Raw genomic sequence first — 72,089 nt, 5'->3', positions numbered from 1 at the left:
GTAAATAATAAGTTACAACATTGGTGGATGCAGTGGGAACATGGGTAAACTTAGGTAGAAAGTGTCCGCACAGCCCTGGCCTTAAAATTACCAAAGAAGAACATGTGGAACCAGATGGCATCGCCCAGTTGCCATGATGTTATATAAGCTTCTGCTAAACACAGATTTCACTGAGGGCAAGGAGAAGGAAAAACTGTGGAAAGAAGCCTAAAAATGTTGTTTACACCAGAGACTGAGTTAACCTGGAAATAACCAAGCTATTTTTAATTTGATTTAATTAATTTGATTTTGCTGTGGGACAGAAATTGGTGCTCAACAGCTGAGTGAATAATATGAACAGAGAAATAAATACAGTTATATCTTTACAGATTTGAGTGTAGAAACTGTGATTTGTAAATCTGCTCTGAACCTAAAAGGAGGAACCAGAAATAACTCTCATTCTTTTCTGCTCTAGGCATATCATATACTATTATGTCCTTCAGCTTCTACACCAAAACCTATAGTAAAACATTACTATTTCTCTTCAAATTGACTTTCAAATCCAAAATCACCTCACCTAACTTCAGTGAGAAAAAGTTTTTAAAAGTAATTTGTTTTGTTCTTTTTTTCTCCAATATTGCAGTATATGATATAGTCATATGGAACTGTCTGAAAATCATAGTCTGAATTTCTTTAACTTGCATTTTTGTACCCTGTACTTCAATTTTATTTGTTTTTGTTTTATAGTCCTTGATTTAAAAAAATCTATTAAACAAGCTTATTAGATTTATTAACTTTGAATAAAAATCTTAAAGAATAAATATGCACAGCCAATATACCAACCTTCAAATTTCTTTTCCACTTTTAGAACTAAACAGTGAACATTGAATCAGCAGTAAGTTTAGGTCTCTCGGATCATTCTTCACCTTTGATTATAGGTCATATTCTCTTTTCTGATTCCTTGTGACGAAGATTTTACCATTTTCCTGTCTATTTCCCTCATTCATCATTCTGATTTTTATTTTTTACTCCTACCGGTTTTGATTTAAATTTGTCCTATGCTAAATGACATTTGAAGCTTGAAACAGAAATCGATCCTACAAAGCATGTTTCATTTAATTTACTTTCGATAATCCCCACACTAATGGCTCAAAACAAATTTACAGTAAAAATCAAATTAACACTTGAGGACTAAGTGTTCAAATACACTCCTTCCTAAACCAATTTTAAAATAATTTTTTGAAAATAAGAGTATAAATTAAAACAATTAAAATTCCCCATACTGTCACTGACTGGAGATAATCATTTAGCATTCTCTTCTATTTATGCATTTCCTTTTCCATATACTGTTCTGCTGAATACTTGCCATAATGTTTTCTCTTAGTTTATCTTTTTTTATTTGTGTTCTATAAATTCAAGAAGATTTTTAACATGACTGTTCTCTGTGTAGATTCTAATAATGAAAGTTCTGTGGGAGCTAAGCTAATATCATCTAGTTATGAAACATTTTACTAATCAGAACTGAGATTAGCATACAGCTTTGCTTATGTGGAATTGATGAACACCTTTCCATTGGACTGTCTTTCTTAAACACAGCTTCTGCCAGCTGTGTTTATATGGGAGTAGAATGATAGCAAGTCAAGGTAGACTCTTTCACAGAAGGCTGTGGTTTTAGGGCTCTGGGTTCCTGACCTGGGGAGGATTCATATTCTTTGGATGTCACTTAGTAGGATTTAGCTTGTGTTTTCAAAATTGAGATTGCTGGAGGAAAAGCTACTCTACTTAGACTCTGAGATAGGAGTAAGGATTACAGAAAAGCAGACCCCAAGATTTGCTCAAGGCAAAATTTTAAAGCTTGTCCAGTGTCTAGGTAAGCAGTTAAGACCTGAAGGTCCATTCCTTAGAGAACAGTGTCTCTAGTACCTGGCAACAGAACTTAGTGAATATCAGAGAATAACAAAATGAGAAGTGAATAAGAGTAAAGAAAAAGTATATACTACTTTTCAATCAATTTGAAAGAGAAAAACAAAGGAGATGGAGTGGCAGCTTGAAGAGGCTCAAGGAAAGGTTGTTTGTTGCAGAGTTATACTAGGCTAGGATAGGCAGTGCTACAATAGTGCAACCACAAGTTCTCAGAGGCTTAGAAGCATAAGGATGTTTTCTTGTTCACACTGCATGTCGATCATGTTGACTAATCAGGGACTCAGGCTAATGTAGCAACTGCCTTCTCAAAAATTTTTAGTTTCTGTGTCAAAAAAAAAAAAAAAAAAACCCTCCCCACATAGACTCAGCACACAAGGATGGAATAGGAACAGATCTACTATAAGAACACTTGATTTTGGCAAAATAAGATTGGAAGATACATTACAGTTATTAACCCACAGTAGTTATGAAATCCCACTGGGAAACCATCAAGAATCCTCCTATCCTGAGACCAAGGATGTCCTTTAATAATACTTGGATTCTGTTCACTGGAAGGAACACCTCAGTCCATCATTCTCAATGGCTCCTGGTCCTGCCCTACTGTAGGTTCCCACTTGTCCATTATTTTCATTAGTCATATATGATATGTGTGAGTTGGTGGGCATTTTCACCTCACGGCCATGGAATTTTCAAAGCCCGCCACTACTCATGGAAAGTTGCAGACCCAAGGGATTTTTAAATTTGAAGAATTAATAGCTTTATAAAACTGGGTATACATTTTTTTGTTTGTTTTGAAAAATGGTTGATTCAGACTTAGTTGGCCCATGATCTGTTTGCTTTTTGTGTCTGCCGTGTGCTGATAATCACACCCAAAGTTCTTTCTTAGACCTTTCCAGACTCCCAGTCCAGATAGATCCCTTTTTCTTCCTACTTTCATTCCCTTTCTTTGAAATTAATAGCAGCTACCCTGAAACTCTCTGGAATAATAATTGGGAAGACCCTTGATCTTTTTGATCTCTTGGCTGAGTCACTTTATTGTTTTATGTAGCCAGTTGGTTTACCTCACTTTTGTTTCACAAAGTCTTTTAAAGCCATATATCTTAATATTTAGAGTATGGAAGATGTTGATTTCTTAAACCCTATGAAGTTCAAAATGTCTGTCCTCTCTCTGTGTCCTTTTATATCTGCTTGTAAACTGGCTAATCCTTTCTCAAGCTCAACTCTTGCCTTTATTCACTTGCTAAATGTAGCCAGTAATAATCAACATACACTATTCTGTTTCTTGCTTACCAAGAGCTAACAGATCAGTATCCCTATAATCTGCTTCCCAAATTATTGCAGGCAGTCATTTTGCCAATTTTTTTTTACTGTTATTTTCTACAATAACGATTAAATACAAATAAAATACAAATTTAAAAAATTAATTTTGACAATATTGTTTTCTACTGTTAAATGGATTGCAACTATTCTTGCAACTATTGCAAGAATTCTGAGAGACTATACTACTTCAAAGTAACAATTTTTTTATTTGTCACCAGAATGAATGCCTCCTCAAAATCACAGGGACTTGCCATAAAAAAAGTGTGTATATATGTGTGAGTGTATATATACATGCATACACAGGCCTCTACATATGCATATACACACATGCACATAATGTACATATAGTATATACAAACAGAAATTTTTCTTAACCAATGCAAAGTCCAGTGTGATGTTTCTGATTGGATAGCTCGCCTTTGAAATGTAATTTCAAGAGTCTGTGCTCTTTCATCTTTTCCTACCACCATCCATTAAGTATTCAGACTCCTAATCTAGAACTTTTGCATCTGGCCAGCCCATAGGCAGAAAAAAAGAAGCATAGAGAATTGTGTAGAGGTTTTAGAGACAGAACTAGAAGTAATATACATCACTACTAACCACATTGTATTGATTAAAAATACTTTTAACTAGAAATTTTTACCTGATTCATCTAGGTGGAAAGGGACTGGGGAAATGTGGTCTCTCTTTGAGCTCAGGAAAAAAATTAAATCATGTATTAAACCCATAGCATTGCATCTGTTATGTACATTTATATTTATATAAATATATTTGATTATGAATCATTTAAACATTCCCTAGTTCTTGCCTCAATACTCTTTATTCTATTTCTGGCTAATTCTACTCCAAAGCTAATCTCTAATTACTACTTTGAATTAGTGTGAATTGCCTTCTGTGTGAGAAAATTAAAAGAAAAAAGAACATAATCATGGTTTCATTGATTTATATAAATTTTACTAGCTATCTCAAAGAGCAATTAAAATGTGAAATAAGCAAAATATAAGATGAAATGATAGCTTGAAAAATGAAAGTATATAATTTGAAGGACTTGTCCACTTTGAATTTACTTTATTATTCACATTTTGCTCTATCTTGTTATTGAACCAAATAATTTGTCCCATCTCCTTTCACAGTTCAGTTCCTCCTGTTGATGCTGGTCTCATGAAAACTAATTAGTATATCTCCATATCAACAGCGACTAATTTCTGAAAGCTTCAATACAGATAGCTTTCCATCTGTCCTGGAAATGACATAATGTTTTTATTCACATACATATTAGAAATAAGAGAGAGGCTTCAAGAATCCTGGATCATTTTACTGGTTATATGAAATGAATGAAGCTGACTATACTATCTGAATACGTTTGGTTCCCAGGAAGGAAAGAGGGGGAGCAGGCCATATGCATTTCTAAAGGCTTTATATTAAGCACCTTTGCAAATATTCTGGAATATACTGGCAAGCCCCAAAGAGTGTAGCTCGATATGAAGTGATATAAAATCAGAACATACTTAATTATTCCAATATTTTTATCTCTTCCATCCTGTCATGGAATGATAGAATCTTTCCTCCTTGAGTCTCTTCTTTCAAGAAATACCTGAAGACTCTTTTAACAGACTTCAGTGATTTGGTCAGGCTTACCCTTTTGATTAAAGTCCATCTGATTTTGGATCTTAGGAGGGTTTAGACTAGACTGTCAGATTATAGAGTTACGACTGGATAGAGAATGAAGTAAAATCAGAAGAAGAAAAATAGATGTGGAAAAATAAGTTTGGCAAGGGATTATAAGTACGTAGATCAGAGAGCAGTGTAAAGAATGATATCCTTTTGAGATAATTATTTTTGGTCAGGAGGGAAGGAGGAAGTGGTCTGAAAATATTATTCAACAATACATTTGTAATACAAATATTTATTGAGTATGACAATGTGACTGACAGTTACTGATACTGGGGATATAGCCATGAATCAAATAGACCAAACTCCCTAACTCTGTGGAGCTTACATTACAAATATAAGTGAAACATGGGACGTCAGAAGGTAACAGTTATAAAGGAAGGAGGTAGAAAAAGCTGGAATTTTCCTGGTTATATAAGTTTTTGGTGGGGAAGGGGGGACCTTACAATCTTAAATAGAGTAGTCAGGGAAGGTCTCTTTGAAAAGATGATATTAGAGCAAATGACTTGAAGAAGATGAAGTACCAAACCACGAGGGCAGAATTTGTAACCATACTGTCAAGATTTCAGCTATTATTCTAAATAAAATGGAAACCCACTGGTGGGTTCTGAGCAAGGAAATTATATGATTTCAGTTTATCATAAAAGGATCGATCAGGCTGCTTACTGAGAATTAGTTCTAGGGTATTAAAGTGTAACGAGTTAGAACAGCAGGAAGGCTTTCTCATTAATCCAGACAAGAGGTGGTGGTTTGAATGAGAGATAATGAGAAAGGTGAGCAGTGGTCAAATTCTGGATATAATTTGAAGGTGAATCTAACAAAATTTGTTACTTTTCTGCTGAAAATCATCCAGTGACAGACTGGATATAAAAATTATTCCAAGGCTTTTGGTTAAATAAGTAGAAAGACATGGGTTTACAAAGATGGGGAAGTCTGTAGGAGGAGCACTTTGGGGAGGAGAAATGGGACAAGACGAGGAGCTCACATTTGGACACGTTAGCTTCAGATTTTTAGTAGACGTAGACGTCCATGTGGAAACATCACTGTAGGTGGCCAGGAAAGGAGTTTAAGCTGCAGAGTCGCATTTGGGAGTCCTCAGCATATAGATGGTAATTTAAGCTAAAGAGGCTGATAAAATCACCTCATTAGGGGATGTAGGTAGAATAAAAAATATCTAAGGTTTGGGCTCAGGGGCACTTCAGTGTTTAGAGATGAGAGATTAGGAGGTGAGGAAGTGATATTCTTGAGGAGATTTCCTATAAAGGAAAACAGAAAAATGAGCTCCAGTGGTGGCTGGAAAGTGCAGTGGAGTCAACTGGAGTGTTTTCTTTATTTAATTAGGAAAAATAACATCATATTTGTATGATAGGAATGATTTAATAATGAGAGAGGAGAGAGAAGGGGGAAGACAGAAGGAAATGCTGAAGTGATGTCTTTAGTAGGCAAGGAAAATAGGATTTAGAAAATAAATTTTTTGGCTTTAGATAGGAACATAAATAATTCAGCATAATAATAGCAGGAGCACAGGGAAATAATAATAATAATAAACAGCTGAGCATAAGGGTATCATTAAATGTAAGTGGGTAAATTTGGTCTAGAGGCTTGTGGAAGTGCTCTTTGTCAAGGTCATTTTTTAGACAAGTTTTTCCTGAGGTGGCAAGTATCTAATTATAGAAATGCTCCCAGGAGAAAGCTGCTGGTGAAATGGAGCAAGACCCTATGGTCCTCCCCTCCTCCTCCTACCCCACCCCCTGCCATGTCCTCAGCCTGCCTTTTGTTTGTGGAAAAACTTTAGCCAAACAATAAGTTTAATCAGAGAAGTGAGAAAATGCAGAAACAAAGGAAAACAGTCTAATGAGACCAAATAATAATAGTTTAGTCATTAAGCAAAGTCAAGGACTTTTAGTTAATCCCCCTCCCTCCATTTATAAAAGCTCTTGCCCACTGATTGATTGTCAGTGTGCGGGAGTTGTCCTTTGGACAGGAGTCTGCCCTACCCCCAGGTTACTAGTCTCCAAAATAAAGCAAACTTTCCTTTCCACCAAACTTGCCTCTTTATTGGCTTTTCAGTGATGAGCAGCTGGACCTCCACTTTTGGTAACAGTTTTTTGGCACCCAGTGTGAGGCTGTGCTCTCATAACATCTGGCTCCCTGGGGTTTTCCTGAATAGAGCCACTGGCCATGACAACTCACTGGGATGGTTGTGAAGAGCCAGCTGCTCATGGCTAGCTGTTCCAGAGAGGGTGATTTGGGGGGATATTCCTAGCAGCTGCAGAAATCATTTGTTTTGGAGATCCTCCCTGTTTCTCCCCTGCCCAGCACTAGCTGCCAACTTACGCTTTTCCTTGGTGGAATGGAAGCATGCATGAGCATTTTGCCAGTTGGGTCAGATGTGTGTCTACCGTTGAGGACTGTTTGTGAGCACAAAGCACCATTTCCAATTGGTTCTGACATGTGTCTGATGTTGAGGGTCATTTGTGTTGGGGAAGCGTTTGTTTGCGGCTCTGTATCAGTCATCCTCTTAGAGGATTTGTGACAGTTCTGTCTTCTGATGTGTGAATATGTACTCCATTTGTATGATTGATGTCTTTGTTGTCTTTTGTAAAATGGGAAATTCAGGTTCAATTCATTAGAAAAATTTTAGCTGTGAAATTATGACTAAGGAAAAAAAGATGATTTTTTAACAATGTATAGCAACAGTATTCTTTAGACTCCAGAGAAAATTGGTCAAGATGAAACTCTTTTGAAATTCCAAAACTGGTTCTTTTTGAATATGCAGTTAGAGAAAGCTAGCTTGATAAAACAGTTTTCAGAATTCTGACCCTGAGAGAACAAAAATATGCCTAGAAGAAAGCTTGAAGTTAACTCTTATCATGTCCTTGAAATACAAACACAGCCCATTTTCCTGAGCCTTCAGCCTTGGTTTAATTAGCAGAACTTCAAAATGTTTGGGTTCATTAAACACACGTCTTGTACCACATTAAAGAGAAATTGTGCTCTGAGAAAAATGTGTGTTTTTAGAGGTTATGGAATATGTTCTTAAGTTTGCCAATCAGAAAATGCTGGTATAACAGTTCAATTACTTGTTTCTTGGTTTTGTTAAGGTCTTTTAAAGGTTAAAAATTGTAGTATGTAATTAAAGCTACAAAAATGATAAGGAAAACATTTCAGTGTGCAAAGCAAGTAGGATATATATTGCTGGCGAGAGAAGGTATAAAGGCTGGAGATATTTTTTTTGAGGTAAAAAGGAGAATAATTTTGTCCTAGAGCTGGTTGCTTATGTATGGGGACAATAAGGGAAAAATTAATATGGGTCCAGAAAGTGATAAAATGTTTGTGGAAAAGGAACTTTGAGAAAAGAATTTTGTACATTGGCAGGATTAAAATTAGATTGAATTTAATTAGACAAATGAATTTTGTCATTAATAATAAGCTGGTACAAGACTGGAATTTGGTTTTCTCTCTCTGTTAAGAGAACAAAGTTTTCCTGGAATATTGAACTGCTTTTGATAACAGAGTTTCTCCTCTAGCTAACTTTGAGTATTTCAGAAGGTCCCTGAGGCATCTCAGAAGAAATATTAAAATCACTAGGATTATATGATATATTAAATTACATGGAGGGCTTCCCTGGTGGCGCAGTGGTTGAGAGTCCGCCTGCTGATACAGGGGACACGGGTTCGTGCCCCGGTCCGGGAAGATCCCACATGCCACGGAGCGGCTGGGCCCGTGAGCCATGGCCGCTGAGCCTGCGTGTCCGGAGCCTGTGCTCTGCAATGGGAGAGGCCACAACAGTGAGAGGCCCGTGTACCGCAAAAAAAAAAAATTAAAAAAAAAAAATTACATGGAAAACATTGTCAAATAATAATGATAAACACTCAGGTTATACTGTATGGGTAAATGTCATTAATATAAATGTTCTAAAAGCTATTAAAGAAAGACATGTTTTTGATAACTTTCAGATAATACTGCTAAACTGAGTAAAAAATTTAAAGAATTTTAATGGAAAATTATTGTTTTGCTTTCAACCATACTTTTGATGCCAGTGTTTAGGATGGGAAAAAATATTGAATGAAGTTGTCACAGAGTATAACTACTCATGATGTGTATCACTGCTGGCTTTAAGTCTACTGCTTGAAGCACATGTACAATGTTTGTGTGACAGTTAAGTATAATTGATAAAATGTATAGCCTATAAAGTGTTTCCCCATCAGCAATACCTATGTGCTTGTTTGTTAAGTCTGATTAGTTTTCCCCCAATGTGGATGACTAGGCAAATATAGAAACAAAAATGTAAGCCTAGCATCAAGGGGCATGAACGGACCCAGAGCAGGGAACTGAGTCAATCTGGAAATGTTGGAAAAATATATTGATTATCAGTGCTTTCTGTGGAAATATTTGCAATTCAAAGGGGAAAATGATGGAGGAAATTTTCACACATTGAGGTATGGGGAAGTTATTCTGGCTTATGCATGATTTGAACTTTAGGCTAAACAAAACAGACTGTAGCCTATTAAACATACATTGTAAAACCATTAAGGGTAAAAAATACACTCAGAGAAAAATACAAAGATGCATTTTGATTATTATCCTCACTGTAATATGTCTATTAATTTTCAAATATTTGTCCAGGTACTATGACAGAGTAATCAAAGAGAGAGGTAATGTTTTCATAATACAAAATATTGATCCTAAGCTTGGAACTTGAGATTATTTCCAACTCTGTGTCCATTCCCCAAATTAGGCAGGACTGTGCCCCACTTGAGCAGGAAGTCACCACAGTAGTCATCGCCCCATTCCCTAAAGAGTTGGGGAAAATTGGAAAAAATAGAATTAAAAACGATTTCCTCTGCCAAGTTTATGATTAAGCTCTCTATCCAAAACTTTATTCCATTTTTTGTTCTGTACATGCCCCTCCTCAAGATTGAGGAATATCAAAAAAAAGGGGAGATTGAAAAGAAGCAGGACTTTATGGTCCTCCCCCACTTCATGTTCTCATCCTGCCTTTAGCCAAACAATAAGTTTAATCGAAGTGAGAAAATGCAAAAACAAAGGAAAACAGTCAAATGAGACCATATAATAGTAGCTTAGTCATTAAGCAAAGTTAAGGACCTTTAGTTCCTCCTCAAAGGCTATAGATAATATTCTGAGCCATATCCTTTGAGCTGTCTTATACACTGAAGAAGAAGTTAATTACATTATGACCAGACTGTAGCCATGACATAAGCAGCCACAATTCTGAGGACCGGCGTCTAAGAAATGGAAACAAACCAACCCTGAAACTAAAGACTAACTGTGCTTAAAACAATCAAGCTGACACTGATCAGACCACTGCATGACTAATTTCAGGACGACTGTCAGAGCTGACTGTGCTCTTTCTGCATGTAGACCCCTCCCTCCATCTATAAAAGTTCTTGATTGTCAGTGTGGGGGAGTCGGCCTTTGGACAGGAGTCTGCCCTACCCCCCAGGCTGCCAGGCTTCAAAATAAAGCAAATTTTCCTTTCCACCGACCTTGCCTCTTTATTGGATTTTGAACAGCGAGCAGCCAGACCCCACTTTTGGTAACACTTGTGGTTGGGAAAGGAGGATGGAGAAGAAGCAGCCAAGCAAATGTGCAATGTTGGCAGTGTTCCCAAGAGTAGCTTCAGGGTGATTTGACAGGAAAACACTGGAGGGTAAATTTTATTTCAGAATTTCTATTGGTGTAAGCAGAATGTGTCTGCCGTTTATGCTCCTTTTTTGGTTTCTGCTTTTTGTTTCTGTTGGCGAGCAAAGTCAAATGGGCTTTTAAATTTTTTAGCAGGATTAATGAAGTCCAAGAGTTCAGCACTTAGTATCTCTGTGGATGTCCAGAGGTAGAGTACAAGGCACCCACATGGCTGGTGTGGATTGTTACAGGAGCAATGCACCACTGATCTGACTGAAGTGATGGCGTCTTCCTGGTCACAAAGAAGCAGGAGCTACCATTGCTTCCTCCCATGCTTTGGAGCTTTGAGTACTTACCCTGAAAGCTCAACATAGACTCTGCTTCTCCAGGCCACCAAATGGTTCTATAAGATTTTTAATCACTTGTAAGAAAGCTCTGTTGTCTTGGCTAAAGTGAATTCAACTATGTAACAGGTACAGATATTTGTATTAGGGTCCGCTCTGGTGATATTATTAATGGTACTTTTTTCACTCAATATATTTTAGTTTACAAGGAAAATCTTAACATCAGCAAAGCCTGTATTGCTCAGATTCTTCAGCATATACTTGTGAATTAGTTAACTATATTTTAATATTTTTTAATTGAATGAAAGCTTCTTTAAATTCTTATAGTGCTTTAAAATTTTCAAAAGTTTCACACAGATTATTTCATATAATCCCTTAATAACCTTTTTTTTTAATCCCCTACTCCTATATTGCCCCTCCCCACTTCCCTCTCCCCACTGGTAACCATTAGTTTGTTCTTTATATCTGTGAGCCTGCTTCTTTTCTGTTGTATTCACTAGTCTGTTATATTTTTTAGATTCCACATAAAGGTGATATCATACAGTATTTGTCTTTCTTTGTTTGACTTATTTCACTTAGCATAATGCCCTCGAAGTCCATCCTGTTACTGCAAATAGCAAAATTTCATTATTTTTATGGCTGAGTAGTATTCCATTGTGTGTACATTGTGTGTGTGTGTGTGTGTGTGTGTGTGTGTGTGTGTACAACACATCTTTATCCATTCATCTGTTGATGGGTACTTAGGTTGCTTCCATACCTTGGCAATTATAAAAATGCTGCTATGAACATTGGGGTGAGTGTATCTTTTTGAATTAGTGTTTCTGTTTTTTTCAGATATATACCCAGGAGTGGGATTGCTGGGTCACATGGTAATTATATTTTTAGGTTTTTCAGAAACTTCCATTATGTTTTCCACAGTGGCTTCACCAATATACATTTCCACCAAGATTGTGCAAGCATTCCCTTTTCTCCACATGCTCGCCAACATTTGTTATTTTTGTTCTTTTTGATGATTGCTATCCTGACAGGTGTGAAGTGATATCTAACGGTGATTTTGATTTGCCTTTTCCTGATGATTAACAATGTTGAGCATCTTTTCATGTGCCTGTTGGCAATCTGCATTTCTTCTTTGGAAAAATGTCAATTCAGTTCTTCTGCCCATTTTTTAATCAGGTTGTTTGTTTTTTGATGTTGAGTTATTGAGCTGTTTATGTATGTTGGATATTAACCCATATCAGTCATATCATTTGCAAATATCTTCTCGCATTCAGTAGGTTGTCTTTTTGTGTTGTCAGTGGTTTCCTTTGTTGTGCAACAGGTTTTAATTTTAATTATGTCCCATTTGTTTCTTTTTGCTTCTGTTTCCTTTGCTTTAGGTGACTGAGCCAAAAAAAATTGTTGAGATTTATGTCAAAGAGTGTTCTGCCTGTGTTTTCCTTTAGTATCCAGTCTTACATTTAGGTCTTTAATCCATTTTAAGTTTATTTTTGTATATGGTGTTAGAGAATGTTCTAATTTCATTCTTTTACAAGTAGCTGTCCAGTTTTCCCAGTATAACTTACGTCTTTTCTCCATTGTATATTTTTGCCTCCTTTGTCATAGATTAACTGACCATAAGTCTGTGGGCTTATTTTGGGGCTCTCTATTCTGTTCTAATGATCTATATGTCTGATTTTGTGCTGGTACCATGCTATTTTGATGGCTGTAGCTTTGTGTACTATTATCTGAAGTCAGGAAGTGTGATTCTTCCAGCTCTGTTCTTTTTTTCTCAAGATTGTTTTGGCTATTCGAGTTGACTGAGTATCTTTATCTTTACTGAACAAATTTGGGGGATTGTAATAGGGGAAGACTGTGGTTTAGAATATACTGGAACCTCAAAATTTGAGATTAGAAGGGAGAGCAATGAGATGGATGCTGGGATTTGAGTAACTGACCAAGAATCAAGATTAAATTTGAAGAAATGGCTACCCTGTTAGAACGAAATGAGAAGGTCGGGACAGAGATGGATACCTCCTTAACTAAAGGACAAAATTTAACCTCACAAAAAAAAGGGCCAAATTACAGCAGAGGTCCCTGACATGATGGACCAAGACAGCACATCATTTATGTAGCATTCATGCCAAAATGTTTAACTCAATTCCAATCATGAGGAAACAATCAGAAAAAACCAACTTGAAGAAAGTTTGGCCAAAAATCTGTCTTGGACTCTGTAAAAATGTCAATTTTAGAAATACAAATAGAATAAGAAAAGCCTGGGAAAATCTAGATCAAAGAGACCAATGAAACATGACAACTGAAATAAGATAGACATATTAGATTCTGGATCATTAAAGACATAGTAAAATAATGCAGGTATAAAGGATAATATTGAGACGAATGCAGAATTTTATTTTTTAATTAAAATCTTTTTTAATTTAATTTTTTATTTCTTTATTTTTAATTTAATTTAATTTATTTATTTTTATTTTATTTATTATTTTTTATTTTTAATTTTTTGGCTGCACTGGGTCTTCGTTGCTGTGCATAGGCTTTCTCTACTTGTGACAAGCAGGGACTACTCTTCATTGCAGTGTGTGGGCTTCTCACTGCAGTGGCTTCTCTTGTTGCAGATCAAGGCTCTAGGTGCATGGGCTTCAGTAGTTGTGTGCAGGCTCAGTAGTTGTGGCGCACAGGCTTAGCTGCTCCGTAGCATGTGGGACCTTCCCAGACCAGGTCTCAAACCCATGTCCCCTGCATTGGCAGACTGATTCTTATCCACTGTGCCACCAGGGAAGCCCCAAATGTGGAATTTTAAATTTGGACTTCATATTAGAGAAAATATTGCATCAGTGTTAAATTTCTTTAATATAAAGAATGCATTGCAGTTATGTTTTCTTTTTAGTCAATATATGCCACAGTATTTAAGAGTGAAAAATCCTGATGTATGAAACTTTCAAATTCATACACATACTCATATACAGACTGAGACATGCCCCTATACTTACACACACACACACACACACACACACACACACACACATGCACAGAGTGAGAATGCAAATGAGAGGAAAACTGTTAAAAACTGATGAATATAGGTGAAGAGTATATGTCGTTTATTGTACCATTTATTGTAACTTTTCTGAAGTGTTAAAATTTTTCAAAGTAAAACACAGAAGAACAAAGATAATGTAAAACGATAGCAACTCTGCAAAATTGAAGTAACTCTAATTATATTGCCATTGGTAAATCAATTAAAAATATATAAAAGTCACAAATAACCAGATTATATGTCCACCAGGAAATACAATCTATCACCTCATGTTTTATGTAAAGTAACACCTGAAAAGCTCTGGTCTTTGGTTCTCAATTATCAACCCAACTGATCAAAGTTATTGTAAACAAAAGTGATAAATTCAAAGGTACTTGCTTATATCAATATTATATCAATGTGAGCTGAACAATAAAACAAAAAAAATTCCCCTGGCATAACTTTACCAAGCAGGTACTATTTCTGTTGATGTATGTGTGCAATGAGAAATAGTTATCTTGTGCTTCCAGAATTGATACTGTTCAGAAATTTAATTTAAAATGTGTCTATGCTCGTAACCTGGGTTTTGAGTACACAAGTTTTTACATTACTTTTATTCTTCGTATACTTTGTATATCAAAATATATATTTTGGGCTTCCCTGGTGGTGCAGTGGTTGAGAGTCCGCCTGCCGATGCAGGGGCATGAGTTCGTGCCTGGGTCCGGGAAGATCCCACATGCCGCGGAGTGGCTGGGCCCGTGAGCCATGGCCGCTGAGTCTGCGTGTCCGGAGCCTGTGCTCCACAACGGGAGAGGCCACAGCAGTGAGAGGCCCGTGTACCGCAAAAAAAAAAAAGAAGCAGAATCTGTTTGTCATTTAGCCCCAAGTGTACTTAAAATAAAATTACTCCCCCTAACTTCTTTCCAATAATTATTTACCATGTGAAGCAACTCTTAAAATTACTACTTGTTTTCCTTTATAATATATAATACAGAAACAGGGAAATGCCTTTCTTGATTATTCTCTTCTCCATTGCTCTTAGAATAGGGCATAAATTATTAGCAAGACCATCATGACCCTGCACCAACTGGACTTTACGTGGCCTCGTCTCTCTAGTCTCAACTTCATTCAGGTCCCCCTGTTTCTTGTGCTCTAACAATGGGTTAACTTCACCTCCTGGAGCATATCATGTTCTTGTTGATGTGGCTTTTACACATGGTAACTCTGCCTGGAATTCCTCTCCCTACTCCCTTCATGTTTTCTAGTTAAGTCCAAATTATGCTTACATATTAGCTTAATAATCTTTTCCTGAAGGTACTATTTTTTGACCCTCAAGTAGTCAAACCATTCCATTAAACATCCTTATATCAAATTAAATTTCCCTCATACATTATTGATTGCAGTTTTACACTTAATTGTGTTATTCTCTATGATTCTAAGAATTGAAGATTCTCTAAGTTTGAATGTGTATATATGTATATATCTTTATAAACAGATATATGACAAGAAAAGGACCATATCTGCTTCTCACCACTGTTTCCTTAATGTATAGCCCAGTGAGTGTCTACCTCTTGAATCTGAAGATTGAATGTCTCCTCCACCAGTATCTCTAGATTTTATTAAAAACAAACAAAACGTGGTCCCTGTGTTTAGATTTCCTTCCAAACAAATCTTCATTATCTTTCTATTAAATTTGCACATGATGTTTTTAATTGAAGTATAGCTGCTCTACAATATTATGTACTATATAGTGATTCATAATTTTTAAAGCTTATACTCTGTTTATAGTTATATAAAATATTGGCCATGTTCCCTGTGTTATACAATATATCCTTGTAGCTTATTTTATGCCTAATAGTTTGTACCTCTTAATCCCTATCCCTATATTGCCCCTCTCCTCTCTCCCCACTGGTAAGCACTAGTTACTCTATATCTGTGGTCTGCTTCTTTTTTGTTATATTCACTAGTTTGTTGTATTTTTTAGTTCCACATATAAGTGATATCATACAGTATTTGTCTTTCTCTGTCTGACATTTCATTTAGCATAATGCTTTCCAAGTCCATTCATGTTGCTTCAAATGGCAAAATTTCATTCTTTTTTATGGCTGACTAGTATTCCTGTGTGTGTGTGTGTGTGTGTGTGTGTATTTATACCACATCTTTTTTATCCATTCATCTGTTAATGGACACTTAGGTTGCTTCCATATCTTGGCAATTATATACTGGGTTGGCCAAAAAGTTCGCTAGTTTTTCTGTAAGATGGCTCCGTAGTAGCACTTAGTTGTCTTTAACTTCATTTGAAACAATTTTGTTAGATTGTATTGTGACAGCTGTCATATCAGCATGCATTTAAAAAAAAAACCTTATCAAAATTGGTGAATTTTTGTGTAGACATTTTAATATTGTAGATGGAAGGAAAAAAGCAACATTTTCAGCATATTATGCCTTATTATTTCAAGAAAGGTAAAAACACAACTGAAATGCAAAAAAAAAAGATTTGTGCAGTGTATGGAGAAGGTGCTGTGACTGATCGAACGTGTCAAAAGTGGTTTGCGAAGTTTTGTGGTAGAGATTTCTCGCTGGATGATGCTCCACAGTAGGATAGACCAGTTGAAGTTGTCAGCGAACAAATCAAGACATTAATTGAGAACAATCAACGTTATACCACGCAGGAGACAGCTGACATACTCAAAATATCCAAATCAAGAGCTGAAAATCATTTGCACCAGCTTGGTTATGTTAATCGCTTTGATGTTTGGGTTCCACATAAGTTAAGAGAAAAAAAACCTTCTTGACCATATTTCTGCATGCGATTCTCTACTTAAACGTAATGAAAATGTTCCATTTTTAAAACAATTTGTGACGGGCAATGAAAAGTGTATACTGTACAATAATGTGGAATGGAAGAGATCGTGGGGCAAGTGAAATGAACCACCGCCAGCCATGCCAAAGTACGGTCTTCATCCAAAGAAGGTGATGCTGTGTATATGGTGGGATTGGAAGGGAGTCCTCTATTATGAGCTCCTTCTCGAAAACCAAATGATTAATTCCAACAAGTGCTGCTCCAATTAGACCAACTGAAAGCAGCACTCGATGGAAACTGCCCAGAATTAGTCAACAGAAGGCACATAATCTTCCATCAGGATAGCGCAAGACCGCGTATTTCTTTGATGACCAGACCAAAACTGTTACAGCTTGGCTGGGAAGTTCTGATTCTTCTGCCATATTCACCAGACATTGCACCTTTGGATTTCCATTGATTTCGGTCTTTACAAAATTCTTTTAATGGAAAAAACTTTCAATTCCCTGAAGACTGTAAAAGGCACCTGGAACAGTTCTTTGCTCAAAAAGTTAAAAAGTTTTGGGTAGATGGAATCATGAAGTTGCCTGAAAAATGGCAGAAGGTAGTGGAACAAAAGGGTGAAGACATTGTTCAATAAAGTTCTTGGTGAAAATGAAAAATGTGTCTTTTCTTTTTACTTAGAAACCGACGGCACGTTTTAGCCAACCCAGTATAATCCTGCTATGAACGGGGTGAATGTATCTTTTCAAATTAGTGTTTTTGTTTTTTTGGTTATATCCTCAGGAGTGGAATTGCTGGGTCATATGATAGTTCTATTTTTAATTTTTTGAGAAACCACCATACTGTTTTCCAGAGCGGCTGCACCAATTTACATTCCCACCAACTGTTTCTCCACATCCTTGCTAACACTTGTTACTTGTTTTCTTTTTGATGATGGCCATTCTAACAGGTGTGAGGTGATACTTCACTGTGGTTTTGATTTGCATTTCCCTGATGATTAGCAATGTTCAGCACCTTTTCATGTACCTGTTGGCCATCTGCATGTTCTCTGGGAAAATGTCTACTCAGTTTTTCTGCACATTTTTTAATCGGGTTGTTTGTTTTTTTGGTGTTGAGTTGTATACCATGATATAGAGATAGTAATGCAAATTGATCTTGTCTGAACAGGGTTTAGAGTTCTGGGTACCAGGAAATACCCTAGCTATTTTAAGTACAAATGGATTTAGTTTAGGGAATCTAGTGTGTAAAAATGGTTGGTAAGGATGGAGCAGCAGGTTCCAGGTTTAACTTTCAGATCTTATCCAAGAAGAGACTCATGTAGGAAACTGTTATCTCTGCCACAGTCAGAAAGTTACTGATTCTGGTGATAATTCCAGGTTACACCAAATTAACCATGGCCTGATGATCAGAAGTCACACCAGCTACATTGACTTGCAGTCAGTCTGCACCTGCAAGATGTGCTAGAGCTGCACCTCTCTTCCCATTGAACTCTGTTCCTAATTCAGATTTTGCACAAGACATTGGAAGCCTATGACAAGGGATTCTGGGAAATTTAGATGTAGCTGAAAGTTTTCCAGCCTCTGCAGTAGAGTTGCTATCTTGGACAGTAGAGTAAAAAAAAAAGAATTGCCAAATACGAAATTTCTTTTTAAAATAAAGATACACATTTTGAAATCAGGATAATTATTTTTCACACATTCCAAGAAAATATATATGTATATTTTGTTACTTGATTAATACAAATATATATTTATATTTTCCACTTTGCCTCTTTAATCACAACCTTAGGCTTATCGAACTCAGGAAAGATTACTCTTTTCCTTTGTCACTTCCATGCGTAATCCTGATCTCAATTATGTGATTGTTTAAGGGGAAGGTATTTTATCCTGAATTACATCAATTCAAATCCACTTTTATTAATATGAAATATAAATCTGAAAATAGAATTTTCTTCCTCCTTTCTTCTTTCCTTTCTCCCTTCTTCCTTCCACTTTTTGTTTCTTCCTTCCTTCAGCAAATACTATCTGACTTCTATAAGCCAACATCCTTGCTAGGGACTGGAAATATAAAAAGGAAGAGGCCAACACAATTCTTTTTTTTTTTGCAATTTAGCTTGGAGAACAGATTAAATAATTATGTAAAAGTGAGATTGGTATTATAGATATGGAAAATACAATATACGTATCAGTCAGATTTCTGCCAGGAAAACCAGTCCTAGGAACACCAGTTCAAGAGAGGGACTTTAATACAGGGAATTGAGCACAATGATATTAAAGATGAGAAGGCAAGACTGTGAGTCAACCAAAGATGAGCCACAACAGGAAGCTCCTATCATGGTAGAGTTGCAGAGACCAGTGGAGGAAGGTGAATAAAAAAACTTCCATGGATGGGGCTAGTTGGTGAGAACTGTGACCTTGTAGGAGACCTGCTCACCTGAAGAAATGTTTCCCAGAGCAGAGAGAGGAGGAGAGATATCCTGTTTCCTCCTCCAAGCTTCCATTAGCACCTCTGTTGGAGGAACCCAACTGGGAGATTTTTGAAAAAGGAATAAGAAAATATGTTTCAAAAGTGAACTCTTGAAATACACAATAGAACAAGTGAAGGATAGGAAGTGGATCTGAGAAGAAAGATGCAGCTAACCAACACAGGATATTATGAAAGCATAGAATCAGTCTAGGGGTTCAGGGAGTGACCCCTAAATTGAGACCTACAATTTGAAATTTAAGTTTATCTGGGGAAGACCTGGGGAAGGAGTGTCTCAGGAAGAGAGAACAGTGTATCCAAATGCCTGAGAGCAGTGAAAAGGGGAGTCTTGTTTTCGCTCTATTTTTTTTTAAATCACATTTCATAGAACCAAACTATACCTTATATTGAAGGAATAAAGCAAAGCCAGTTCACTTTCTGGTCCATGCATATATATGTCCATTTTATTATTAATGATAAGTAGCATTGAGATTATTTCCTTAGCCCTTAATCATTAAAGAAGAAAAAGGAAAAGAGGAAGAAGAAAGGGAAGAAGAAGAAAAAGAAAGTGAACCTCTTTTCAAATTCCTTAAAATATATACTTAGCGTATATTTGGATGTAAGGCATACAGATTTCTGTCACCTCTTTTGTGGTTTACTGATGCATGATAATCATTTCCAAGTAATTTCTGATGTTTGCTTTATAGCGTTTAATTACTCTGAATCTTCATCAATAAATTTTTATCATTTCCCTCAGGAAATAGATAAAGACTAATTAAAATGTGATAACTTATTCTATGTATTGTTTTTACTATGTTCCTTCTTTACATGCCATGGCAGAGTCAGTGATAAATATAGGGAAGTGGTTTCCATAATAAATAGTAAATCTCATCAGAGTAGACCATTTAGAATAGCAATTGTGCTGGACTGAAAAACCATAAATCCCTGCCTATAATCCCCAGATAGAGTGCTATTTTAAATGCATGGTTTTATCATCATTCCCAAAGTTTTTCCAACTATCATTCATGAATTGTAGGTTTTCAAGTCCATAGCATAGTACTAGAAATAGAAAGTGTGCATAAATATGCAGTTAGAGAATGAGGAAACCTTTATTTCAACACGGGCTTTTATTGCATAGGAGTAACACAAAATGATATCTAAATTGCTTTCCGTTTTACTAGCCTTAATGTCAAAGTTTGAGTGACTTACTCAAAATTGGAACAAAGGATTCAGTAGAGTCCACAAGCATTTGGCTGTGTGGGCAAAAATCATTCTTTTCATGAACAATATTCTTGTTTGATGCTCAAAGCACAATGCGATCAGCATAAATCCCAAGAACTCTATCAAAGTCAGTCAATCACACTTTCTCCTCAAAAACGGAAAGCTGAAAAAAGGCACTTAGCCTCTCTCCCACCAGTAAAAATGAGCATGTACCTAGAAGTCACTTTTATCAGATTTAAAAAATATATTGGAATATTGGTGAAATGAACATTGTTGCCAATACCGCTGAAGTATTTCTTGTTAGGAATGTCCCCATGACTGGAAAAACCTATATGATAATAAACAGGTTTTCCCACTCCAACTGGAGTGCACTTACTAGAAGAAATAGACTGTATAGCCTTTAGGTTAGGGGAAAACAATTCAATAATATTTGTTGGCAAGGATATATAAAAAGTGGTATTTAGGCATCAGTGGTGGCAATTGAAATTGGAAGAAAACATTTTCTTCTAGTTTAAAAGAAAAGCAAGCAAACAAAACAAAAAATTGTGTAGGGAATTATAAACACAATTACAGCACTTAGGAAATTAGGTCTAAGGAAATTATAAAAAATTAAAACAAAAAGTAACTGGGGTGTTTTTCACTATATTGTTTTTTTAATGGTTTTTACCTCTATACTGAAGTGTAACATGTATACATAAAAATGCACAAATCTTAAGTTTACAGCTTGATGACTTTTTGCACATATGCACACTTCTGTAATCACCAACCTGATTAAGAAAAAGGTCATTTTCTACACACCAACAGCTCCCCTTTTACCAATCAGTAACACATCCTCAGAATTAACCCTTTATCTGATTTTCATCATCAAATATTAGTTCTCAAACTTCATATAAATGTACTTTTTGTGTATTCTTCCACTGAACATTATGGCTGTCCTTTTCATTCATGTTTTGTTTGAGTGCAGTAGGTTTGCTCTTTCTAATTGTATTGAGTATTAAATTTGCTAAGTATACCGTAATTTACTTATACATTCTACACTTCATGGGAATGTGGTTTGCTTTCAGTTGGGGCATGCAGTTATTTCTAACAGATTACATAATTAAAAACATAAGTGTTCAAAAATATTCCAATTTAAAATGTGATATAATGGATTATTATGGAATGAGAAAAACAGATAATTATGAAAACTGTGTAGCAGCATGGAAAATGTAAAGAAACAATAAGCCAAGTGCTAACTTGAACCTAATTTATGATTACAACTGTGTAAAAATTATATGCTCAAATGAAAATAAACTGGAAGATTACCTGTCAGAATGAAACCACTTAATGTGTTAGCATGGTTGGGTTATGTATTAAGTAATTAAAGTCATTCCAATAGTTTCTTGCAATAAATGCATTTTAAGATTTAATCAATTTAGATAAGGTAAAATTTATATATAATAGAATTCATCCATTCCCCATTCCCACTCTTGGATTAACACAAACTCTAATCTGCTTTGTCACATTGACCAGCTTACCTGCTCTAGAATTTCACATAAATATTGGATTTCTTTCATTCAGTATGTTTTTGAGATTCATCCATGTTATTGCATGTGTTGATGAGATGTTCTTTTTTGTTGCTGATTAGTATTCAACTTCAGTGGATACACAACCATTATTTCCATTATCTGTTGATGGATATTTGGTTTATTTTTCAACTTTTGACAAACATGAATAAGAATAGTTTGGATAATCATGTAAAACATTTTGCTGGATATGTTTTATTTCTCCAAGTAAATTCCTAAGAATGAAATCCCTGGTTCAAAGGTAAGTAAATATTTAAATTTACAAGTAACTTCCAAAATCCCTTCCAAAGTGGCTCTACTATTTTGCAATCTTACCAACAATACATGACAGTTCTAGTTGTTTTCATTCTTGCAAACAGTTATTATTGCTATCTTGTTTAATGTTAGCCATTCTTATGGGTTCACACCATGAGGGACATCCCATTGGGATTTTGATTTATACTTCCCATATTACTAATGGTATTAAGCATCTTTCACTGCCCATTTTAAAAATTCATTATTTGTCTTCTTATTGACTTGTAAAATTCCTTCATATATTCTGAGTAAAGTTATGGGTCATATTTATGTGTGAGGAACATTTTCTCCTTCTCTGTAGTTTGTCTGTTTATTTTCCTAATGGTGGTGTATGAAGTGCAGAAAATTTAAATTTTGATAAAATGCAGTTTATCACTTTTTTTGTTTTTTTCTTTTGTATCTTAATTAAGAAAGCTTTGCCCACTGGAACTTTCTATGTGTTATCCTTACTTTTAGGTTTATAATCCTTTAAAATTCTATTTTGTGAATTGGGGAAGATAAAGAAAGGTGTTTGTTAAAATACAAGTATCTATTTGTTCAACCACATTTGTTGAAAAGAATTTCTCTAATCGCTTTGGCACCTTTTAGAAAATTGAAAGTATACATTTATAATCTATATTTAAACTCTGTATTCAGCTCTGCTGCTATACATGCCTACATAATTGATTCTTAAAACTACATGAATTACTCTAAAAGTATAGGGGCTTTTAGGGATCCCTCAGAAACTTCAAGTAGTTCATGAAGTCTTTACAATAAGAAATTATTTGCCCTTTTCACTGTTAACAGTTACATTGGTGATACAAAAGCAGTGGTGAGTAAAACTGATCATGTCTTAGCTCAGACTGAGAAAATAGCATGAACCTATACCAATACTCATTGCATCTTCATCACCACACACTCACAAGGGAAAAACAATAGCAATCCTGTGCTAAATTTTTTTTTCATTCTACGAGAGAAGTGGAAAGTACTCACAAAATAGTTCTTATGCATACAAAGATATGATGGTTGTCTCAAGGAAAAGTACTTCTGTGATGGTTGAAGTTCATAGCTGAACAGTTTTTTTTTTCTTTTTTTTTTCAATGGAACACTATTTTTACTTGAAAAGATAATTGGCAAACTATGATTATTTAGACTTGGGTATTCAGTAACATTTCTCTCTGGATGCTTGCAATATTTTCTGTTCGTTTAGTATGCAAAAGTTTAATTATAGTGTGTCTTGGCATGGATTTCTTTGGTTTTATCTATGTGATTTGCTCAACTTTTTGTATCTGTAGATTTATGTGTTTCATCAAATTTGGAAAGTTTTAGCCATTACTTTTTGAATACTCTTGTATCTCTACTCTTTCACCTCTCCTTGTAGTGCTTCTATGATATGACTGTTGGATCTTTTGTATTTCACCTGAGACTCTATTCTTTTTTTTCTCTCTCTAATATATTTACTCTCCTTTGTTCAGATTGGGTAAATTCTATTGATCTGTCCTCAAAGTCATCTAATCTATACTCTGTCATCCCCACTCTAATAATGAGACCACCCAGCAAGTTTTTTTCTTATCTCTACTGTGTTTTTAGTTTTATAATTACCATTTTTATAACTTATCTTTCTTTGTTGAGACTTTTAATTTTTCATTTATTTCCAGAGAATTTGTCATTTGTTACTGAAGCATTTTTATAATGGCTCCTTTTAAACTCTTGTCAGATAATTCCAACATCTGATTAATCTGGTTGTTGATTGTCTTTTCTTATTAAGTTGAAATGTTCCTGCTTCTTGTTATGATGGGTGATTTTTAAAATTGTATCTTTAACATTTTGCCTATTATGTGAAAAGACTTTGGGTCCTAGTTAAATCATTTATTTTAGCAGGCTTATACTGGTTTAGATTTAGTACACATGTCCTGGCCAACTATTGAGGGCTATGGTTCCAATAGTTGTTTAATTTTCAGAGCCTTTGCAGTGCTAGTTTGGTGTTTGGGTTATCTGATGACGTTGGGGTTTCCAATTAATCCTGCTGGTGCTGCCCATGAATCAATAAACAATTATTGAGCAATTTTCCTAGAATATATTTATGTTCTAGGCAATGGGCATACTACAGTAAATAAGACAGCAAAACCTTTCTCCTTTAAGGACTTATGTTGAAGTGGGAAAGACAGAACACACATGTAAATAAACAAATAATTGAGGAAATAGTTACAGGAGGAGGAACCTGTGTAAGAGGATATGATATGAAATAGATTTTCTGAGGAAAGAAAATATGAACTAAAACCTGAATGAGAAGAAGCCAAATATAGGACAAGTTTGGGAAAGAGCATTCTAGGCAGAGACAATAATGATGTGCAAATGTCGTGAGAGTAGACAGAGCTTGGCATGATTACTATCAGGTTATGGCTATCAACAGCTGGGTCTTAATCCTACTGGAAAGCCTCTGAGAAAACATATGAAACTCAAAATTGTCCTTTTAGAGGATGAAGGAGAAGAAACATCTGTTGACAAATTACAAATCCCATTGCTTGAGGGGAAGCCCCATTGTGTGAACTGCCTGCAGGTCATTATATAACTATGAGCAGCCAAGCAAGATCCTGTGTTAAAGATCCTGTGTTACATAATCATAAAAACAGAAAGGGAGCATGACTGAACTATGCCATGATTTTCTTAACTTTAAAAAATTATTTAATATTAAAAAGTAGAAACATAGCGTATAAGTATATTCAGGAACATCTATAGATTAATCCATTTAGAATGGTTCAACTGGTTGAAATATTAAAGTTTCCTACTTTATTGCAAAAGAGACTCCCCCAAATATGCAAGTCACATACATTTTATTTCCTATTCATCAGCTAGGTAGATAACTCAGAGTAGAGACAGATCTTTATTAAATTATATTAGTTATCTTTTCATCAAGCACTTCTAAGTTTTATACAGCATAATTCTAAAACCATCCCAATTATGACTTAATTGTATAAACTAAGTAGGTACGTATTGCATGATAAATTCTCATGCCTGCCTATGGTTCAGTTTTTGCAACATTGTAATCCTTATACAGTAGAACTTGTGAAAATATAAACATTTTACTGTTTAATTTTTCTTTTTTTAAAGAAAATGAAAGGCACAGGAGGTACTAAGATGTACACTTAGTACATAAAATTAGTAAAATGTACACTTCATAAAATTAATGTAACACTGGCATATTATGCCCAAAGTAGGCACTTCGTTTCAAACTATGTACTTGAACTTTTAAAAAATGCAAATGCATTGAAGAAATGGTACAGAATAGTAGTTATTGTACATTTCTGGGATTAGAATTTAAGAATTTGAATTCTGAATGTCTCACCAGCTGAGTAAACCTGAGCAAGGTATTTATTTTTTTAATCTAAGTTACACGCTCTGTAATAAGGGGACAATAATTATATCTAATCTTCAGTTATTTTAAGGCTTAATATAATCCAATTTAAAGCACAATGGATGGTACAATGTAAGTATTAAAAAATATTAGCTGATTATTATTACTGTTATTCATTTAGACATATACTTCCTTAACTTTCCTAAGCGTGGTGATACATGCAGCGCTTTTAAAGCATCTGAATGCTCAAAAGGGTATGCAACAATAATGGCTTCACCATTTCTAAAGGTTGCTGCCACTGGGGAAGAAAGTAAATGTTGCTCTTGGTGTTTTTATGTCAACTAAAAAACTTTATTCCTTTGAGGGTGACTGGGGCATAGAATCTGGTGTCTCAGTTGGTAAAGGTTTTCAGTGACTTTTCAGAAATTGTGCAAAGGTCTGCCTTTTATTAGGAAAATTGATCTTGGATCTTAAAGGTCAACAAAGTAAAGACTTGACTCTGATTCCTAAGAATCCCACAAAATAAGCTGCGTGTAAGATAGTTTGTCTGCTTTATGAGTTAACCCCATCTGGATTTGCACCTGTGATTTCTGGGAGCCTATACATTTAGAGCATGCACTTAAAATGCTAAGAACTTCCCTTCAACTATGAAGAACAGAGTTTTAAAATTACAAGTGTACTCTAAGAAAACCTTTTTTAAGCCACTTCATTCAGCAAGAGAGGGTAAAAATGATTGTCCTGCAAGCAGGTGACAGTGTAGAATTTACTGGTGTAGATACATAGTACCATTCCCTTCAGCTAGAGAATACATGAATGTGCTCACATTCTGGTATCTAGCCAAGACCAAGAGCACTTTGCTGTCATATCCAACTTACTCAGTTCAAGTACATATCTCTAATGCTTTATAAAAATAAAAATTTAATGCAGAGAGTTTCATGAAAGATGGCAGAGTAAATACATATTTTCATAGCTTCTCTGCCTAAAACCTACTGAAATGAATGAAAATAATTAGAAGTAAAAGACTGCCTGTATGCTTATCATACATATCATAACCCCATACAGTAAACTCTGAAAAATATCAGTCAGTTCTAAAAACATTTGAATCAAGCTGAGAGACTCTGATTATCATAGACATATCCACAGTTGAGAAGAATGTATAGTGTAAAAAATGAGAAAAGGAGTTCTGAGGGGGTCTACCAGGAGCTCCTACTTAGGGAGAGGCTGGGGAGTAACCACATCATAGGAGGAATGAGAAAAACATCTTGTGAGACTAATTCTGCTAGAATAAAATGGCAGGTGGAAGACTTCGTAGGCAAGTCACATTATTTTGTTTCAGCTGATTTTCTCATACCAGGAAAACCCTGGATAACTTCCTACCAATCAAAGGAATGTGAAAAATGAGAGAATCCCCACAGGTCAAAATATCCAATAAACTTAGAAACTGCTTGATGACAACAGCTACGGGTAGCCTCAGCTCCTTTTCTATACTTCTCGATCAAACAAGTGATTAAGAAAGTACAAAGCCAGCAATTCCTACATCTAAAATGTAATTCCAAAGGACTAAATGATAGCTATGAGGGAACGGGGGCAAAGAACAAGGAAATGGGGGAAATAGCAAGAGTAATTATTTTTTTTAATTTACATCACATATTCTTTTTTTAAAATTGAAGTATAGTTGACTTACAATATTGTATTAGTCTCAGGTGTACAACATATTGATTCTATATTTTATAGGTTACACACAATACAAAGTTATAATATTGTTGACTATATTTCCTGTGCTGTGCATTACATCCTGTGACTTAATTTTTTTATAACTGCTGGTTTGTACCCTTTATCATTTTCGCCCCTATCCCCAATCTTCTCCCCCTGGGCAAGCACTAGGTTGTTCTCTGTATCTGTGAGTCTGTTTCAGTTTTGTTATATTTGCTCATTTGTTTTGTTTTTTAGATTTCACATATAAGTGAAAACATACAGTATTTGTCTTTCTCTGACTTATTTCACTTAGCATAATGCTCTCTACGTCTATCCAAGTTGCCACAAATGGCAAGATTTCTTTTTTTTTTATGGCTGAGTAATGTTCCATTGTATATGTATACCACGTCTTCTTTATTCATTCATCTGTCAATGGACACTTAGGTTGTGTCCATATCTGGCTATTTTAAATAATGCTGCTATGAACATTGTGGTGCATATATCTTTTTGAATTAGTGTTTTCATTTTCTGTGAAAAATGCCATGGGTATTTTAATAGGGATTGCACTGAATCTGGAAATTGCTTTGTGTAGTATGGACATTTTAACAATATTAGTTCTTCTGATCCATGAGCATGGTGTATCTTTCCATTTATTTGTGTCATCTTGAATATTTTCATCAATGCTTTATAGTTTTCAGAATACAGGTCTTTTACCTACTTGGTTAAATTTATCCCTAGGTATGTTATTCTTTTTGATGCAGTTATAAATGGGATTGTTTCCTTGATTTGTCCTGAGAGTTCATTATTAGTGTATAGAAATGAAACAGATTTCTGTGTATAAATTTTGTATCCTGCAACTTCACTGAATTCATTTATTACTTCTAGTTTTTTAGGTGGAGTCTTTGGGGTTTTCTATATATAGTATCATGTCATCTGCAAATAGTAACAGTTACTTCTTCCCATCCAATTTGGATACATTTTATTTATTTGTTTATTTATTTTTCTTGTCTGATTGCTGTGGGTAGAACTTCCAGTACTATGTTGAATAAATGTGGTGAGAGTGGGCATCCTGCCTTGTTACTGACTTAGAAGAAAAGCTTTCAGCTTTTCACAATTGAGTCTGATGTTAGCTGTGGGCTTGTCATAAATGGCCTTTGCAATGTTAAAGTATGTTTCCTCTGTATCCACTTTGTAGTTTTTCATCATAAATGGATGCTTTCAAATGATTTTCCTTCATCTACTAAGATGATGATGGATTTTTTTATCTTTTGAGAAACTGATATAAACTATACACTCTTTTCCCCAGGAAACTTGAAACTCAATTATAATGTTCTATGGACTCCTGATTAAGAAATTTTGGCACTAGTACCTGACAGTTTGAGTTCTGGGGTCATAATTTAAAAGTTTGAATGCCATGACTCTGTTGCTCTGTCATTATAGTTTCCTCATATGTAAAATGGGGACAGTCTACCTCATGTGGTAATGATCAGTGTTTTGTGAGTTAATGCACACAAAGTATTAGTAGCCAGAATATAGTAAGTGTTCAATGCATGCATGGAAACTTTAATTAGCACAGTACCTGGCATATAGTACAAGGTCTCAATAAGTATTTGTTAAAGGCATAAATAAGTGTTCTTGTCTATTTTTGAAGATTGTGAACATCAAATTGTTGGCATTACTTTAGAAATGATAATGCAGTATACAAACAAGAGGTATTCTTGCCTAACCTTGGAGGCTCAGATATGCTCATATGACAGGCATCAGAATTCTGCTGTAAACATAGTGCTTCCTTTGCAAGCTTCATCCTGGTCATTACTTTCATACAAGAAAGTTCTCCAATTATGTTGACCTTTTGGTAGGCTCTGTAGTACCATATTGTATTACAGTTCTCATGTGTCCCTGTTCTCTTATTTTTTCTTTCAGAATTGTGTTTTTAATATAACATGCAAAAGTTTGATTTCTAACACTGAACTGTATTCAAATGCTTTTGAGTATTCTGATATCTGTTTGGAAATCAGATAAAAGCAGAAGTACTCTTGATTGCAAAGCTAGACTTTCTCCTTTCCTTCAGTATGGGAAGCCAGACAGTGGACTTTATTTTACTTTCTTAAAATCTCTTCAAGATTTGTGTTAATTGGAATTCAAATGTGAAAAACAGATTAGGTTTCTTTATATTATGATGAGTGGTTTTGACATTACAACAATGTATCTCTGATATATTAATTTCTACATTTGTTTAAAAATTTTCAAGTATACATAAAATTTTGAAAGAATAATAAAGTGAGATCTTTATACCTTCCATTTATAATAAATAGTATAATATTCTATGATTTCCTTGTTTTTAGGAAGTTTCAGTTATGATAACATTACCCTAAATAATTCAGCATACATAACCACAATGTTATATTACATCTAAGAAAATTACAATAATTTTATAACATCTAATATCCTTAAACCAACCTCCCCAATGTGAGTCAATTTGAGCAACAAAAAAGAAAATAAAGAATTGATTATAACACATTGAAATGTAAAATAATCTCTGAATCCACAGAAAGAAGAGGAGAGGGCAGGGTTTCTTTACATAAGAATGTCAGATATCATATGTAGAAGCAATAGTAGAATTTTTTAAATCAACATTTTATAATTCCTGTGGAAGGAAAAATAGTTGCTCCCCAAATATGTCTAGATTCTAATACCTGGAGTCTTTGAATATGTTACTTTACAAGGCAAGAGAGACTTTACAAATATAATTAAGAACCCAGAGACGGGGAGAGTTTCTTGGATTATCTGTATGGGCACAGTCCAATCACATGAGTCCTTAAAAACAGAGAAACTTTACCACCTGTGGTCACTGGGAGAGGTGACTATGAAAAGAGTGTCAGAGAAGTGTGATGTGAAAAGGACTCAATTTTTGTCACTAGTTTTGAAGATGAAGCAAGAAGACTATAAGCCGTGAAATAAGAGTAGCCTCTAGAAGTTGCAAAAAGTCAAGAAGACATATTCTCCCCAGAGCCTCCAGAAAGGAATGTGGCCCAGCTAATGCTTAGACTGTAGCCCAGTGAGACCTGTGTCTGACTTCTGACCTTCAGAACTGTAAGATAATAAGTTTGTGTTATTTTAAGGTACTATATTTGTGGTAATTTTTTATGGTAGCAACAGAAAGATAATTCAACTACTATACAATTGATTCAGCAAGGCTCAGCAATGAATGTTAAAAGCTTTGGATAAAATGTTGTTGAGTAATAGGATAATCACATGGTTCCAGAGCATCACCCTACAGATGACTAATTAATTACAAAAAAAAAAAAAAAAAAAAAAAAAGGATATACCTTTACAATGGGATGGAATGGCATTTACCGTTATAATCAAGAGCTCAAACTTGGCATCTTTAATCAGGGGATGTTCTTAGAACATGTGTTTCTTGATGTGATGCTCTATGGAGTTCAAAACATCCATGTAAAGTATTCTTACCAAATGTTTTATCTTGGTTTAATAACACCTATAGGCCTAACTTCTTATATTTATAGGGAATTCAGAAAAAAAATTTAAAATATGAATGAACAGTCACACCCAGAGTATGAGATAACACTATAAGAAAACTGGCCTGCTGTCTTCAAAAAGTCAGTGTAATAGGGAAAAAAGTAGAGGGTCTGTTCTGAATCAAAAGGTGATACAGAGATATCACTGTCAAATATACTGTGTGAACTTTGATTGGATCCTGGATAATAAAAATGAGAGAAGAAGGAAGGAGGGAAGGAGAGAAAGAAAGAAAGAAGAAAGGAAGGATAGCTGCAAAGTATTTTAGGGATTTATTAACTGTTAAAAATCCACAATTCCCACTGGCATCATGTTTTCCTTTTCTAATCATGAACAAATATATTAGCTCTGTACTGTGGAAAAGAGCATTGCTTGGAGTTATGGGATCTTGGTTCCATTCCTGATTATGTTTATGAATTATTTAGGAAAATGGTATTTAATCTATCTGACTGTCGGCTTCCTTAACTGGATTAGGATAGATGATCTCTACTGAATCTGAAACTTGAACATTCCTTGAGATTTCCTTCAGAAGAAACTTTGGAAAGCTTTTGACTCACAATTCTGGTGAACTTAAAATGACAAATTTCCTGAGTTTTATGTTTTCTATTGTTGTGTAACCAAATACCACAAATGGGGTGGCTTAAGTCAACACAAGTGGATTACCTCAGATGTTCTGTAGGTCATACGTCTGGACATGGTGTGGCTGGATTCTCTATTCAGCGTCTCATGGGCTGAAATCAAGATGTTGGCTGGGGTTGGCTCAGGATTCTTTTCCAAGTTCACTGGTTGTTGGCAGATTTCCTTTCCTACAACTCTAGGACTGAAGTCTCCATTTATCCTTCTAGCTGCTGGCTGGGGTCAGTGCTCAGCTCCTAGATGCTGCCCAAAGTTCTTTACCATGTGACCATCAGAGGTAATTCACAACATGAATGTGTGCTTCCTTCCAGAACACCTGGAGGCAATCACTAAACACTTCTTCTGATACCTGCCTGGAGAAAACTCCGCTTTGAAAGGACTTATGTGATTAGCTCAGGCCCACTGAAATAATCTCTCTGTCACAAGGTCAACTGATTTAGGACCTTAATTATATCTGCAAAATCTATTTTGACCAGTAACATATCCTAATCACAGGAGTGAAATTCATCCTATGCAAAAACCATGGAGTTTATTCAGGGCATGTTCACCAGGAAGCGGTAAATCCTGAGGTCTGTTTTAGAACTCTGCTACTACATGGCTATCTCAAATCCATTATATAAGAAAATATAATGCATTCAATTGTCATAAGGATGTAGAAAGTATTTTGAAATATACACAATTTTCTGTGTAAATCATTAAAAATATGGTCAAACATATTATTTTGAAGTTGTAAAAACAAATTAACTCAGTTTCTCTAAAAGCTTAAGACATAGAAGTATCAGAAGAGAAATTGCATCTAAAATTATGACAAATATGGATTAATACATCAGAACAATAAAGTGATTTATGTTGAAAACCTGCAAAAGTATACTCTATCACATGTTAAGAGCAATCAGAATGTCCAACCAGGTGCAAAGAGTTTAGATCAAAGAAAAAAACACCTTTTTAAAGATTTTAGAAGCTGTTTAAAATAATTCATAAATATAAAAGATCAATCTAGGCAAACACATTCCACGTCCCCCACACATAGAGAATCCAACTGTCCTCCAACATCTGCTGAGACATCATCAATCAAGGTGCACTCTGCATATCCTGAATAAACATCTTTGAAAAGTTCTATTTGAATGTTCTTTATTTACAGTCCAAATTAGTCTCTCTGTGTTCTATATCTTTGATTTCACTTCTATCTCTTCTATCTCTGGTATCTCTTCTGCTGATCAGACCATTGACTATTTTTTAATTACTCTTCCTCTACTTCTAAATTGTTCTTCTTTTCCAAGCTAAATACTCCCAATTTCACTATTTCTTGCCGCTAAATATTATCATATTAGCTTTAGATCACTCTTTTAGCATACAGAAGTCATTTTGGAACTTGATTATAATTGAACATTTCCCCCTTCTGTAAATTTGCTGAGAATATTTTTATAATATCATCCAATAAATCAAAAGGAGTAAGACAAGAACAGGTTGGATCCTGGTGCACATCTTTGGATGCCTGCTTTTCAACTGAAATCAATTCAATTCTTAGCTTGATTTCTGAACACTGGAATTATTCCAACTTTTTTTTTTTAAATAGTGAGACTCTTAGATTAATTTATTTTTAAATTTATTTCTTATCTTTGGCTGCATTTGGTCTTCACTGCTGCACGCAGGCTTTCTGTAGTTGTGGCGAGCGGGGCTACTCTTCATTGCGGTGGCTTCTCTTGTTGTGGAGCACAGGCTCTAGACTGTGAGGGTTCAGTAGTGTGGCTCGTGGGCTCTAGAGCGCAGGCTCAGTAGTTGTGGCACACGGGCTTAGTTGCTTCGCAGCATGTGGAATCTTCCCAGACCAGGGCTTGAACCCATGTCCCCTGTATTGGCAGGTGGATCCTTAACCACTGCGCCACCAGGGAAGTCCTGGAATTATTCCAAATTTTCCAAAACGAAATTAATATTGGGTTTAAGAAATGCCTTGTTGAAGTCTAGTTGTAATATGCCTATTGCATTTCATTAATCTACTTGAATAGTAATGTTTTTCCATAAAGAAAATGAGGGTATTTTGATATGCTTTGTCATTACTGCAGCACCCCAAGGCCCTTTGATTCTGAGATCAAGTGTCATTCTAAAACCCCCTACAAAGAGCTATCACAAAAAAAAAATAAGTAATAATAATAATAAAATAAAGAGCTATCACAGACCATATCCACTTTGAGCCTAACGTTGATTTAATCATTTATATCACAGAAACAGTTTTGGATGTGCATTGTGGCAGTAAAGTAGCAAAATACTGGGGGGGAAATAAAAAGCCCCTGAAGTTGTGGCTAGCTAAATGACGAGTATGCAGATAAACTTTATCCTTTGCAAAATTCATTCAGCAGTGTGTCTCTTTAGAAAGCAACACTGTGCAAGGCTGGGGTTTTCTGATGCATGAAGTTATGCTCTAAAAGTGCCAGGGAGCTAGAACACTCACTGTGGTTCTCAGTGGAATGTCCTGTTAGTAACCCCTGTGGAAATCACAAAGCTACCATGCATACTGAGTCATGAAGGTCACCCTGCATAAATCTGTCTACATTCATGAGTTGCTACTGCTAACTGCCACTAAGCCAAGCTCAGAGTACACCCCATGCTGCTGAAATGGCAGCCCTCACTGGCTGAAATCCCAGCTACTGCATTCACATTTCTTCTTATTTATCTTTAAGGCAGTACAGTATCTATTCAGAAACATGACCTTGAGCATTTGCATATCTGAAATGGTATTTTGTTAATGACCCTATGATTTGAGAGAGGCATCTATTATTGGGTGTAAACAATTCAAAGGAAAGATACTGGTTATAGCCCCTTCTATAGAGATATGACATAGCACATTCTTGGTTTCTTTCAACAATGACAAATTGAAATAGCTAGACAAAGAATTATAGTTCTTCTAGGTGCTGACAACTAAAGATGATAATTTTATATCAAAATAATAATAGTTTTAATATATGATGGTATATGTTTTGCATATTTCACAACTTAAAATTTCCTTTAAACATTATTTTATTTTAAAACATTGTTATGGGGAAGATATTAATTTTCCCATTTTGTAGATATGAAATATGTTCAGAAAGGCTAAGATACTTGTTCAAAGTCACACTATCAGGACTTGTATTTAAGATCAGATCCAAATGCCATGCCATCTCAATTTTGGATTTCTGATTTTCAAGATTGTGGATGTGTAATTTTTAATTAATCTCACAATTATTTAAAAATGACACAATCATTTCTCTGCTATTGAATTCTGTCTTTTACTTGTTTAGATATATTAGTTTTTTTAATTGTGCAATTATTAAATATATATAACTCATCTGTGAATATCATTTCCTATGCATTAATATATTCTTTAGCCATATTGTATTATCTGAGGTGTATTCTGTTATTTAAAAATCAGTTGTAATATAGTGTTTAAATTTTGATTATTCAAACCCATGTCATGTTATAAATTAATAGTATGTAGGTAGTTCAAATCAAATTCCTGAATACTCAAGCCTGAAAAACCAAATTCATAGCATCAAGAAAAACACAGATTAAAAAAAAAAAAATTCCAGAAATGTTAAGGGAAACAAAACAAGGATGTGAAAGTTAAAGAGAGAGGCAAGGACAAAGAAATTCAATATGTAAATAATGGATGCCTCTGAAGAAGGGAATAAAACAAATAAAACAAAATGTTTAAAGATATAATGAAAATAAAACCACTGACTGAAAAGGACCTGAATCTGCAGATCAAAAGGACTTAATATTATATAATGGTTAAGAAGTAGAATTTTGAGCTAGAGACAGTTGTGTTGAATCCTGTTTCATCATTATTACTGGTATGGCTTTAAGTAAGTTATTAAAATAGTCAAACCTTCACTTTTCTCATATGTAAACATCAGGTTGTACTGAGGATTGAATGAGATCATGTTTATAAATAGCTTAGTCAAGTTTTTGGTAAATTAAAAGTGTTTAATACATGTTTATGCTCATCATTATAATGACAGATGTGATATTTAAATTATTACAGACTTGTGGAAAGTATTAATTTAAAAAGTCAATATCTATTTTCTATTGAAATTTTTAATGTTGAAGAATTATGCAAATATTTTGGTAGAAAAAAACAAAAACAAAAATCAGACACCACTTAACTGAAATTCCACTGGTAAGGAAGTTTAGGTCCGAGAAATATTTAATACTTTTTTTTTTTTTGAGAATCTAGTAAAGGACACTTTATATAAAATTTGACAAGACATTTTAAATTAATGGAAAAACTTTATTCAATAAATGGTGTAACTATTTGGAAAAACAACATGAAAAACGTAAGATCGTATGATAGAAACATACACAAAATTCCAAATCAGTTCAAACCACAAAAGTTCTTAAAAAGGATAAATGTAATCTGGATGTGAAACAAAAGACAAAACAAAACAGAGAGACAGCCTTGATTATATTATAACTTTTGTGGCAAAAGCTAAGCATGAACAAAGTTAAAAGATAACAAACAGGACAAATATTGAGTGTACCAGAGGGAATCTATCATTATTATATAAAGATTCTTTATAGGTCATTAGAATATAAAAGGACAAAGAAAACAAATTGGCAATTAACAAGTGAAGTAATACAAATGGCAAACCTCTTAGTCAACATAAATAATAATTTTAAAATATGTAAAGTGAAATGAGACTTTTTAGTAACCAGTGAGATTAGCAAAGTTTAAAAATTATTTTTAATTCCCAACGATGTTATGAAAAAAATAGGTAGTTTAGATTTTAATTTTTTTAAGACACTTTATTTTTTTAGAGCAGTTTTAGTTCACAGAAAAACTGAACACAAAGTACTTGGTTTCCATATACTCCCTGCCCCCAGCATGCACCACCTTTGCCACCATGACCACCCTGCAGCAGAGTTATACTTTTGTTGTAATTGATGCCCTACACTGACACATCATTGTCGCCTAAATTCATAATTTACATTAGGGTTCACTTTTGGTATTGTATATTCTATGGATTTTAACAAATGTATTTACAATGACATGTGTCCATTATTATAGCATCATACAGAATTTTTTCTCTGCCCTAAAAATCCTGTGTTCTGCCTATTCACCCCACCTTCCCCCAACTCCTGACAAATCCTTTTATTGTCTCTATCATTTTGCCTTTTCCAGGATGTCATATAGTTAGAATCATACAGCATGTAGCCTTTTCAGTTAGGTTTCTTTCACTTAGTAATATTGTTTCCTCTGTATCTTTTCATGGCTTGATAGATCATTTCTTTTTAGTGCTGAATACTATTCCATTGTCTGTATGTATGGAAGTTTATTTAACCCTTCACCTACTAAAGGATATTTTGGTTGCTTCCAAGCTCTGGCAATTACAAGGAAAACTGCTATAAACACAAAATTGCGCTCTCTCTCGCTCTCTCTCTCCATATATATATGTATATATGGAGAGGGCATTTTCTACATAACCAAAATACATAAGTGCATTATCCTCTCAGGAAATTGGGTATTGTACAATTCAGTTATGTAGTATAAATTTCATGTTCAAATATCACACATTGTTTCCTAATTATAAGTGCTTTTCTGTTTCTGTATACAGGATCCAATCAAGGATTACAAAACTGAATTTTGTTGTCTTGCCTCTTTAAACTATAACACTACTCAGCACCCATCTTTTTATTTATTTATTTATTTTCTTCACAACAGTGACTTTTAAAAAATCTAGGCTAGTAGTTTTGCTAAATGTTCCTTAACTTGTATTTGCTCAGTTGTTCCTTCCTCATTGCTGGCAACATTGTTACATATGTGACACTGTGCCTTCTCAGTGCTTTTCATTAGAAGCTTGATGTCAGTTTGACACAATATTAGTGACACTAAATGTAATCATTTGGTGAGTCTGTAGTTTTCTTCATTGTAAAGATACTTTTAATAATGTGATCTGTGGAGTAACACTTTGAGACTATGGAAATAATTTGTTAGTCTTTCACTCAATTTTAGTATCCATTGATGAGCCTTATCTGAGTCAGTTATTTCAATGAGAGCTGCAGTTATTTCTTATTTCTACCATTCCTTCTTAATTTATTAAGTTTGATTTTTTGTATAAAGAACTTTCTCTTCTGCCTGCCCTTAACATTATTTTTAGTACTATTATTAAATTATAGATTATTTTATATTTACTTTGTTATATAAAAGTGTTATTATACTTTTTGATGCTCAAACTGTCAGTAATTTGGCCAGTGAGGCCCATTATACTGGTTCTTATGTCTTTTTATTTTCCCTCCACCAGTATTTGAGCACTTGTTTTTTTCCATTCTTGCACACAAAAAAATTTCATCTTATACTTTTCTTGTCCAAGACCCCAAATAAGCCTTTCTTTAAAGACTCATAGATTCAGTACTTTGACTAAGAAATGATCTGCTAGGTATGCTTATTGCTGCTGGGGAATTCATTTTTATTATTGGAATTAAGATAGTAAATTAAAATTAATTTAATATGAATACATTAAGGCAAAAATCCCTGAGCAGTTTTGTTTTGTTTGGTTTGGTTTTTATTTGAGAGAGGGATAATCAGGAGAAAAAATAAATCATAATAATTTTCCCAAAGGGATAAAAAATAAAATTTCACTTAATTATTTTAGTTGTTAGCCTGAGAAATACAGACATAAATGTATTATGTAGAAATGTGACAATAAGTATTGTAGATCTAACCCAGTCTGTATAGCTTCTCAATTCTACAGGAAAACTAAAACAGATGAAATAAAGAAATTGTCTTGAAGGAAAAAACTCAATTAAATGAGAGAGGGAAAACTAAATATAACCTTATGTAAATACATGTTAAATGGGTCTACTAAAGATGAAAATTACAGCTTTAACTCAGAAAATAAGATTCAGCTTTATTCTGCTTTAAGGAAATTACCTAAAACAATGTGACCCTTAAAGATAAAAAGTAGGATTGGTTCAAAATGGCGGATTAGAAGGATGTGCTCTCACTCCCTCTTGCGAGAACACCAGAATCGCAACTAACTGCTGAACAATCATCAACAGGAAGACACTGGAACTCACTAAAAAAGATACCCCACATCCAAAGACAAAGGAGAAGCCACAATGAGACAGTAGGACGGGCGCAATCACAATAAGATCAAATCCAATAACTGATGGGTGAGTGACTCACAAACTGGGGAACACTTATACAACAGAAGTTCACCAACTGGAGTGAAGGTTCTGAGCACCACATCAGGCTTCCGAACCTGGGGGTCTGACAACGGGAGGAGGAATTCCTAGAGTATCAGACTTTGAAGGCTAGTGGGATTTGATTGCAGGACTTCAAAAAGACTGGAGTAAACAGAGACTCCACTCTTGGAGGGCACACACAAAGTAGTGTGTGTATTGGGACCCAGGGTAAGGAGCAGTGACCCCATAGGAGGCTGAATCAGACCTACCTGCTAGTGTTGGAGGGTCTCCTGCAGAGGCGGGGGTGGCTGTGGCTCACTGTGAGGACAAGGACATTGGCAGCAGAAGTTCTGGGAAGTACTCCTTGGCGTGAGCCCTCCCAGAGTCCGTGATTAAAACAAATATCGTATATTAACGCATATATGTGGAACCTAGAAAAATGGTGCAGATGAACCGGTTTGCAAGGCAGAAATGGAGACACAGATGTAGAGAACAAACATATGGGCACCAAGGGGGGAAAGCCGCAGTGGCGTGGGGGTGGGGGTGGGTGAATTGGGCGATTGGGATTGACATGTATACACTGATGTGTATAAAATTGATAAGAGCCTGCTGTATCAAGAAATAAAATCTGGACCAAAAAAAAAAAAGAAAATGTATAAACAAAGATATAATTTACAAATGAAAGTTACAAAAGTTCTTTACGAAAGAAAATGAGTATAAATCATGCACATGGACAAATAAGTATTCATTAAAATTGTTCATGTTTTATTAATGGAAGACACAATCTTGTGTCTTCCAGGAAAATACAAATAATATAGAAATTAATAAAATAACATTATAACCTGGAAATGTAAAGCAAATAACAAGCTGAGGGAAAATATATGCACTATTTACAGTTAGAAAAATAAGTCCAACTACCAACATATTTTACACACTACATTAAATAAATTTGTATCAAAATAAAATTAAAACAGTGATTGAGGGCTTCCCTGGTGGCTCAGTGGTTAAGAATCAGCCTGTCAGTGCAGGGGACATGGGTTCAAGCCCTGGTCTGGGAAGATCCCACATGCTGTGCAGCAGCTAAGCCCGTGAGCCACAACTACAGGGCCTGCGCTCTATAGCCCGTGAGCCACAACTACTGAGCCCGTGTGCCACAACTACTGAAGCCTGCATGCCTAGAGCCCATGCTCTGCAACAAGAGAAGCCACTGCAATGAGAAGCCTGTGCACCACAACGAAGAGTATCTCCTGCTCGCTGCAACTAGAGAAAAGCTGGCGAGCAGCAATGAATACCCAGTGCAGCCAAAAATATAATAAATTTAAAACTTGTTTTTCAAATTAATAATAATATAAAAAATAAAACAGTGATTGAAAGCACATTTAAATATATTCCTTAAAAAACACATACACAGGGCTTCCCTGGTGGCGCAGTGGTTGAGAGTCCGCCTGCCGATGCAGGGGACACGAGTTCATGCCCCAGTCCAGGAAGATCCCACATTGCCGCGGAGAGGCTGGGCCCGTGAGCCATGGCCGCTGAGCCTGTGCGTCCGGAGTCTGTGCTCCGCAACGGGAGAGGCCAAAACAGTGAGAGGCCCGCGTACCGCAAAAAAAAAAAAAACCATACACAAAATGAAGTTATTTTAAAAAACACAAGGTAATTAATAAACATCTAAATACATGTTAATAAACTGGTTGGCAAATGAACAGCAGAAACAATAGTAAATCCAAGGGTAGATTTTTGGAAATACAAATTAAATAGACAAACCACAAACTATTCTATTCAGGAACAAAAAAGAGAAAACAATATCAAAGATAAAATGGTGATAATCCACAATTAAAAATAAAAGGAAAATAATTATTTGGGCACATAAGAACGTTTTCCATTCAGAAGCAAAAAAAAGTTGACAGGACATCTTTGTCAATATATTTCAATTGCCAGACAAATGTCATTTAACAAAATAATAGATGATAAAAACTTTGGCACCTTTCAAGAGCTGCAACTCAAATAGATATTGGTACATTCTAGAAATGTTACTATAAAGATATTTGGGGCCTAATCTGATGATTGCAAATTATAATTAGATTTTCCCATCTTCCTATATTTACCAAATTGTAGAAAAATTATGCAGAAATTTAAAAGAAAGGCATTTATGGTCATGCATTTCAGTCATAAAGGGATTCGCTTTGACTACATTTGAAATTTCAACTGATTGTTCAACCACCAAAATTCATCCCATATGCCAATAATAACATCTTCAAAATTTCATAGCATAAAGTCATTTTCAAATTCTCCACAATGGAGTGTAACAATCTTCTGAACATTGCCAAGTGGTATGAGAACAAACAAGACTTTTGATTTTCTTGGCTTAAAACCATGTTGCAAAAATATTTTAATGTGCCAGATTATATTAGAAAATATATTCAAAACCATGAATTCAAAATGTTACTTTGAGATTATTTGTGGGACAAATACTATCCTTCATTAAAACATAACATCTATTATGTATTTTTTTTTTTTTTTTTTTTTTTTTTTTTTTTTTACTGGAGTATAGTTGATTTACAGTGTTGTGTTAGTCTCCGGTGTACAGCAAAGTGAATCATTTACACATATACATATATCCACTCTTTTTTAGGTTCTTTTCCCCATATAGGCCATTACAGAGTATTAAGTAGAGTTCCCCATGCTATACAGTATGTCCTTATTAGTTATCTATTTTATATATTTTGATGTTCTCTTACTAGCATATAATTCAATATTCCTCAATGTTTCTGATGATAAACAGTAACAATGAACATCATTACTGTATCTAACTTTCAGCTCAATACATCCAGAACTTTTCATAAATCGAGGGAAAGTTTAGATCATAGCTACAGAAACAAAAGTGCTCACATTTAATTGTATTTCAACTTAATACTTTATAAAGTATTTATAACATACACTAGTTTTACAATAAGTTTATCAGATAGATAGTGTAGGTATTGACAGTCTTGTTTTATAGATGAGGAAATTTAAAACCAAATGATTAAATGACTTCTTTAAGATCACACAACACAAGTTAGCGATATAAGTATCAAATCAGGTCTCCTGACAATACTGGTTTCTTTCTACCACACTACTCCAGAAACAAATATATCTCATTCTATACTGCAGTTTTTGTTTCAGTAAAGCCCTTAGCACTTTCTTAAAATTGGTTGAGTAAACCAAGTTTTATCAGTAATGGTAATTTTTAAAAAGAGGAAGGGGTATTGTCACCTTAACACAAACTCTGGCTTGCCAGATTTCTATGTTAATTTCAATCTGATTACACCAACTTTTAATGCCTACCTGCAAACATGGAGTATACATTAGAACAGCATCTCTGTGTACCATGGTTCTCGTGTATAGAATAATAAAGAAACAGTACGACTCACCAGGTTAAACAATGAGCAGGAAATTTCAGGCTCTGGAATTCTAATCTGTAGTACCTTGGTGACTCATGAGAGCTTAAACACAAGAATTTAACTGGTTAAATCCCATCTGTAGTTAGATTGAGTCAATTTAGTTCAGGAAAAAGGCTACATTTTAGGTACTAATTTTATTTGAATGTTCTTCCTCTCTCTCATTTTCTCTAGACAACAACTAACCTACTGATGACCTAAGAATCCCCTGTTGAGAGATGATCACAGTTAAAATTCCCCAAAAGGAATGCTTATATAAATCAGGGTTATGTGTGACAAAGCTATGTCTCTCTCCAGCAGATGGCCCGTGATAACAGAGCACTGGTGATCTGATTGATTTCTATGATAAATAATTTTGGAAGATAAATGCTTTCTCTGCATGCAGTGCATTCTAAAACCATTCTTGTAAGCAAAGTTGGGATAATGTGCTCCTTGCATTCTAATCCCTCCTAAAGTGTTATAGATGCTACAAAGAAATACCCACCCTTTCCACTCTTCCAATAAGAAACAAACAAAACAACTTTTCCAAGCCTCTAATTAACATAACTCACAGAAATAGCAGAGAATTTAGATGAAAAAATTAAAAGATAGAATGTTCCTTTGGGAAGGAAAATTGAGGCAATATTACAAATCCTCACACTTGGGGGGAGGACTGGTGGGTGGGGAGACTGGAGCTAAAATTAAGCATCTAGATGTCAATGATACCTCAAAAAAGCAAGAGAGAGGCACAGAAGTAAGAGAAATGAAAGCTAAGCTAAGAAATGTATAAGCAGTGAGTTGAAAGACTAATGAGAATCTCAATCCCTTTCAGCCTCTAACTCCAAGTCAAAACAAAGACTATGAGGTTAACAACTCAATGATAATTCACACTTTTTGTGATATTTTTCTCCATACAAACTTTCTTAAAAATTTTAATGAAATTGTAGAAATTTAAATGAGTAACAGTTCTTGTTTTTAATCTGTAAAAAAAAAATGTAAATAAGTTTTTCTTTTCAGATTTCTTCTGTACATCATGCATTTGTGCCAAGTCTTACATTCTTTCTAGAAGAGCAGGCTGTGTGCCTGAGCTACCAAATATTCATTGAGGTTTGTCAGAGTGCTTCTGTTCAAGAGAATAACATGTATTTAGTCATTATTATTTCTCTTTCCTTCCCTCCTTCCTTCCTACTTTCTTTCCTTTATCCCTTCCTTTTTTCCTTCCTTCATTCCTATCTTCCTTCCTTCCTCCTATTCATCCAATAAACATGTACTTTATATGCAAGTGTCAGCATCTTGGGTTTGAATATGATACTATTGTTCCTTCATTTTCCTCTGTAGCTAACAGTTTCATCCAGGGAAATTTAGGAACATATCAAGAACCATGATTAGGCTTTGTGTCTCTCTACCCACAGTGATGGACACTTAGGACAGAAGAAAGATGGACATTATCTTTGGCAGCTTATTCTGTGCTAAAAAATAAAGAAAACCCCTCCATCACACCCCTGGAAATAGACACTATTTCACATCAAATTCTCACTTAATATTTTATCTATAGCCAACATAATCTTGGACCTTTTACTGAGAATTTATCTCACATGTAGCCTCTGACTTATACAAATATTTCAATTTTATTTTTGTGCCCAGTGACTCAGACATGAAAAAGTATTTTCCCAGACCTCTTGAACTAGAAGTGTAGGAATCATAAATTCTATAAGGTTTAAAATTGAGGAGAGAGGAGACTCTAAGCATCAATGATCAGTCTCCAAATGTTTCTCTAACAGATTTAACATAATGCTGAACAGTGAATATTCACAAGTTCTCCAAACATAGTCCCTACTCATATAATGTCTAGTGGGGGAGACAGATATATAAAGTTTAAACAATAGCATGTATATTGTTTCAAATGTAAACTGGAAAAACAGGGACTTATCCAAAAATATAATAAGATGAGGCCAAATTTAGGTTAAAATTTCTGAGTGATGATATGTAAGCTGAGGTCTTCAAGTTGAATAGGAATTAGCCAATTGTAATTATTGGCTGAAGGGAAGATACAGGGATTGAGGAAGATTCATTCTTATTGGGGCGAAAGTCTTATGCAAGTGCACTGATAGGTCAAAGAGGTTAGTGCATTAGAGAAGCTCAAAGTGACCCTTTTCAGTTGAACAAGTGGGGGAGTGATATGAGAAGAATTTGAGTAGAGAAGCAGAAGCTGAATTAGTCTTGAAGGCCATGTTACATTCTTTTAAATTACAATTACTAAAAGACATCTTTTGAACTAATAGTATCCAATAAAAAATGTTATTTTAAAAATAACATCCTGGGGCTTCCCTGGTGGCGCAGTGCTTGAGAGTCCGCCTGCCGATGCAGGGGACGCGGGTTCGTGCCCTGGTTCGGGAAGATCCCACATGCCGCGGAGCGGCTGGGCCCGTGAGCCATGGCCACTGAGCCTGCGCGTCCGGAGCCTGTGCTCCGCAAATGGGAGAGGCCACAACAGTGAGAGGCCCGCATCATAACGCAAGAAAAAAAAAAAATAAAATAACATCCTGACTGTCATGTAAAAATTGAATTACAGGGGGCTACATTATTTTTCTCCAGCCAATGTCAACATTTTCTCTATGTGAGTATACCACAAGGAAAAGTAATTATAACCACGTGTTTCTTAAACCAGAAAAATGTATTACCTTTCTCAAAAGAAAACAAAAGAAAGAAGGAAGCAAAGAAAGAAAGAACGAACAAACCCATAGTGTTGTGCCTGGAATACCCTACATGGTAGCCAAAGATAAGACCAGTTGTTCTCAACTGGGGACAATTTTGCCATCCAGAGAACATTTGGCAATGTCTGGAGATATTTTGGATTGTCACATCTTGGGAGAAGGGAAATGGTACTGGCTATTGGGTAGAAGACTTAGATGTTGCTAAATATCTTACAATGCATAGCTCCCCTCCCCCCCCCAATAAAAGTTCTCAGTCTAAAATATCAATAGTACTGAAGTTGAGAAACTGTGCTGTTGGTCATCAGGACCATCACTGGATTATTCGTATCTTACCATGCACTCCCTCGTCTGTAAATGTTTCATGATCATCGAATGACCAAGAGTAAATTCAAGGTTAAGGACAACTTCAGTCCTTCATGGTGAAGTAGACACGGATCTATAATGCAAAGCAATTTTCAGCTTGAATCAGTTATATTTTTGCTGCCAAAATTAAACTGTGATAATCAAAACAGCTAATGTTGAATCCCAGCTTACAATATAATCAATACTCATGTTTGCAGGAAATAAGAATGAGATGAGCTGGAGTTCAGGCAGCAAGGAAAATCTTAGGTTTTCCTAAGATACTGAAGAGACCAGATTAGATTTATCATTTAATGAAAAGTTTTCTCTCTCTCCCTCTCTCTCCATCCCTCTTTCTCTGTGTTTTAAATATTTGTAATAAATACACTTTGTGAATTGCTAATTACTATATGGTCTTTAAAATACATTTTAAAACCTAGTATGTAAAAAGTAATTTGTTTTCATTTTATAAATAGCAGTTAAAAAGTATACATGCTCTACTGGGTCTCCAGGTCACAGTAACTTGAAATGCAAACTCCAGTGTAAAATCCACTACAGTCGTAAGAGAAACAATGACTATAACAAAGTGATCATGAGGTTCTCTGTATGTATTGAAATGACATTTCAACTCTACAAGATGATAAGAACTTCTCACAGAGACTGTGCTTGAAATTTTCTCTCAGCCACAGACTAGTTTATAAAGACTTAAATTGAACAAAGAGTAATCAGAAAACACACTTAAACTACTGAATTCAGAGCCAAAACTTAAACTAGTTATATAGGAAATATGACAAAAGAACCTGTCTCAGCACAATAGCAAATTCAGACAGCTTAAAGGTTACAAAGTTTTTCATATGCTCTAGAAAGCGTTTTTGGGTAATAAATCATTTCACACCTCCGTACTCAGGGAATATCAAGTTTTTCATTCAGTTTCTTCACCATGAAAAATACTATACAAACACACAAATGTTGGTTTGCAAACTCGGAAGCCTCAAGCGTGAAATCTGAAACTGGCCTCAGTATTTGGAGGTCAAGGAGAAACTTAAGAAAGAGGCAGATTCCTCCAGATTGGTAGGTGGCAGTTTTAATAAGCAAGGGAACTTACAAGCCTTGTCTTGTGTGGCTGCAAGACGAATAGGTCTCTACACTACCGGCCAGAATCATAAGTTTATGTAGAGGGCTTTACTGGGTTCAGTCACACTCACCATCCAGACGGTCTCAACAACGCATTGCTCCCTCAAGGCTGTGTCCTTGAAAATGGATCCCACTGTGGGAACCTGGGCAGAACATACATTCCAAAGATGGCGGAGGGGATGAGGAGCCTCCAATTGCCTAGGTACAGCTAGAAGGTCAACTGGTGGTCACACCCTCTAGATTATTTCCTCCAAAAACAGAAGTTGGATTTTTATACTGAGGGTGAACACTAAACTGAAATAATTAGTGGAAGCTGAAAATACAATGACTGAACTGACTTGGAAAAAAAAATTCAGTAGAGGTTTTCTTACAAAATAATTTTAGAACTAAAATTCTAATAACTTTAGAACTAAGATTATAATTATGATTTTGCTTTTAAGATTTTGCTACCATTTAAACTGCCGTGAAACATGATTCTACATCCAAATTAGCTCTTGTACATTTAAAATATTTTTTTATTTATTTTATTCATTTATTATATTTATTTATTTTTGGCTATGTCAGGTCTTAGTTGAGGCACATGGGATCTTCGTTGTGGCATGTGGGATCTTTCATTGTGGCATGCGGGCTTCTCTCTAGTTGTGGCGTGCAGGTTTTCTCTTCTCTAGTTGTGGCACACGGGCTCCAGAGCACGTGGGCTCTTGTAGTTTGCAACACACGGGCTCTCTAGTTGAGGCGCTCAGACTCAGTAGTTGCGGTGCACGGGCTTAGTTGCCCTGCAGCATGTGGGGTCTTAGTTCCCTGACCAGGGATCGAATCTGCATTGGAATGCGGACTCTTTACCACTGGACCACCAGGGAAGTCCCTATCATACATTTTAAAAGCACATTACAAAAGTTTAAATGTTAAAAATAAAAACTCAATGTTATATATATGTTTATTTATAAAATATATAGTATTTCTAAATGACCAACATATGGCATCCCTAAAGGATTTTTCATAAGTATGTAATGTGAGAGCAAAACAAACACTTAAAATGAAACTTCACTAACTTAAAATAATTATTTTTTTAGGTATTTCCTGATATCTTTGAATTTTTTTAATCCAGTTAGGTAATACCAGGTCAATTAATTCACCTCTCCCACCACAATTTTCTCATCAGTAGAATGAAAATAAACATGATTATCTCACAGATATGTTATAAGAATTAATTGAGAAAATGTATCTAAAATGCTCAGAGCAGTTATTAGCACAGTTTGTTTTTGATTTCTATGTAGGTTTCTACACCTTGTCAGAGATTAGCTAATTGCTTCCTTCTCCAGATATGGCACTTTGCTCACAGTAAAAAAAAGACAGCTTTCCTCAGGCTTTCCCATTCCTTAGATCTTGCCAATTTAAGGAAAAACTAAATTAAAGATGTGTAAAGAAAGCATCTTGCAGAAACCTCCCTCCAAGTTTCTTTAGTATCACAGATTCTAGGGACTTTAATTTTTTCCAATTTGCCTTTCAATATCCACTTTATGTTTTCAGTTTGAAAATATGCATTAAGGCCTAGTATTCTAAAACTAAAGTGGCAACAAATTGATTTTTATTTTATTTTATTGAAGTATAGTTGATTTACAATGCTATGTTAATATCTGCTGTACACCAAAGTGATTCAGTTATATATATATATATATATACACACACACACACACACACACACACACATATATAATCCTTTTTTATATTCTTTTCAATTATGGTTATCACAGGATATTGAATATAGGTCCCTGTGCTATACAGTAGGACCTTTTTTTTTTTTTTTTTGCAGTACATGGGCCTCTAACTGTTGTGGCCTCTCCCGTGTCGGCGCCCAGACTCCGGATGCGCAGGCTCAGTGGCCATGGCTCACGGGCCCAGCCGCTCCGCGGCATGTGGGATCTTCCCGGACTGGGGCACGAACCCGTGTCCCCTGCATCGGCAGGCGGACTCTCAACCACTGCGCGACCAGGGAAGCCCGGTAGTAGGACCTTTTTTTATCCATTCTATATAAAATAGTTTTCATCTGCATCTGCTAACCCCAAACTCCCATTGATCTCTCCCCCCCCCCCCTCCCCTTTGGCAACCACAAGTCTGTTCTCTATGTCTGTGAGTCTGTTTCTGTTTCATAGATAGGTTCATTTGTGTCATATTTTAGATTCCACATATAAGTGATATCACATGGTATTTGTCTTTTTCTCTCTGACTTACTTTACTTTGTATGATAACCTTTAAGGCCATCCCTGTTGCTGCAAATGGCATTATTTCATTCTTTTTATGGCTATGTAATATTCCATTATATATACGTACCACATCTTCTTTAACCATTCATCTATCAGTGGACATTTAGGTGGTTTCCATGTCTTGGCTATTGTGAATAGTGCTGCTATGAACATAAGGATGCATGTATCTTTTTGAATTATAGTTTTCTCTGGGTATATGCCCAGGTGTGGGATTGCTGGATCATATGGCAATTCTATTTTTAATTTTTTGAGGAACCTCCATACTGTTTTCCATAGTGGTTGCACCAGCTTACATTCCCACCAACAGTGTCAGAGGATTCCCTTTTCTCCACACCTCCACCATTTGTTATTTGTAGACTTTTTAATGATGGCCATTCTGACTGGTGTGAGGTAGTATCTCACTGTAGTTTCGATTTGCATTTCTCTAATAATTAACCATGTTGAGCATCTTTTCATGTGCCTGTGTCTTCTGCCCATTTTTCAATTGGGTTGTTTTTGTTGTTGTTGAGTTGTATGAGCTGTTTGCATATTTTGGATATTAAGCCCTTGTCAGTTGCATCATTTTCAAATATCTCCTCCCAGTCTGTAGATTGTTTTTTCATTTTGTTTATGGTTTCCTTTGCCTTACAGAACCTTGTACGTTTGATTAGGTCCCATTTGTTAAACAAATTGATTTTTAAAAGCATGAACCAACAATGGCAAAGGATAGAGGAAAGGAGAAAGCAAAACAAAATTTTGAAAGCTAAAAAGTAGGTAGATGGGTATTAACTCAGTAATAAGATCAAAGGAAGCTAATTCCCTATCTAGTGGTAAAACCAAGAAATTACCCAATTTATGTTGAAGAGGACCCTAAAGGCTCAGAAGTCTATGGCATCAAGTTCATCAAGAAGCGATCGTGAAGGGGGTGAGCAAAAAATAGGTGGATTGTTTAAATGTCTATTTATAAGGTAATTAGACACCAACTCTTCATAGCTATTGACTGTCAGTCTTACACCATGATGTAAGACCCAAAATTCAGTGTCTAGAGATAATAAAACAAAAGTTCTCTGGGTTTTAGGAGTTGGAGTATTAAACTAAAAACAAAAGGATTGAAATAAATTTTACTACTAAATACTGAACCTTCTAACTTCCTTCCCTCCTTTATCTCCTGCAACTTTGGCAACTGTACTTCCAAGCAGAAGATCAATACAGTCTTTTGTGGATAATCTGACAAGTTAAAGGAAGGAGATTGGGAAAAAGATACCCCCCACAAATGACCCAAATTATCTTTCAGGTAAGCCCAAAGTCCTTCTGGGCACATAGTTTCCAATCAGCTTCTTTACATATCATCTTAATTATAAATAGACAGTAGAGGATTGCAAATATCAAGCATTTGGTATGAAAGACAGAAACCAAAACAAATAAACAAAAGAAATTTGGAGAAAACATATACAATGCAAAATGAAGACAACTTTCCAAAAACCCTATTATTACATACCTCAGAAACATGAGAAGATATTGCATGCATGAAACAACAAAATGTTATTATAAAACAATGTGCAGAAAATAAAACAAAAAAGAGCTCTGTAAAATAAAAATTGTTATAGTGAAAATGAAAAACTAATGTATTTGGATAGTAGTGTTTAAGAAATCTTCCAGTAAGAGCAAAATAGAAAAGAGAAAAAGAAAGGAGGAAAATAAAAAAGAAGAAAAGTAGAGGACCAGTCTATGAGAATGAAACTGATACATAATTGGAGTAATTGAAAGAGAAAACAGGACATGATCAAGTACATATTACCAGAACTGAATCAAAATGAAAGGAGCATAATATTCGTTTGTCCCATTAATGTTAACTTTGATCTCTTGGTGAACGTGGAGTACATGAGATTTTTCCATTGTAAAGTTTCTCCTTTCTCCTTTCTAATTAATAATTAATTTATTTTAGCATTCATTGAAATTCTTGAATGAATCAGTCATCATTATGAAGAGTGACAAATGGAGATTTTTTTGAGTTTCATCTTTTCTTCTATATATATTATGGCATGGAATGTCTTGTTCCAGCAAGTATCATCTATCATCTATCTATCTATCTATCTATCTATCTGTCTAACTATCATCTATCTATCTATCTATATCAGTATTGTCCCAAGGATTCCCATTTCATTCAGTGAGTTATAACCCCTATCCATCCTTATTGATTTCAATACTCAAGTTGGTCAGTGGAAGCCCCTTTAACCATGCTCATGTGTCTTTTTGACATGTACACTTTTTTCACTAATTTCCTTTTCTTTTTTTTTTTTTGAGTACTTCCCATCTTGCCTACAAAGATGTTCCACACCATTCTGTTCTCATATTTTCTCTATTTCAGTCATCAACTCATCCATTTCTCTAACGAACTCTGGATCTTTTCATCAGAGAGTGCTGGTCAGAAATAATCAAGAATGGGTCTAGAATGCTTGTTGCTGGCCGGGGGGATTATTTATTCTAGGCTTTCTCTGCAGAGATATCTATATACAGTTGATGTAAACTATTTTCTTTACCAACAGGTCTAAATGTTTTAAAATTTGTAACACAACTTCTGGTTTGGACATGGATTATTTATAAATGTTTTTAATTCACAGTATATTTTTTTAAAGTCAGCTTTGTTACTGATTTTTAATTTAACTCAATTGTCTCCCAAAAGTATAATCTTTGTGAATCAATGTTCAGCATTTTTTGAGATTTACTTTATGCCAGAAGGCACATGTAGTGTAAATTAGAATCCCAAAACCCAAGAGAGGGAAGACCAGTGCCTGCATATTCTCAAAAGAAATTTTAAAAAAATGTTTCACCCAGATTCTAGGCCATGACAAACAAACTTCTTCCTAGTCTCATTAGACAAGAGAGTGATTTTTTTTTCCTTTTTCACTTAGGTATTTGTCCTTTGATTGTCCTGTTTTTTGTTTGTTTATTTTGTTTTTGTGTTGTTCTTGTTTGCAATGGTCTCATACCATCTTACATTGTGTGTGCCCAATTCCTTGTTCTGTCTTGCCAGGGCATAAAAATCAAGCCAAAGAGAGATTAGCAAAAAGACTCAGTGGCTGACACATCAATTTATGAGTTCCCTGCTCTGCCTTTGGCTTCTTTTTTATTTAGGCTCTCGGATTTTTAACATTTTTATTTAACATCATATTTATATATTACATTTTTTTATAACATAACATGTTATATCATGTTGTATTCAGTAATGTAAACTGGTAAATGTTTAACAACCAGGTCGGTGGAAGAAGAGGTATCAGCCCTGATTTGTAACAGTTGAGAACTTCTGTGCTATAAAAGGTTTGTTACTCTCAGCATCGCCAATTCCAAGGTGCCAACATGATATCACTGAATGCTGAGTTGGGAAAAGTACGGTACACATCATTATATAGTATGACCATTGTACAATAGACTTAACTTCAAAAGTATAGTTAATAGTAAAAAATATAAGAATTAATGAGTTTTGAGTATTTATTATCTTTGTTTCTAATATAACACACTTAAGTTAATGTAATTTAAAATCTTTAATATAATAGCTGTTTTCACAATTGGCTCTCAAAATTTTTTTTAATCTGAAGATTTTATAATCAACTCTCTAAACCAGTATTAGCTGGCTCTAGCACCCATTGTTTATGTCCAGAAATGCTAGGGGTTTTCTAGTCTTTACATTATCTGTTCCTCTACGTTGTCTAAAATATAGCTCTTTAACCCCTTAAAAAATAGGCTGATAGTTTATTGAAGGAAAACATTTTTTTCCACATATCAAAGGTTCATTTTACAAAATGAACCTGCATTACACAAAATAAAGAGAATTGGAAGATCGCTTTTATTTTTCTCAATAATTTAATTTGTTCAATAAATATATAAAATTAGCCAAGCTCATTTCATTCAAATCACAATACAGAGAATTTTCACTTTAAAGGAAAGCCCTTCTTGAGATACTTAATGATTCCTCTGAATACATTCAGTACTTCAAAGATAATGAAAGAAATGATCTTTCTTCTTTTGCTAAGTAACTTCCGAAACTAAAATATATCTTTTTTCGAGTTATATATTAACCAAATTAATACAATAAATTATATATATAAAGAAGTCTTCTTTTGCACTAAACTATTAAGTATTAAACTATTAAATATTCTCACCTTAAAAGAGATATTTTAAAATGTTAGAATCATGAAACCTAGACAATGCAAAACAAGGTTGTGAATTATGCATTTTTAAAAGGAAAATAAGCACTAATTTATGGTAAAATACTGCCTGGCTAGTAGACCACAATAATATGAAATCTCAAATACCAGACTCTGTGGTTCATAACTGGTCCTTAACCCCCCCCCCCCAAGTGAAGATCAGAGGTGAAAAACTATATAATCAGGATAGTAAAAAATAGCAACAAAGTAAGTTGAAACTTATTGAGTACTATGGGCTAGACATCGTGTCAAGTGCTAAAAATTTATTTTATCATTAAATCTTCCCAAAGGCCATAAGAAGTAGATCCATTTTACTGAAGAATATATTGAGATCCACAAAAGTTGAGGAATTTGCTCAAGATTAGGCAATTATAACTGAAATTTTTGTTAATCTGACTTCAAAGTCTGTCAGTTTTTCTGTCCTTTGTGCTTGTATTTACTTAGTACACTTCATCATTACAGCTAAATCTTGTATCAGTCTAGTTTGCAATATCTCCCATTTCTTCCTTTTGCAAACTTTACCCTTCATCCAGACTCCTTTGATACATGTCTGAAATACATGCAGCTTCCACTCACACTGTTCCCTCTACTTGAAATTTTCATCTCCATCTCTTGCTTCTCCTCAGAGCCAATCACAAAGTTCTTTGCAAGTTTCCCTTATCTGGGATATATCCTTTGATCAATAGAGCAACTATAATCACTCCCACTTTTGCACAAACTATACTCATTTATCACATGTGATGTTGTGTTTATTGGGTTTATTTTCCAGTGGTTCTTAAATTGTAGCACTTAGACACAAAGTATCAGCATCATCTAGGTACTTGCTAGAAATATAAAATTTTAAGGCCCCATCCCGAGCCTCTAAATTAGAAACTCTGGGGTGAGGCAGAGCAAACAAGAGTTAAGAAATCCTCAAGGTGATTCTGAAGCATGACAAAGCATAAGAGCCATTGTACCATACCATATAAGGAAGTTGTTCTTTCCTACCTATATAATATACATATATACATATACATATATACTAACCTTTTGTGATTAAATTGATAGGTTATATACTTGCTACAGAAAAAGGCCTTCCCTTGAAGGAGAGGAAATTACAGGGTTAAACATCTTAAAAAGGGAGTGATTCTGGAATAAGAAAGGAGACTGGCAGGGTGTTTCACAAAAAGGATCCTAAATGAGAGAGCTCCTGCAGTGTAGGGAGAGAGAGTCTTTGTGTGCCTCACTGAGGGAGGCCAACACCTAGTTACCAAACTACACACCGCTTCCCAAACTTGGCTAAATATCAAAATATCCTTACACTTTTTTTTTCAAGTAAGCAATGCTTTTATTTTTTGAATTTTTGAATTTTATTTTATTTTTTTATATAAAAAATATAAAGGTTCTTATTAGTTATCTGTTTTATACAGGTTCTTATTAGTTATCTATTTTATACAAATTAGTGTATATATGTCAATCCCAATCTCCCAACTCATCCCACCACCACCACCACCACCCCTGCCACTTTCCCCCTTTGGTGTCCATACATTTGTTCTCTACATCTGTGTCTCAATTCCTGCCCTACAGACCAGTTTATCTGTACCATTTTTTCTAGGTTCCACATATATGTGTTAATATATGATATTTATTTTTCTTTTTCTGACTTACTTCACTCTGTATGACAGTCTCTAGACCCATCCATGTCTCTACAAATGACCCAATTTTATTCTTTTTCATGGCTGAGTAATATTCCGTTGTATATATGTGCAAAATCTTCTTTATCCATTCATCTGTCAATGGGCATTTAGGTTGCTTCCATGACCTGGCTATTGTAAATAGTGCTGCAATGAACATTGGGGTGCATGTGTCTTTTTGAATTATGGTTTTCTCTGGGTATATGCCCAGTAGTGGGATTGCTGGATCATATGGTAATCCTATTTTTAGTTTTTTAAGGAACGTCCATACTGTTCTCCATAGTGGCTGTATCAATTTACATTGCCACCAACAGTGCAAGAGGGTTCCCTTTTCTCCACACCCTCTCCAACATTTGTTGTTTGTAGATTTTCTGATGATGCCCATTCTAACTGGTGTGAGGTGATACCTCATTGTAGTTTTGATTTGCATTTCTCTAATAATTAACCATGTTGAGCAGCTTTTCATGTGTTTCTTGGCCATCTGTATGTCTTCTTTGGAGAAATGTCTATTTAGGTCTTCTGCCCATTTTTGGTTTGGGTTGTTTTTTTAATATTGAGCTGCCCATCCTTACACCTTAATATAATAGAAATTTCTTACCCCAGGAGTTTTGAATTTGGTAGGACAAGCATCTAGCTTTGCAATTGTGTCACAGGTGATTTGGAGGCCGATTTGAGAACTGCCTGTAAGTTCTGGGCAATGAGCTCCAGAGAGAAGCCACATTGAATGTTACAACTGAAGTTGCAACTTATTGTAGATCTCTATTAGGTTATTCTTCAGTAAAGAATCGTTTAGAAAAAACAACTTGGTCTGACCTAGGATTAAAGGAAATGCATGTGTCCACATTTAGGACAACTCTGTAAATACCTCTCTGTTAATTTACCATGGTGGTTATTTGTAGGGAGGTCTAAAGAGAGAAAAAATCTTTGGAATGATGAAAGACCTCACTCATCTCAATGAGTGTTGGGTGATTTTTCATAAAATGTGAAGACAGATTTTTGTCTTTCTTCCCCTAAACAGGTTATGGATTTCTTAAAGGTAGAAATTATACTTTTGTGTTGTTGCTATCATCATCATAATCATCCTCATCATCATCATCACCGTTATCCTACTCTAACTTCCAGTATTTGGTACAAAATCTGTTATGCAGTAGAGAGAGAGAGAGAAATGAGAACTAACAAGTATTAGGGGCCTACCATGTGCAAGCACTTTATTATACACTTAAAATACATCATCTATTTAGTCTTCAGAGCTCTCCTTTCAGCTGCATTATATGCTAAGGAACCTGAAGCTCTGAGAAGGAGCTATAATAACACTTAAGTAAGCAGCAAAACTAGTTTTTGAAACTTGTTGCCTATGGTTTTAAACATTTTACCCTGTGGTTTTTCCATGACACTTGTTTGAATCTTATTTATGTATTCATTAAAAATTATTGATATTTAAACAATGATCATAACTCATTAATAGGAAAAACAGTGGCGTGGTACAGCGTGCACTATTCTAAGAAATGTTTTCTCCTGTAGTAGAGCTATAAGCCCAATGAGGCTTTCCTCTTCTCCACTTTCCTAAACAATCCCCATCCGTATGTGTATTATCGGGTTTGGCTGCTAGTGAATTTATAAATAAATAAGTGGCCTAAGCAAGATAGAAGTGTATTTTTCTCTATATTGCATGTCACAGTCTGAGAAGCTGGTCCAGTGCTATGTCATGCTCCTTAGAGATTCTGTCAGGGATCCAGGCAACTTCCACGTCTCCCGGATGGCACTCCTCACAGTTCAAAATGATTCCAAGCTCCAGGCATTAGTTTAGAGAGATGGATAAAGATGAGAGTGAAAGAAGACTTCTGGCAGCTAATATATGGAGCTTCTACTGACATCCTTCTTGGCCTGAATTTAACCACATAACCACATCTTGATGGAAGAAGGACTATGAAATAAAGTCTCCATTTTTTTATAGCTGTATTTCCAGCTAAAATTCTGATAATGGAAGAAAATGGAAACATATTGGGGACAACCATTAGCCTGTATGACAAGATCTAAGCACTTTTAGGAGAAAAAACTAAAATTTAAAATGAAGCCTAATTCCAAAATGCTAAAACTCAGTGTTGGTATCATTCCCTTCAAATTCTCTTTTTAAGTCTGGTTGAAATAATGAAACTAGGATTGCTGAAAAAATCTGAGGCTACATCTAAGAGAGACAACTCAATGAACATAAAGCAGAGGTTTCTCCATGGAGCAAAAACACATAATTTAAGTAACAATAATCATACCATTTCATTCAGAGTCTAAGCACTAAAATATAGACTGGTAAATTGCCTGAATTTTTGTATGAGTTCATATTCTTGTTATAATAAGAAATAATTATTGGAAGTTTAATGTTGGAAAACAATATTGAGGCTTTTAAATATATCAGGAATCTCCAGCCAAAATAAAGTACATGAAATTCACCCTGATTTGGCACATTCCTAAGAATAACATGGGACTGTTTCTTTGCACATGTTTAGTACAGCCTTTGGCACTATTATGATTAAGTGTTACACAATTCATGATGTAGCACTACTCTCCAGGAAAGAAGGGGAAAAAAAAATAAGATAAATTCTGTGGGCCTTTTGGGACTCTGTTAACAGAAAAGCAAGAGACATTCAGTCCAAGCTCTGCTGGAAAATGGAAAAGACAAATGACGAGAATGAAAAAAAAAAAAAAAAGTAAGGAAATACAAGAACATTTTCCAAGGCTCGTTACATGGACTAGGAGTATGCCATGGGGGAAAAAAAAAAAAAAGTTTGGAAAATTCTGAGAAAAACAAATAATACAAGTTGCCTCAGTATAGGAAACTTCTGAGAATCTTGAATGTACTGACAGGTATTGTCTTTCACTATGAGTGTGTGCTGATGAGTTGTTTCCAAATTATTTTATTTTAGAACATGCTTTGTCAGAGAAACTAGTAAAATTAAGATTCCATGGGTCACCTATTCAGAAGACACTGATTTAGAGACATGTCACCACTGACTACCCATCTTCCCTCAGTTAACCTGAGTACCAAATCACACTTCTCTCAAGTGAGAACTTCACCTTCTGCTCCTCAGAATGCCCTTCTCCATCCATGTCCCTACTGAGATCCTATCTTACATGTTTCAAGGACTTATCTTTGCCCCACCCCATTCTTCCTAATTCCCTAAATTTTGTCAGTATTTTTCTGAATAAATTGTTAGGACTTTATGCAATACCTAAATAAATAGATTTCTTTCTTTTTTAAAAAAATTTTATTGAAATATAGTTGATTTACAATGTTGTGTTAGTTTCAGGTGTACAGCAAAGTAATCCAGTTATACATATGTATGTAAATATATATATTCTTTTTTAACATTCTCTTCCATCATAGGTTATTATACGGTATTGAGTATAGTTCCCTGTATATATATACAGTTCCCTGCAGGCCCTTGATGGTTATCTATTTTCTATATAATAGTGTGTATATTTTAATCCCAAACTCCTAATTTATACCTCCCCTTCCCCTTTGGTAACCGTAAATTTGTTTTCTATTTCTGTGAATCTATTTCTCTCTTGTAAATAAGTTCATTTTATTTATTTATTTTTTTAGATTCCACATATAAGCAATATCATATGATATTTGTCTTTGTCTGGCTTACTTCACTTAGTATGATAATATCTAGGTCCATCCATGTTGCTGCAAATGGCATTACTTTATTAAATGAATAGATTTCCTTCTTAAATGAAGATGTATGCCATTAACCTTCAAAACGTTCAAAGCCTCCTACATTCGTAGGAGTATGTAAGTCATCCAGATTGTACCAGGAATTTGAAGATGTGGTCTGACTTGAAGCTCAGTAGCAAGCTAGATGTCACCAGCAGAGAATGTACAGAATGCAAAGAATAGAATCAAGTTTCTAATTCTCCTTGGGACATCAAATGGGATGAGAAAGTGAATTATAAGGAGTGTGTGTGTGTGTGTGTGTGTGTGCACGCACGTGCACGTGCACACATGCACACAAGCATACCCATTGACATGGTTCTTTTATCTAGCTTCCCGATTATAAAGATTATGTTTTCTGATTTTTAATCATCCCTTGAATTTATGCCATGAAAAAAATTCAGTAACAAACCTGTACTGGAAAATTGCAGAATTAATTCTCTTGATAATATGTGGGCTGTGTTTAACATGAATTGAAGAATAACAAAAAAATGTTACTTGTGAAATGAAGTTATCAGTAAAAATATCTTAAATTATTATATTTTATTCCTTTTTCCTCCATTTTTATTGAGATATAATTGACATACAGCACTGTATAAATTTAAGGTGTCTGGCATTATGATTTGACTTATATACATCATGAAGTGATTGTCACAATAAGTTTAGTAGACATCCATCACCTCATATACGTACACATTTTTAAAAAATGGAAAAAAGGTTTTCCTTTTGATGAGAACTCTTAGAATTTGCTCTCTTAACAACTTTAATATATAACATACGACAGTATTAATCATATTTATCATGTTGTACGTTATATCCCTAGTACTTATTTATCTTATGACTGGAAGTTTGTACATTTTGACTGCCTTCATCCAATTCCCCCTCTCCCACCCCCACCTCTGCTAACCACAAATCTTACCTCTTTTTCTATGAGTTTGTTTGTTTTTGAAGTATAATTGACCTACAACACTATGTTAGTTCCTGTTAACACAGCATAGTGATTCACTATTTCTGTACATTATGAAATGATCACCATAAGTCTAGTTAAAATATGTCACCATACTAAGATATTACAGAGTTGTTGACTATTTTCTCCATACTGTACATTTCATATGGGAGACATTTATTTCACAACTGGAAGTTTGTACCTCTTAATCTCCTTCACCTATTTCTTTCCTGTCCCCAGCTCCCTCCGCCATGGCAACCACCCGTTTGTTCTCTGTATATATAACTGTTTCTGTTTTGTTATGTTAGTTCACTTGTTTTGTCTTTTATTTTCCACATATAAGTGAAATCATACAGTATTTGTGTTTCTCTGACTTATTCCACTTAGCATAATACCCTCTAGGTCCATCCATGTTGTTGCAACTGGCAAGAGTCCATTCTTTTATACCACATCTTCTTTATCCATTCATCTACTGATGGGCACTTAAGTTGCTTCATATCTTGGCTATTATAAATAATAATTCAATGAACATAAGGGGAATTATATCTTTTATAATTAGTATTTTCATTTTCCTCAGATAAATACTCAGGAATGGAATTGCTGGGTCATATGGTGGCTCTATTTTTAATTTTCTGAAGAATCTCCATCTGTATGTCTTTTTTTCTATTCAGATCCTCCACTCATTTTTAATCAAGTTGTTTGTATTTATTTTTTAAATGTAATGGTTTACCAAGTGGTATGTGATTGATTAACATGGACCAAGCACTATGTTAGATGTTATGGAAAGGAGATGTGTAAGCCATAACCACTGCCCACAAAGACTCCTCAATCTAGTATGTATTGAAAGTAAGGGGAGATAGTCAAATATAAAGCTAAATAATAAAATGTGAAAAGACTGATATTCTAATATACTGGTGACTTGAACAAATGGTTACCGGATTGCAGTGCCAATAGGGAAAATAATTAATTTTGCTGAGGCAGGGAAGGTAATATGGAAGATTCCAAAGAGACAGCAACATCTGAGCTATGAACTGAAGTAAAAGTGAAGACTGAGGAAGAGATGAGAGGAGACAGCACGAGTAATGCCTGGGAGAGATAAATGTGAATGAAATACCTGAAAAGAGCAAGTAGAGCAGTATAATCCAGCAAAATGTCCAAACATGATAGGTCCGTTATATTTTCCTTTTATACAAATGAATGTGTGAGGAAATGAATGAATAAATGAAATACAGATGGGAGGTAGTTGAGAGAGGAAGATGACTAGTAGAGAGAAGTAAGCAGATGAGATTCAGAACGGGAAGGACTCCACTTGCTATAGTTGTAAAAAAGTGGTCTAAAGTCAATTGGATATCCATATGCAAAACAAAAAGAAAGAACCTAGACACCAACCTTACCACCTTATTCCCTACATAAAAATTGACTCAAAGTGGAATATAGACCTAAATGTGAAACATAAAACTGTAAAATTTCTATAAGAAAACATAAAGGAAAATTTATGTGACCTTGGGTTTGGTGATCAATTTTTAGCTACAACACCAAAAACATAACCAATGACAGAAAAAGTTGATTATTTGGACTTCTTTTAAAAATTAAAAACTTCTTCTCTGTAAAAACAGTGTTAAGAGAATGAAAAGACAAGTCAGCCTGAGAGAAAAAAATTGCAAGACATAATTGTGATAAATATTTGCATCCAAAATATACAATAAACAATAATTATGTGATGCAATGATATGTAAATTAGCTTGATTGTGGTGAACATTTCACAATGTATATGTATTTCACAACATCATCTCATACATCTTAAATATATACAATTTTTTTGGCAATTATACCTCAATAAAGCTGAGAGGAAATAAGATAAAAATACAAATAGAACACTTAAAACTCAACATTAAGAAAACAGCACTGTTGGTGGGAATGTAAATTGATACAGCCTCTATGGAGAACAGTTTGGAGGTTCCTTAAAAAACTAAACATAGAACTACCATATGACCCAGCAATCCCACTACTGGGCATATACCCTGAGAAAAACATAATTCAAAAAGTCCTGTACCGGGCTTCCCTGGTGGCGCAGTGGTTGAGAATCTGCCTGCTAATGCAGGGGACACGGGTTTGAGCCCTGGTCTGGGAGGATCCCACATGCCATGGAGCAACTAGGCCCATGAGCCACAACTACTGAGCCTGCACGTCTGGAGCCTGTGCTATACAACGAGAGAGGCCGCGATAGTGAGAGGCCCGCGCAGCGCGATGAAGAGTGGCCCCCGCTTGCCATGGCTAGAGAAAGCCCTCGCACAGAAATGAAGACCCAACACAGCAAAAATAAATTAATAAATTAATAAACTCCTACCCCCAACATTTAAAAAAAAAAAAAAAAAAAGTCGTGTACCACAATGTTCATTGCAGCCCTATTTACAATAGCCAGGACATGGAAGCAACCTAAGTGTCCATCGACAGATGAATGGATAAAGAAGATTTTGCACATATATACAATGGAATATTACTCAGCCATAAAAAGAAACGAAATTGAGTTATTTGTACTGAGGCGGATGGACCTAGAGTCTGTCATACAGAGTGAAGTCAGGAAGAGAAAAACAAATACCATATGCTAACACATCTATATGGAATCTAAAAAAAGAAATGGTTCTGAAGAACCTAGGGATAGGACAGGAATAAAGGTGCAGATGTAGAGAATGGACTTGAGGACCCGGGGAAGGGGAATGGTAAGCTGGGGCGAAGTGAGAGAGCGGCATGGACATATATGCACTACCAAATGTAAAATAGATAGCTAGTGGGAAGCAGCTGCATAGCACAGGGAGATCAGCTCGGTGCTTTGTGACCACCTAGAGGGGTGGGATAGGGAGAGTGGGAGGGGAGACACAAGAGGGAGGAAATATGGGGATATATGTATATGTATAGCTGATTCACTCTGTTATAAAGCAGAAACTAACACACCATTGTAAAACAATTATACTCCAATAAAGATGTTAAAAAAAAAGCCCAATTTTAAAAAGCTTAAAAGATCTAAGCACACATCTCACTAAAGAAAATATACATACAGATGGCAAATAAACAAAAAAGTACTCAACGTCATTTGTCACTAGGGAAATACAAATTAAAACAACAATGTAATATCACTATATACTTGCAGGTAGCTAAAAAATAAAATAAAACTGACAATACCGATAGCCAGTGAGGCTGTAAGTCAACAGGAGCTCATTCTCAATCATTGCTGGTGAGAATGCAAAAGAGTTCAGCCACTTAAGAAGAGATTTGGCAATTTCTTATAAAGCTGAACAAGTCTGGAGAGCACCAAGATTTGGGGAGGTAGATGAAGTGAAATTAGGAATATACATTGAAAAAGAACCAATGTGCTCATAGTTGACCTTCTTGCTTCTCTCCAACCTTCAGGTCACATAACGGACTCCACCTAGCTAATAAGCAGGAAGGGAGAGATTTATCCTACAGCATTAGGTAGACTACAGAATCTCGGACTCTGTACTACTACTCTTTGCTGGGCTTCTAGAAAGAATTTTGGTGGAGGTGCTGGGGAGAACCTAGTATCACAATAACTCTGTCACAGTCAGAAGATGGTTGCCAGCACTAAAGAGCTCACTGCCTCTGCCACTCCCCAATGCCAGTAAATTAAAGACTCCATGCTTGCCCTTTACTACAGTATAATTTTGTTGTGAACCAGTATCTCCATTTGTATCTGAGTGAGAGAACCCAAATCACATGATCGCATTTCTGCTCCCCAGGGGAAAGGGAAGCTAGGAAATAGAGAGTTTAGTTTTCTATTTTTTTCTTTGTTTGTTTGAAGGCCCAAAGTGTATTCTGAGAAACTCTCAAATATAAACAGAATTTTAAGAAAATTTTGAGTGCCCAAAAATAATCGATGTTCTTACCCACCTGTAATGGGGGGAAACTCTGAAGGTGGAATTGGAGTAAAATATTGTTAATTTGTAGGCAGGGTAGATGGTACTCATTTGCAATTTTCATTAGGAAAGTATAGAAGCCAGTGGTAGGGATGGAGGAAAAGGATGATTCAGTGCATTCAATGTAAGAGAGTATAAAATTTAACTTAAAAAATATTCCTTTAGAGTCTATACATTACCTCTTCAAAAACTAGCGCCCAGACAATAAATGTAATAGAATCAGTTGAACTAATTTTATTTTGAGCATGTCACACGCAACTAGAAGAAAATCTATACTCTGGTGCTCTCTTATTTTAAACAAAATCACAGAAATCACATTGACTTAATAAAATTTGGGGGCATGCTAATATAGCATAAAAAAATCAATTTTGCAGCTGAAAACCAATCTGATACACTTTGATATACTCATTAGTTAAGGTAATACTGTTCTAAACTTTAGACAGGTCATTGTGTAAGTCCAGCACTAATATAGTTTTATATGGCTGTATTCTAGCTTCCGATTTTTTGAGTTAAAGATGGTTGAGCATTTTTTTTTTTTTTTTTTGCGGTACGCGGGCCTCTCGCTGTTGTGGCCTCTCCCGTTGCGGAGCACAGGCTCCGGACACGCAGGTCCAGCGGCCATGGCTCACGGGCCCAGCCGCTCCGCGGCATGTGGGATCATCCCGGACCGGGGCACGAACCCATGTCCCCTGCATCAGCAGGCAGACTCCCAATCACTGTGCCACCAGAGAATTCCGGTTGAGCATTTTTTTAAATAACCAGTGTCAAGAGAAATTTCCCCTGATGTGATTTCTCTTAGTTAGAGATTTAAGGGGAATCAGTGTTTAGAAAAATAATTGGATTTACTTCTGACAATTAGTGTTTTTCTATTGGTGTCTTCCCTTTAATATGAGATCTTGCACTGTTGAAATCATTGTTTCCATTTACATCTCTTATCTAATATGGAGTATCTTGAAACTTTAATTGGATTTTTGGGGTCAGATATATCCCCTAAAAATTCACCACTGAGCCAAAATGAATAGTCTTGTAAAATATACATAATGAAGAACATGTTAGGCAGATAATATATAAAACCTATGCAACATCAGGATAACCAACTGGAATTACATCATAAAAATTTTCCAGAAAATGTCACTCTGGCAAATTCCATTTTTACTATTACAAATAAAACTATATTTGGGGGACCTAAATTCATAGGTAATGATGGCTTTAGGACCCTCAGCAAATGAACCTGTGATGAATTAGGACTGAATCTCTTCTTACTTTCCATGGCATTAGGAAATCCTTATCTTTGGGTGTGGTTAGATCAGATCAGACAGTCATTATTCTAAATTAAATAATTGCATCCTGAATACTAATTTTGGGGAGCCTAACTAAGCTCTCTTAACAACTTGATTCTCATGCTCAAGTATTGAATAGTCAGTGACTTTAGGTTTTAAGCAGCTACCTGCTTAGTCAAATTTTATGCTGTGAAACAAACAAAACAACAGCAACAACAAAAACAGAATCAGTAGTTATGTTTCAGTACCCAGTTTGCAATAGCTGATGCTGGGATGGTATTACGAGAATTCCCTTAGGAGGTTCAGAAATGCTAGTGGGAACAGTCATACCTTCTAAAACAGTAAATAATAATAGTTTTGCTTTCTACTGAAAACATTATCACTTTGTCAAGTGTACCGTTTCTCAAAAGAGAAATTAGCTTCAGGCAGTCAGCCTACTCTAACAATTAAGCTAATAAAATAAGTAACTAAAGTACTTTTTGTTCTTCTGAATCACTGAAATAGCAAAGTGAAGAGGACTTCCAGGAAGACTGAGACTTTTTCCAATAAAACTCTAATCTGAAGTCCTCATCCATAATATTAAGGCCAAAGCTGAATATATGTGTTCCTTAAACGTCTCTAAAACACTTTGGAAAAAGCTTTATTTTAATTTATAGAAAAGGAAATAGCCACATAGAATATCATATTTAAACATTTTTTCAATATATAACTCAGATATAACAACTAAGAACATTGTTAAAATAAAAATCCGAAAAAATAAAATAAATTTTCTGAAGAAAAACTCAAGATTCAGAGTAAGCAAAAACTACTGGCACTTAATAAATGTTATTTTTTTAAGATGTCAGTAATATACGATTTATTATCAAATGTTTGAATTCCATTCTACCCATTATTTTATGACATTTTTAATAAAAAATTTTTTGTCAGTGTATGGTCATAAAGTTAGAGATAGGAAATTTTTGTAATATTGGAATTGCACATCACATAAAATTTCAACCAATTGCTTTTTCCACTTCCAATTTTTAGGCAAGTAATAAATGCACATGGTAGAAATAAAATTTTACAGAAGATTTATAATACATCCTATGCCTCACAAACCCAAGTCTTCTTTCCCTGTAGCAACTACTTTCAACTATCTGTGTTTTGAGTTTCTTTTGGTAGTTAACTCCTTAATTCTAATAACCAACATAGGTTTTTATTTCTTCCTTCGTCATTTTAAGATTTTTAAATTTTTTTATTATTTTAAAACTTTTTATTGGAGTATAGTTGATTTACAATGTTGTGTTAGTTTCAGGTGTACAGGAAAGTGAATCATTTATACATATACATATATCCACTCTTTTTCAGATTCTTTTCCCATATAGGCCATTACAGAGGACCTACTGTATAGCGCAGGGAACTCTACTTGATTCTCTTTAAAGAAAAGGATTTATCAATGTCTCACATAATGTCTTGTCCCTTCCCAAAGTTGGTATTTTAAATTCCAGTGCTTCTGCATCAACTCTGCCCAATCTTTCGTTTAGTTGATCACTGTGTTCAATTATGAAAATTATAGTGTACCGCTCCTTTGACATATTTTACTTACCCCATTTGTCATATTTTTAGGTGAACCTTTACTTTTAAAAATGCCATGATAGATAACATTTACATTCTCTTCTCTAATCATATTTTAAGGATTCAACATTTGGTCTGTGGGTTTATTCTGAAAGTTGAAAGCAAATAAACGGAACTTTTAGGGGAAATATTTACTCCCCATGGTTTTCATGTGGAAAAACCTGCCCTAAAATATTGACCTCTTTCCATCCCCTCTCTAACTTCTCACCAAAGGATCAATGACTTATTTGATAAGCAAGTCTGGAAAGGAAAACTGAATATGCTAAGCACAGCCCCTCCCTAGCCTACGTTTTAATTTGGTTACTATCTTTTTGCTATTGAGTTATAGGAGTTTGTTATATATTTTGCAGATTAACCCCTTATCAGATATATGGTTTGCAAATATTTTCTCCTGTTCCATAGGTTGTCTTTCTTTAAGTTTTGAGAAATGGGTTGAATTATGAATCCACTTCCACAGCACACATTATTTCTCCAAATAAGACATACAAATGGCCAACAAGTATATGAAAATATGCTCAAAATCACGAGGTTGTGGAGAAATTTAAACCCTTGCATACTATTGGTGGACGTGCAAAATCATGCAGCTGCTATGGAAAACAATGTGGCAGTTCCTCAAAAAATTTAAAAAGGAACTGTGACCCAGCAACCCCACTTTCTGGTATATATCCAAAAGAATTGAGGATATCAAAGAAATATCTGCACTCTCATGTTCATTGCAGCACTGTTTGCAACAGCTAACTATGGGGAAAAAACTAAATGTCCATCAATGAATGAATAGCTTCCAGGATGGAATGTAGACAGTGGTAAATGAATTTAATTATATTATGAATATAAACATAGCTGTCCTAAGGGGAGTGAGAATTTTTTAAAAAGAAGCTTGGGTAAATAATTTTGGAAAACAATATTTTCACTGGAAACTGTAAAACTATAGACAACGGAAGTATACACCAACACCATATTTCACAGAGATGCAGATAACAATTCTAAAGCTGCTTTACATATATACGGAGATTGAATAAATAGGTAAATGAATTATAGTGACAGCAAACTAGGTTTCTTACTGTCAGAGAGGGGAGGAAAGAAGACTAGAATGAACCCTGTGGTACTGAATTGGAATGAGAGACATAGTATGCATTTTTAACATTATATATATATATATATATATATGTACAGGTGAAGAGATACAGAAACAGTTATAGATTTGTGGGTTAGTATATAAGCATATATTACCTAGCTCTGTGCTGAAAGGACTTGGAGCAATGACATTCAGTGGCAACAAACACACCCATTACCCAGATCTTGGTTTCTAAATACCATGCTCTAATAAAAAGTACTAGGGCTTCTTAGGAAAAAATGGCTGGTTTGGGGAGGAAAAATGTAGCAGGATAACACAAGATGAGCCAGGAGAATTTTGTGGTATCAAAAAGTAAGAAAGACTCAAAAAAAAAAAAAATACGGAGATATTTCAAAGAGATATACACCTGTAGTAGCTAACATGAAAGAGCTCCCGTTGGTCAAAGCTGGAACAATTTAACAGAATAAATAATCTAACATAAAATGAAATATAAATATATATTCATTCATAATAATATAAATACATGATTGAGTAAAGAAATAAATAGAGGAAGAGGGAGTAATATCTTCCTTATAGATGAATTCCAAATCATATATATGTAGTCATCTCCCTCTCCAGGAGGTAGAACATAATTCCCATCTCTTAAGTGTGGGCTGTGCCTAGAGACTTTGTTCCATAAAGGAGAGAAGGAGAAAGAGTAATCTTACAGTGGAGAAACCTGACGAGGACCACCTTGACTGACTGATCACCAGTTTAATTATGAGAAAAACATCAAACAACCACAAATTAAGGGATATTCAACAAAATACCTGACCAGACTCCTCAAAACCGTCTACGTCACAGACAAGGAAGCGCTAAGAAATTGTCACAAAGGAAAATGGGGAAACAAGACAGTTATATTTAATGTGGTACCTGGATGTGATTCTGGAAGAAAAGGAGGACATTAATGAAAAAGTAGTGAAATTCAGATAAAGTCTGGAGTTTAGTTCATAGTAATGTACCAATGTGAATTTCTTAGTTTTGAGAATTGTACCACAATAATGTAAAATGATAGCAACAGCATAAACTGTATGAAGAGTGTAAAGCAACTCTCTGCACTATCTTTACAACTTTTCTGTATATCTAAAACTACTCCAGATAAAATGTTCATAAGAAGTAGATGATGAGATACAAGGGTTTTGACAGTTTTCATCTTCACTAGGTTTCGAGAAGCAATAAATATTTCAGGTGAAGATTCTGCTAAGAACGAGTGTTTTGATGGGGAAAATAATGTGAAGGGGAATTCTTCCTTAGGTGGCAGATTTCACTGACCTAAGAAATTCCAGAGCAAGAGACAGTGCAAACAGCATTGTGCACTAAGAACACCAGCCACGAGAAACTATCATTAATCAGCTCTCAAAACAGAGCACTACAGTTTGAGGAAAATGAGACTGATAGAAAAACAAAAAATTAGAAGTTTAGTAAGCTTCTAGAAATGGAAAAGAAAGAAAAAGAAAATTCTCAAGTTTTCCACTCTTAAAAATTTATAAACTTTGCAAGAATAGCAAAGTCTCAAGTGCTTCTAATAAAAAGGAGTCTTATAGATAGTTGAATTTCATCTGCAGATATAGGAAATACACAGGGTCAATGTCAGCCTCCTGTTTGGAGAAATATCACAGTGTAAGGTCACAGATCATGTAATCTAAAGTAGCGATCCATACTGGCTGCTATCTTGGTGAAGAGAAATTGAAGTTTTCCTTCAAATAGCCTCTCTCTCTTCATACACTAAGGTTTTTGCTATGATTTTTGACAACACTAAATGCTAGAAACTGAATATATAGTTTTGCCTGGGATAACTACTCTAGTAGCTAGGCATTAGCTTATCTAATTTTTTTGCTAATACTGTGATAATCTAGCATGTCTTAGTAAATTTGATTTTTTTTCCTAAGTGACACACATGAATTATTTAAAGTTTATTTTCTGGTGGTTGTTTCCTAAGAATAGAAGACTGACCAGGGTCTCTGTAAAGATAACTGGCTTATCAGCATGTCAACCTAAATATTTTATTTTTAGGTTAAAATATAGGAGGCTTCTGGGCTTCAAAATACTGGGCCCTCAAATTCCAGGATGGGGAAGGCTATACAGAGAGCATTATTCAACTTCCAAGAATACTACAAGTTGGTTCGATTTATCTAGGGAAAATTTTTGCAGTTTTCTGACTAAGAGTAAAAGGCTGAGCTGCCAGCAAAGTCCCCTTTCATATGTCCTGCCACAGGATGTATTCTCTGAAAATCAGACTCTGAGAATGAGACTGTAAACAGCTAATGCAGAGTGTTTACTAAGAAGGATCCTTGAGATCAATACCTGTGAAAGAAGGGAGAAGAAAAAAGAACTGGGCAGAGAGAAGTCAAGCTTCAATGGCAACTCCACAAAAAAAGCTCAGGATTGAAAATGACCCATCAGGTGTGTTGTGCAATGGGTCACAATGGCTGGCCTTTTATACCTCCACCTCTATCACTCGCGGTGGGTCTCTCTAAGGGTGTGACCAGGGGCAAGGCAGCTTTCTGCAGCAAGGGAAACCCTGCAGGAGCTGTCATCTGACTCCATTCTGTTAAGCCAAAAGAAAAGAATCCTTCCTCAAAGGGAGGCCTGGATAGAACATTACTGTATCTACCACACAGCTCAGTGCTCCAAGCCTACTTCCTAGAAATATCCTTTATATACAGATCCCCATGTTCAATTACTGATATTTTATATGCATCTAATGTTCATGAAAATGCATTGCCTCATTCTATTAATGTTCATATTTTAAGTAATAATCTCTTTATAATTTAATGTTTATTTTATATTGGGGTATAGCTGATTTAAAATGTTGTGTTAGTTTCAGGTGCACAGCAAAGTGATTCAGTTATACATATACATATATCCATTCTTTTTCAGGTTATTTTCCCATATAGGTTATTACAGAATATTGAGTAGAGGTCCCTGTGCCATGTGGAAGGTCCTTGTTGATTATTGATTTTATGTATAGTAGTGTGTGTATGTTAATCCCAAACTCCTAATTTATCCCTCCTCCCCTACCTTTCCCCTTTGGTAACCATAAGTTTGTTTTCTATATCTGTGAGTCTGTTTCTGTTTTGTAAATAAGTTTATTTGTACCATGTTTTTAGATTCTACATATAAGTGATATCATATTATATGTCTTTGTCTGACTTACTTAGTGTAATAATCTCTAGTTCCATCTTTGTTGCTGCAAATGCCATTATTTTTTTCTTTTTATGTCAGAGTAATATTCCATTGTATATATGTACCATATCTTCTTTATCTGTTCATCTGCTGATGGACACTTAGGTTGCTTCCATATCTTGGCTATTGTAAACAGTGCTGCAATGAACATTAGGGTGCATGTATCTTTTCAAATTATGGCTTTCTCCAGATACATGCCCAGGAGTGGGATTGCTGGATCATACAGTAGTTCTCTTTTTAGTAGTTCTGTTCTCCATAGTGGTTGTACCATTTCTACCAACAGTGTAGGCAGGTTGCCTTTTCTCCACACCCTCTCCAGCATTTATTGTTTATAGACTTTTTGATGATGGCCATTTTGACCAGTGTGAGGTGATAGCTCACTGTAGTTTTGATTTGCATTTCTCTAATAATTAGCAATGTTGAGTATCTTTTCATGTGCTTCTTGGCCATCTGTATGTCTTGGATGGCTTCACAGGCGAATTCTATCAAACATTTAGAGAATAGTTAGCACCTAACCTTCTGAAACTATTCCTAAAAATTGCAGAGGAAGGAACACTCCCAAACTCATTCTATGAAGTCACCAAAACCGAAGATACTACAAAAAAAGAAAATTATAGGCCAATATCACTGATGAACTTAGACGCAAAAATCCTCAACAAAATACTAGCAAACTGAATCCAACAATACATTAAAAGGCTCATACACCATGATCAAGTGGGATTTATCCCAAGGATGCAAGGATTTTTCAATATCTGCAAATCAATCAGGGTGATACATCACATTAACAAATTGAAGAATAAAAGATTGGGATTGACATATATACACTAATATGTATAAAATGGATAACTAATAAGAACCAGCTGTATAAAAAAATAAATAAAATTCAAAAAAAGAGAAAAACCATATGATCATCTCAATAGATGCAGAAGAATCTTTTAACAAAATTCAACACCCATTTATGGTAAAAACTCTCCAGAAAGTGGATGTAGAGGGGACCTACCTCAACATAATAAAGTCCACATATGAGAAACCCACAGCTAACATCATACTCAATGGTGAAAGGTTGAAAGCATTTCCTCTAAGATCAGGAACAAGACAAGGATGTCCACTCTCACCACTTTTATTCAGCAGTAATCTCTTTTATCAGACACTTGGGTGGTTGTTGCTGGTGGTTTCTCATTATAAACATGCCATGATGAACATCAGTGTATCAGGATTTTTTTATACCCTCCACAGTATGGAGCACATTAATATGCCCTGCAGTGAAACTCAGTAAATATTTGAAAATGATGCAATATAAAAGAAATTACATGGCTTTAAATTTATAAGAATTTGGTTGCAAGTTCCAGTTTGGTCAATCATCAATTATCTGAAATAAAAGAGTGCTAAATAATAATAAGTAGTAAAAGAATTCCTGTTCTATTTACTATGCAGAGAGTTTTGAGTAACTAATCATATTAATTGCTAACTATTGTTAAGAGTCTCCTGTGTACTAGTCACTGTTAAAAATCTTTGAATGCATTCACTTAATTAATACTTAAAACAAGGATTGTTTTTCACATTACTGTTTATGCAGATTAGGAAACTGAGAGAGAGGAAATAATTTTCTCAAGGTTATATAACTAATGAGTATTGGAGCAAGGATGTGAACTCAGACCTGCTCTTACTACTGCACCATACTGCCTCCCCATAAGCATTATTCTTTACATTCTGAATGCACCAATGTGGGTTATTATTAAAGTCAGATATATATACTTGATATTTCATAATCACTGTATATATTAAGAAGTAAAAATCATAACTGTCCATTAAAACATTTATTCCCCAAATTCTTTGAGCTTCTAATATGTGCTAAGCACTTATTATCAAGATGCTTGTGGTAAAGTACTAAATAAAACAGTAATTCCTTTTTTCATGGAGTTTATATCCTAGGAAAGGAAACAGACAATGAAATAAAATAAGTAAAATACATGGCATGTTAGATGGGT

This window comes from Lipotes vexillifer, unplaced genomic scaffold, assembly GCF_000442215.2.
Source record: "Lipotes vexillifer unplaced genomic scaffold, Lipotes_vexillifer_v1.1 scaffold440, whole genome shotgun sequence".
NCBI lineage: Eukaryota > Metazoa > Chordata > Mammalia > Artiodactyla > Lipotidae > Lipotes > Lipotes vexillifer.
Note: the sequence above shows the minus strand (reverse complement) of the source record.